This window comes from Alosa sapidissima, chromosome 10 (genome assembly GCF_018492685.1).
Source record: "Alosa sapidissima isolate fAloSap1 chromosome 10, fAloSap1.pri, whole genome shotgun sequence".
NCBI classification, from domain to species: Eukaryota; Metazoa; Chordata; class Actinopteri; order Clupeiformes; family Clupeidae; genus Alosa; species Alosa sapidissima.
In genome coordinates, this window is record NC_055966.1 from 26,295,757 (window position 1) to 26,363,256 (window position 67,500).

The 67,500-nt window shown below is 44.1% G+C and overlaps 1 protein-coding gene across 4 annotated transcripts; it reads left to right on the forward strand.

Moving 5' to 3' along the window:
• Positions 1 to 42,179: 42,179 nt before the first annotated feature.
• Positions 42,180 to 55,947, forward strand: vegfaa (vascular endothelial growth factor Aa). Of its 4 annotated transcripts, none has more exons than XR_006034597.1 (7): positions 42,180 to 42,821; positions 44,317 to 44,359; positions 46,432 to 46,628; positions 47,933 to 48,009; positions 48,132 to 48,164; positions 50,412 to 50,792; positions 54,244 to 55,947. XR_006034597.1 is itself a non-coding variant. In XM_042106974.1 (7 exons), exons 1-7 carry the CDS (start codon positions 42,756 to 42,758, stop codon positions 54,263 to 54,265), a joined length of 570 nt encoding a protein of 189 aa, XP_041962908.1. In that variant the 5' UTR covers positions 42,180 to 42,755; the 3' UTR covers positions 54,266 to 55,947. The 4 variants fall into 4 exon arrangements, 3 of the variants coding, with proteins under 3 accessions (XP_041962908.1, XP_041962909.1, XP_041962910.1); XM_042106974.1 differs by lacking the exon at positions 50,412 to 50,792 and adding an exon at positions 52,476 to 52,607; XM_042106975.1 differs by lacking the exon at positions 50,412 to 50,792.
• Positions 55,948 to 67,500: the final 11,553 nt, after the last annotated feature.

Below are 67,500 nucleotides of genomic sequence, written 5' to 3' on the forward strand. Positions count from 1 at the left end.
GCTTCACACATTGAAGATTAAGACAATAATAACAATCTGTTTACTTTTCACAAGGAAGTGCCACACAAGATTGTATAGGGAAGTGGACTGCTTACCCGGAAATCTGTGCGACACATCTCTCATACAGTGTTCATGTCGACAAATGCATTAAGTCGATTATGTCGATTTTAGTCGATTATTCAACTAATCATCCCGACCCTAGTAGGTTTGTCTGTAACATTATCACTTCTGGCCCAGGTCTGGGAAGAGGCTGGCAGCTGTGCCACGTGTCTATGCTGATCAGCTGCCTCTGAGACAGATGCCTCTGACTGTGCCAGTGGTGATGTGTACAGCAGGCAGTGGGTGACAGGGGACTGGGATAGTGGGACAGTACAGGGTACCCATATATGCACACACACACACACATATACACACACATATATACATACACACACATATACACACACACACACGGACGACAGGCAGTGGGTGACAGGGGACTGGGACAGAAACCTCTGCCGGTCACTTTGACCGGCACCATTTTTGTCTAGCGGAAACTCTGATACACACACACACGGATGACAGGCAGTGGGTGACAGGGGACTGGGACAGTACAGGGCAGTGTGCGAAATGTGTCTCTCTCTGTTGTTATATTTTATTTCACTCATTCTTTTTCTCTCTCTCTCTCCATCTATCAACTAACACCATTCAGGAGTTTCTCTCAGTGCACATCTATCACATTCTCTCTCTGTGCACATTCTTTATCTGTCTATCTGTCTGTCTGTCTCTCTGCCTGTCTGTCTGTCTGTCTTGCACAACATATTGAAACATGAGTGTAATATTGTGTGGGCTCTTTAATGATATGTGCTGTGAATAATCTCTTTGAGGACTTCCAAAACACACACTGAAGCATGTGGCTGTAATTAGGGTGACTCTCAGAGACACCCACATGTGCGCGCGCACACACACACACACCATGTGGTGAAAGAACACCACAACCAGGTCAGAGGTTTTATGTTCTCTGGTTATGACTTTGGGTTTCCTACCACATGATACTGAACAATCTGAAAACGAGGATTGCCCACCACCACCCAAACTGGACATGAATGCTTGACTATTACAGATGTGTGCGTGCTGTTCTCTGCAGTGTTTATGAGCTAAAGAGTACAGGGAGTGTGTTGAGTGTGTTTCTCTAAGTCTCTGAGTTTTTCAAGAATCCATGTGGCAGAAAGGATGCAGATGCTGAGTCATTTCTGAGAAGGAGGGAACATTTGATTTTGTGTTTGTGTGTGTGTGTGTGTGTGTGAGAGAGAGAGAGAGAGAGAGAGAGAGAGAGAGAGAGAGAGAGAGAGAGAGAGAAGGAAAAGACAAAAGATGAGATGAGAAAAGCCAAGAGGTACAAGGAGGATTGAGGAGGGGAGAGGAGGAATGTAGGTGATAGGAGATGAGAAGAAAAAAGGGAAAAGGTTATGAACCTTGAAATGGAGGAAAAAAAGAGTTTGGTGGTAGTGGTCAGGGACGTCTGCCTTACAGTTGGTGGACTGAGATCAGAGTTTGGGGACTTTTGCAGAGGCCAGTATTTCACAGGAAGTTGTGGACTTCGACTGAACACGTCGGTGCCCTCAGCTTTCCTATTGGCACTCTGCCACAAGTTCCGCATACTGAAACTTCTGCTTTTTTCTAGGCTTGGATAGAGTCCAGTCAAGACCCAACCTGGAATGAATCTGTGTCCAAGCTGCTGATGCCAGCTTCTGGACATCAGCCAGATGCAGGCCAGAACGGTTCCACTGTAAGGATCCAGCTGTTGGGTCACGGTGGCAAAAAACACACACACGCATACCCACACACACAGTTTGCTCCATTTTAGCTACTTGTGTGTGTGTGTGTCTGTGTGTGTGTGTGTCTGTGTGTGTCTGTGTGTGTGTGTGTGTGCACGCATCCACATGTGTACCTCCTGCAAAGACAAAAGCCAGAACATGGATTTAGTGCCATATTACATGCGAGCGCATCAGCACCCAGCATGCTGTTCTCATTAGGGGCTAACCAAGTCCAGTTTCCGCTCCCCTAATCAAGCATATCAGCGCGTTGATGATGGCGGCGGGGTCCCATCAGATAGACCTGTGCTATCTGACACTGTTGTTTGTCCTGTCGCTACGGTGACTGGCCGTAAGCAGAGAGAGGGTGCGGTGAGATTTGGCTGGCAATAAAGCGCTTTAACGGCCGGTAGCAGCGCTCAGATGTAGCCTGCTGTGGACCAAGGGGGAACAGACCCACGCACACAGACAGACACACACACACATAAACCCCCCCCCCCCCCCCCCCCCCCCCCCCCCCCACATACACACACACACACACATACACTCACACACTCACACACACACACGCTGCTTGGCTCAGGATGTTGCGCAACCGACATGGTGTGGTGTGGAGTAGCAGCGCAGCACGTAGGGTCACTGAATTCCATCTCAGAGATCCGTGCGGAGCGGTGGCCCAAACAGAGCACCTCGGGGGGAGCAGACGATGGACCTCCAGCCTTGTCCAATCCCAGCTGCAGGCTGCCGCTCTTTAGGTGCACTTCTGCTCTCTCAATTGACACCGTCATATTTGTTTTTAAACTCTTCCCAAAAATTGCCACCTTGTAGTTTATTTATAACGGTCCAGAAAAAAAAGCTACACTCAGTGTCTTTGGCAGATTAATTCTCTTCCAAGTTCGTTATGATTTACTGCATTGGATTATGCAAGTGCAGTGCGGCATCAAAGGTAGGCAACTCAGACATGAAGGGCAGTTTTCATTCATTACTGTATGTCATATCATATCTGGTAGTGTAATTACCACGAGTCCTTTCCGCCAAGGTAAACCATTGAGGAAAAGGTCTCAACTGATTCATCGACTTTACTGGTAGCAGTACGTTCCATGTTGATCTTGGTTCAGGTTACGTTAAACATATCCTGTGAGATGGGTTTTTTTTTTTTTTTTTACGGAAAACAACACCCTTAGCAACAACCTCTCAACCCCAAATTGCTGTGATCACAACCAAGACAGGTATTTTTAGGCTCCCCATAAACATAAACACAGCACAATACTTTGTGGTTTTCTTCTTTTTTTGTTGCCCATCCTCTCTTTCCAAAGAACTTTTTAATAATATTTTTAAAATGATTTTCCTCCTTTTTCTTTTTCCAACTCTTTTGTGTCTGTCTTTCTCACAGTCTATTCTTTTTGGAATGACCTCACAGAGTAAGGTAGACACATTAACTAACAGTCACTGGACGGAAAAAAACACTAAAACAATAAAGCTCTGACCTTACAGTAAGTTGATGACTCCAAAACTGACCAGTGGGACACAGGGATTTACAAGCATACTGTAAAGGCCTCCTCCAGTGCAATGGAGAGATAGAGACAGACTTCATTGATCCCCTAGGGGATTGTCTTCCATTTCTTATCCTATCACCAATATGTGGTCAGTCCACACTGGCCTCGTCTGTGTGTGAATGTGTGTGTGTGTGTGTGTGTGTGTGTGTGTGTGTGTGTGTGTGTGTGTCTGTGTATCTGTGTGTGCATGTGTGTGTGTGTGTGTGTGTGCGTCTGTTTATCTGTGTGTGCATGTGTGTGTGCATGTGTGTGTGTATGTGTGTGTGTGTGTATGTGTGTGTGTGTGTGTGCATGTGTGTAGTGATTGTGAAGTGCTTCAGCCAACACTCGGGAGTCTGCACAGGAAGTGTGCTCAAGTCACACATTCACAGCGCTGGAATAGGCAGAGAGCTGAAGCGGCCGCCTTTAAAGCGTCCCGTCACTCCCTCTTCCATCCCTTCCTACCGCCCGCCCGCCCGCCCGCCTGCCCGCGCGCCACTGCCCGTAACTGCCATCTATTAAACTCCGAGAAGTGGACAAGTCGGAAACGCCGCTGCCTTTTTCTCTCGCCCGGTCCGTTTGCTCTGGAATTCCTTCGAGGCCTGCAGTAGGAGCTCTGAAATGGGAGAACGACGTGGCGTGTGAGGAAAAGCAGGGCCGAGTCCACAGTCTCCGCACGGAGCAGCCGCCCTGGCATGTTAGCACAGCTGAGCGCTAACACTGAACACATGGTGTCTCTCCGACTGTTAGTTTGTCCAGAGGGTGATTGATGCTGCCAGGGGTGACCCTACCCCAAACATCTCCCCGTGGATGGCAGACTGGGCCGGCATACACACACACACACACACACACACACACACACAAACCATCCCAAATGTCAGAGTCCTGTCAAGCGACACACACACACACACACACACACACATACACATAGAGTAGTAACCACCACACCTCTCCATACATCACAGCATTGTCAGTCTTTGAGATCAGTGTTATCAGTTTCTGAGTTTATTTGAACTTGGTTTGTTTTCAGATGCACTCATGTCTCACAAGGGTAACCACCTGTTGACTTGTTGACGCACACACACACACACACACACACACACACACACACACACACACACACACACACACACACACACACACACACAGACCGTACTCAAACACACACACACAGACACACATTTGATATCTCCATCCTAGTATCTCCCCTTTGATAAAGTCCATAATCCCCCATCTTGTCTTTGCTGTGGCTCAGAGGCCGCCATGTAGCAGTTGCCAGAGGTGACCTTTCCTGCTCCTTGAACTGATGACCTCTATGGTGGCGGGTGGCCTAGTGTGGTCTCTGGGAGGTCCCCACACACACACACACACACACACAGCCTGCCTTTATCGGCCCTACAAGAGGGGGCAATACCACCCCTCCCACCCGTGTGTCTATTTACTGTTTACACCTCATGTCTGTCACTCACACCCCAATCCCAGCCCCCTTTACACACTCCATTACACGCCCCCCTATCTCAACACATACTCACACTCACACTCACACACACACACACACACACACACACACCTCCCGTTCTGCCTACGCCTCTGTGTTTACCCCCACCCAACCTGATACCCCACCCCACCCCACCCCAGGCTGGACACTCCACAGGCTCCCCTGTCTGTATGCACCTCTGGCCTCTCTCAACTCTCACACAACTATTTAGGAAAACGCACAGCCACTTACGTTTAAGTCTACACAGATTTGAAAACCTCCTTGGCCAAAACTACAATTTTTCGTCTAGTTTCACTGATTTTGGACATGATGTTTGGTCGGGCAAGGTCATAGGCATCAGTTTGGTTTGAAATGTGCTGGGTACAATGACGCATTATTTTTTTTGTTCTCTTTCGCGCAAGTTCTGCACTACAAATTTAGCCAAGATTGAAAAAGCAAAAATATGTGTCGCACAGATGAACGCCATTTCACACCATGAGCTGACTGCTCTCAATTCACAACAATACCTAGAACATTTCCCAATGTTACGGTTGTTGCAGTGTTGTGAACAGAGAAGCATGTAGCCAGCGCAGCAGCAGAACGGCTGTGTCTGTGCCTGCCCTGTGGGTATAGAGATTTTTGTGGATTTGTTGGCATCTGTCGCTCAAGAATTATATGTGTTATGAACTTTATTTTATTTTTTTAAACTAAATTGAGCTTGAGGTTTTCAAAAAAACTGCTGGGTACAAAATTACTCGAAATCCGATAGGTACGCACCATCCCCACCGAAATCGATGCCTATGGGCAAGGTCCCAATGCCTCTTTTTGTGCAAGTTTTGGGCATGTAAGCTGTCCTAGACTGTGCAAAATATATGCTTTCCTATTTCCTTTTCAGCTCTCTTAGTGGTCTCTTAATTATTGCATTGCATGCCAGTATCAGGTAACTTAAGCCAAACATGTGTAAGGCTGACTGCTGTGAACCAACAGGATGATATGAGGAAATATTCAAGGGAGATCACAAAATGTCATCACTAGGGCTGGGTGATAAAACGATAGCGATATGACATGTAATCAATATCAATAAAAAATATGTTTGATAGAACATTCGATAATTAAAAGCAACACACACATCCCGTCTTACGTTGTCCATAAATAAATAGGCTAGCTAGTATACTAGTAGCTAGTATGTGAAACTCTACCAGAGTAGGCGATAGAAGTAGGCCTACCTCAACACAGACTCTAAATGAGTCCTTGCCCTGTGCTCTCTCTCTCTCTCTCTCTCTCTCTCTCTCTATCTCCCTCTCAACAGGCGCATCCCTCCTCAGCATGCACATGTAATCCAAACCTTTACAATCGTGCAAGACGACTGGCTAAATGCTATTAAATCTGGTTAGCATCATTAGCACGCTGTACGAATTTTTTAAAAAACTGTTGCATTCAAATTGACTGCTAAATTCTAATCATCTCAATCCCGATGAAAATGGAAAAGTATTTTCCAAGACTCAAACGGGCCTGTCCCAAGGAGAAAAAGTATTCATTTGAAACTTAAACACATGTGGGGAAACTGAACAGTCTAACCAGTAGACTATGATAAACTAGCAAATTAAGCTACTTTGTTTACAATATTTCCAGGCTTCAACCAGTGCTGCTTTTCATTCAGACTTATTTGCACATTTATTTATTTGAGTGTTTGTCATGATTGTGTTGCTATTTTTTTTCCCTGTTTGCTTTGATTGATATCTGAAATAGATTTTTTTTTATTTATCAATAATTATCGATATCGACTGATATGAAATAATTATATTGTGATACAGTTTTCAGCCATATCGCCCAGCCCTAGTCATCACTCAGTTGCTCAAATACCTCCCTCAAACTGTTCTATGGTTTGAATCATAATTTAACCTGACATCCAAGAAACAAGAAAGGGTTTCGGTTTTTCTGGGTTTCAGATTTGTTTTGTTATTATCATATTATGTTATTTTTATTTGCAAAATCCATATTTGCTTTGTCATTGTGGACCTTTGAATTGAAGATGAAAAAATGACTTCAGGGTCTAACATCTCTAGATCCCTACCATGTTGAAAGTTTTGGACTGTATTGTCAGCCATTGTTTTAATGTTGAATTGCATACATTGTGGACTCAAAAGATAGGGCATAGTGAGTAGGTGAGGGAATGTTCTAAACAAACAAACTTACATTACAGCATACAACAGTATTTCAATTCATTTTTGTGAATTTCTGTGGATGAAGAGAAGTTTCTCACAACTTTGTTGTACGGATTCAGAAATTGTGGAAACATTTTTCAGAACATTATGTTGTCATGTGGACAGTCCTACCAGTTTTGTCCACCTCTCTCAAGACTCTTCCCCAAAACACTCAAACACGCCTGCGCCTTCACAACTTTAGCTCATCCATTAGTTAATGAGCTGAACTTGAATTACCCACGGCTGTAATTAATAATTCTCTCTCTCTCTCTCTCTCTCTCTCTCTCTCTCGTTCCGCCAGTTTCTCTGTTGCACTGTCAGGTCACACTGACACAGCTCAGTCTCCCGCTTGCCCCCCTCGGCCCTTAGAGGGGCCTCTGAGGCTGACCATTGGGTGGGGGTGAGCTCGGGGAGTGACAGGGTTTATGTCCCAGTAAAACTTTAAGCGTTGGCTAATCTGGCCGCAGCGATAACTGGAGATATGACTTTTATGGGACAGCGGCTTCTACAGAAGGTGTCCTGTGCCTCACACCACACACACACACACACACACACACACACACATAGAGACATACACTCCTGTGCCACCCTACGCCAAGGCTAACTCCTCTGCAAGATTCTGTCTCTCTCTCTCTTTTTTCCTCCTTCTTTCTGCTGAGTTATTCATTAGCCTAAACACAAGCACTGATATGCACAGCAGAGACAAGGACAGAATGCTACTGTGGTGCGTCTGAGAGAGGGAGATGCATGGCCATTACTAGTATGGTATGTGTAAGACTGTGTGTGTTTGTGTTGTATGTCTGCTGTGTGTGTGTGTGTTTCTGTGAGAGAAACGGAGAGAGAGAGAGAGAGAGAGAGAGACAGAGCAAGAAAACCTGGATGAGAGTAACTGTGTGTACTTGCTTCTCTGTGTGTGCGTGTGTATGTGTGTGTGTGTGTGAGAGAGAGAGAGAGAGAATGTAAGACAGAGCAGATATGTTTACTTGCTCACTCTCTCTCCCTCCTTTTGTGTGCATGTGTGTGAGATTTTATTAATTGTGTTTGAATATATCAGTCCAGTGCATAAAATCAAGTCAACTGAACAAAAGTTTTTATAAATGTATCCCTGGTATTACTAGCAGATAGATGTATCATTATGCCAAAATTGCCCTAGAAAACTAAGACAAATGACTTTTCAGCAAGGCAACAGGACTTTGCCTGCTTAATGTATTATTCTTACTTTTGTGGAGCGAGACAGGGAGAGAGAGATATAGAGAGAGAGAGCAGGAATGACAGGGTGAAAGAGAGGGAGAGAGCAAGAGAGAAAAACTCCTCCTGTGTCTGACAAAGCTTGCGGTCAGAGAGGACTGTGCATGTCCACAGGCGGTCTGCCCCCTTCACTTTTAATTTACTCTGGCTAAATGAAACTACGCCCTCTTTTCTTCCCCAAGAAAGAGATGACAAATTAATGGCCCAATAAAAAGCCGGGGTGACCGAGTTTTTTTTTTTTTTTCACTCAGGAGGCAATTTTATTCATTTATCTCCAACCTTTTGTCGGGAGACTTCTCTGAGTCTCCACCAGTGAAAGGCCACCAACAAAGCAGTGACACCTTGTAAAACAAAACCAAATAGGCTGAGAGAAGAGGATGTGTGTGTGTGTGTGTGTGTGTGTGTGTGTGGTGTGTGTGTGTGAGAGAGAGAAAAGGAATGGGGGGGGGGGTTAAGGGGGTTAGGCCATTTTTCACACCAAGCAACTTACCCATGAGAAGGATCATGTTTCTGGGCAGGTTTAGCTAGTTGCCTGAAAATGATGAGGAATATAGACAGGTGGACTCAGGTTTCCCGTAATGATAAACGATGATGATTTTGGGAATATTTCGTCACATCTGCTGTCGAAGCTTCTCTGACGTATGCACACACTTCCGGCCCCTTGAGTGGGCACATGTACGTGCACAAACAACACACCGTGGCTTAAACACATATGCACACAGACCACACACACGCGCACACACACACACACACAGGTATAGTACATGGCCAAAACACACACACCATACCATACCTGCAACACAACACACACATATTCATACACACACACACACACACACACACACACACACACACACAGACACACACACACAGAAACATACACTATCGTAGACCATCACATACACATACACTGTAAACATTATGCTAAAGAAGGTCTGACTCTGTATCTGGCAGCTAGGACAGTTGAGAGTGACAGGGAGTGAGAGGCCAAGAGAAAAGGGAAATGAGCACTGGTTTCCTTGTATTTAGCTGGTGTATGTTGTTAAAGGGAGAACGTCAATAAATATATTTTTGATACAAACTCAATAGCGTCAGTGGGCCACTGAGACGGGTGCAAGAGCATTAGTCAGCGTCATATCTATGGAATACACCCTACTATGAGGATATCAATATATATATATATATATATATATATATATATATATATATATATATTTATATATTTATTTTTATTTTTTTTTATCTTGGAAAACATAAGTGTTTCTTCGATTGGTATGATGGACAGTCTGCTTCCTCCTGTCTGAATGGTTTAGTGTGGCTCACTTGAGTCAGAAAAAGAGGAATCAGGAAACAAATCATTCCATTTAATCAGAAATCAGAATATGTTCCTGTTGCTGATAAGTTTGGGAGTGTGTGTGTATGAGTAAGTCTGTTAATAGGTGTCTATGTGTACTTCCTCTCCGGCACGCTGACAGGTGAGCACTAGGCCCTGTGAGGCGTGCCTTGCTTGGAGTGCTAGTGATGCTGACCGCGCTGAGCAGTGTCCCATTGCCCCCTGCGTCCATTCTGCACTGCACAAGGATTCACCACAGTGAGGATGGCAGCCGTTGTTTTGAGCCTCTTCACTAACACACCATATTTCAGGTTGATACAGAATGGGAAAGAAACATTGCAATGGCAGAAAAATGATCCTTGACCGATCAGTATAAAATGAAGTGTAAAGGGAAGGAATCTAAATTAGTAGGAAAAGTGCACAACCTCTTGTTCCAGCTCCATAGCTGTAGTTGACGCCTTGCTTTGTTTTCTAATTTGTTGCACAATACCTTTTTGTGCTGCTCTGTGTGTCATGGTTTACCTGCCTCGTCCATATGCTTTTGTTGCCTTTTGTTTTGTTTGTCGTCATACGTTGATAAAGGAAGTGATGTCATATTCATTTATCTTGTGCATTTGTCTATTTCATGGTATTGCTGCTGGTCCCTAAGATGTACCTGTCGTTAAGGTGACAAATAAAATCTCCTATCTATGTATTAGTGATACTAAAAATAGCTACACACACACACGCATACAGATTTTATGGTAGGCCAGTGACTTTACTGCTACTTACATCCTGCCACACACACACACACACACACACACACACACACACACGCACACACACACACACACAGTTGACCGGCCTCATTTGACAGAGCCGGAGAGTGACTGATATGTCTGGTCCAGAGGTTGACCAAACTGTTCCAGACTACACACATCCCTCACACGGAGATACAATCAGCTGTCAGGTATTTTCAGAATAAATGCAGTTAATCTCATTGGGACTACACTGGAACTGGAAGATGATTAGATGACTAGATGGCAAAGTTTACAGTGGCACTTAATTCCCTTAAGAGGTTCTTCAATAACCTTTACATATTTGTTTTGACCAGTTTATCTGATTGTGTACAGAATTCAGTGGTTTATGAGTACAAAGTGTTTCATTCAAATTCATTCCACATACTTGTTTATGTATGTATGTGTGTGTGTGTGTGTGTGTGTGTGTGTGTGTCTTTGAAAGGCTGAACTTTGCTGGAATGTGATGGTACTCAAAGAGGGCAGATATCTCTCCCTCTCTCTTTCTCATTCTCTCTTTCTCTGTGTGTGTGTGTGTGTGTGTGTGTGTGTGTCTGTGTCTGTGTCTGTGTCTGTGTGTGTGTGTGTGTGTGTGTGTGTGTGTGTGCTGGTCAGAGTGTTGAGTAAAGCCCTGCTGGAGACATGATTCCCAGCTTTTGTCTGACGGCTTTATGGCCTGTTTAATTAGCACTCCCACTCCTGCACTGGGGAGCTTCAAACATCACTGTCTGTTTGAGGAAGACTTTAACAAAGACACCCCCCTGACACACACATACACACACACACACACACACACACACACACACACACACAATCTCTCTCTCACACACACACCACTACTACTGCTATCCCTTCAAGGGCCCATGGGGCCAAAGGACCAGGGGCCACTCAGGGAAGAACAAAGGCCTAGAGGCAGGACTGGGGCCTGAGGCTGAAGGATTTCAACGGAGCCTGAGAATGCCTTACTGGGTTTATTACCCATTGTGTGTGTTTGTGTGTGTGTGTGTGTGTGTGTATGTGGTGTGTGTGTGTGTGTGTGTGTGTGTGTGTGTGTGTGTGTGTGTGTGTATGCGTGTGTGTGTGTGTGTGTGTGTGTGTGTGTGTAAATAGTTGGGGATACACTCGCCTTGAGGACTACACAGTCGCTTTGGGGCAGGCGTGGCCCACTGGTTAGCACTCTGGACTTGTAACTGGAGGGTTGCCGGTTCGAGCCCCGACCAGTGGGCTGCGGCTGAAGTGCCCTTGAGCAAGGCACCTAACCCCTCACTGCTCCCCGAGCGCCGCCATTGTAGCAGGCAGCTCACTGCGCCGGGATTAGTGTGTGCTTCACCTCACTGTGTGTTCACTGTGTGCTGTTTGTGTTTCACTAATTCACTGATTGGGTTAAATGCAGAGACCAAATTTCCCTCACGGGATCAAAAAAGTATACTTATACTCATACTTATACTTATACTTATACTTATACTTGATGAGAGCAGAAACAAGTTTATCCAAGATTCCATGCATCACACAAACACATTCTATTCAAATTCACAGGCACACATCTAACCCTCCTCCTTATCTCAGGATCCCTGGGTTTAGACATGCCTGCCCCCTCCCCCCCCCCCCCCACCCCCCACCCCTACAACCATGTGGACTTTTCCAGGAAAATGGGTGTGAAGTGGCACGACACCCGTCAGATGTGTCTTCACTTGAAGGGCTTTGAGTAGGAAGATGACGCCTGGGTAACTGGAACTGGCTATAGGCTGGATAAGGTAACTGGAACTGGGTATTCGCTGGATAAGGCATCATTTCCTCATTGTTCTTTATTATTCAGCAGGATACTACTTTTTTCATGATGATTGTCTTTCATGGGAAAGACGATATGGTGAGATCATACTCTCATACTCTCATAGTCATGAGAAATTAGGTTCAACATGAGGGAGTTCCATTTTGGGGGAATTAAAAGGACAGCATTGTATGTGCATCTATATCTGTGTATCTGTGTGTGTGTGTGTGTGTGTGTGTGTGTGTGTGTGTTTAAATAGGTAGGGATACGTTCGTCTTGATGAGATCACAAACATGCTTTACTTTTAGCTTGGGTGTGTGAATGTAAAAGTTTAACCATGCATCCATCCAGTGTCACACATACACACAAATACATACAGTACAGTACAAAAACATTCATATGCACACAACACACATTTTACACATATAGACACGCACATTCAAACACACACACACACACACACAAACATTCAAACATCTGCCAACATCTAAACACAAATACACATCGGTAGACATACACACACGCACGCAAGCACGCACACACGCACACACGCACGCACGCACACACACGCACATGCTTGCATCCACAGAGTGCTCTAGGCTGAGGGCCGTGTGGGTCTCTGAATTTGAGGCCTAACCGGGGTGTCCAGGACTGCTGGGATTGGGTGGTTCAGGCTGGAGGGGAAGGGGGAAGGGGGACTACATATGGGTCATCCAGCAGGACTCAGGGAGGGTCCGAACCCCTTTAATTGTTTCAAGAAAAGCAGTGCTCCACAGGGATGGCTTACACAACAGCACGCTCCGTAAACAAGTGCGTCCTCTCTTATGTAAGCCTTGTGCGAGGAAGGAAAAAAAAAAATGTTGTGTTTGCCTCTGCGACGATGTTGCTGACATTTACGAGTGTGTCGCTCAGCGTAAAGTGAGCGTTTACACCAAACACAAGGAAACCGCTTCGCCTCGTGATGAGGTGCTTTGTGTAGCCATGGTGATGTTGTTTTAGCAAATGCAGTTTTGCGAGGGCTCATCCGCAAACTGCAGTGTTTGTTGTGTACGGCCGGTTCCGGAGCATTCTCTTCCTATGGAGGTCAGCACGTCTGTGTGTGTGTGTGTGTGTGAAGAACTCCCACATCACCTCTCCTGCCACCCACACACACATTGTGACAAGGCCTTCCGCTGGGTCCTTGTGGTCATGCCTACGTCAGCAACATACAGTGCATACATGAGCACACACACACACACACACATATGTATTACATACCACACACACACACACACACACACATATGTATTACTCAAGACATTTACTTTCACTCTCTGTGTCTCTCTGTGTGTGTGTGTGTGTGTGTGTGTGTGTGTATGTGTGTGTGTGTGTGTGTATGTGTGTGTGTGTGTGCATTTGCATGTGTTTAAGTGCATATGTGTTGGGCCTAACACACAGACGTCTGCAGAAGGGCTGAGCACAATAAAGCCTACTTCATGGGACAGTGTGTTTGTGTGTGTGTGCGTGCGTGTGTTTGTGTGCATGTGAAAACAAATGGAACTTGATATGGAAAGGAATATGTGCGTGCCCTTGCATGCCATTTGATATGTTTTGCATGTTGCAAAGTGATGTGATGAGACAACAACAGGCCTTTGCAGCAAAAAGCCTGGAATAAAGTCTTTGTCTGAGCGTGTCTTTGTGTGTGTGTGTGTTTGTGGGGGTGGGTGGTCAAAGGTAAAGAGTGTGAAGATGTGTGTATGTGCTTGTGGTTTGTGTGACATGGGGTCGGTCAGGTGTGGGGTCAAGTGAGTGCAGGGGGTGTTTAGGAGATTGCCGGACAGGAAACAGCTCATTCACTCACCCGCTGTCACTCAGAGCAGAGAGGCCAAAAACACACAGAGCCAAAAGACAACAGCAAACAAATCCCACAAAAAATGTTTGCTTTTGCATTCCTCCACGACTTCCTCTACTCATCTGCCTCTCACTCTTTCACTCTTTCACTCTATCACTCTATCCTCTTCTCTTTCTTTATGTCTCTTCCAGTTTCTCATCCTCTCTCTCCCCCCATTGGCTTACCTTTAGGAATGCAAGAGTTGAGAGCATCTCACGGGATTATCAAGGGAAGGATAGACAGACAGAGAGAGAAAGAGAGAGAGTAAGGAAGGAAGGAAAGAGAAGGAGAAAGAGAGAGATCTAGAAAGAGGGAGACTGTTTAAGAGAGTGCTGTTTCTGGGAGGTCACCGTGTCATCGAGGATCTGGCTGTGTGGTTTAAGAGTCAGAGTGGGATTGTGTCGGGAGGCGATATTTCAGTCAAGAATCCGCAGCTCTGAAGAGCACCTCTGGATCCTGATGAAATGAACTCTGGAGCTCAGAGGGCCTTAGTCAGCGAGCTAGCACGGCAGATGTGGGAAAAATGACAAGCCATCACTCAGACAAACACTTGTAAACATACATACAAACACACATATGAAAAGGCATGCAACGACCAAGACACACACACACACACACACACACACACACACACACACACACACACACACTGACATAGCCCCAGATTGTAACACACATGTGTAAGGAGCAGACTCAAGCTGGTTGTCCAAAATGTTGCATAAGAACAAGTACAACCATATCACTCTGAGGGGAATGGAGAGAGATCACCTCAGATTAACACACATATTTACAGCCTTCAGTCATCTGTACAGATGTGTGTATACACAGACACACACACACACACACACTCACACACAGATGCACACACACAATGCTGTTCCTTTAATTCCCTCCAAAAAGAAACTCCCTCAAATTGAAACTCAGTATGATAATATCATCTAAATAAATTCCCACGAAAGACAATCATCATGAAACAAGGTTCCTGATAAACGGATTAAGAATAATGAAGTAAAACCAACATAAGGAAATAATGCCTTAAACCAATACCCAGTTCCACGGTAGACACTTCAGCATGTTTGCCTGAAAAGGGAAAGTCCATATGGTTGTGTATATGGCATGTCAAACCAAGGCCTATATTTTACTGAGATAAGGTCGGATGAAACACTCAGGCCTTTGAAACAGGTTTTACAGAACATTGGCTAGTCTATGAAGTTATCTATCTATCACTTTATCTATCTATCAATCTATTTATGTATCTATCTATTGATTATCTATGATGTTCTATCTATCGTGCTATCTAGCTATCACACACACACACACACACACACACACACACACACCACACATTCTTACATGTATACACAAAAAAGGCAGGCTATTCCAGCAAGATTTGTGGCTGCGGTGAGTTAGTCACTGCTTAACTGTCTGGAGTATTTCCCCTCTATCATAGTGAAGATTGCTCTATAAACAACCAACCAAAGAGCGGGTGTGACACAGACACACACACACACACACACACACACACACACACACACACACACACACACACACACACACACTTTCCCTCACTCTCACTGGATGACTCATAGTAGAATCAGTGGCTCTCCCTGACGTACTATTCACCAGTGCAATTCCATTACAATAGGTATTACTTCCTTAAGGCCCCAGTGGTTGTCCCCACTATTTTCGCTTTGTGAGTAAGCTCTACTCATGAGGGGCACATTTAAAATTGTTCCATGTTGACACTCTCTGTGGAGCAAAGCAGGTTGGGGTTTCTACTCTTACGTCAAGAAGGCAGAGGTGTTTTTTAGAGGCTAAAAGAAGCATGGTGGCATGTGAAGAAGAGTGTTTATTTGTTTTTTGTGATGTTTTTATTATTGTTTATACACAAGTTTATTTATCTTTATTTCCATATTATTCTCTTGAGAAAGGCGGCTGAAAAACAACAAAACGTGGCCGAGGCTGGGAATGTCGGACCAGAGATTTGTTTGTCCACGACGTCCAGAAAGAGTTGAGCCTCTCACTGGTGTCTCCATGTCTAAAGACCTGTTTGTTTTTCTAACGTTTTTGCGACGAGAGACAGAGGATGACCATCGGAAAAAAGAACATTCTTGCCCCTTAAGAATGAGATACTGTCTCTCATGCCGTTCTCTCATTCATCCTCACATTCACTTCATCATTCACTTGTTCTTTTTTTTGCGAGGTCACTATGGACCCTTTCAAGAGAGTTCCATTATCAGCATCATAGTTGGCCCCACAAGACTTCCTTTTTAACATTCCATATGTTATCTTAATGCAGAGGAAGTAGATTGGGGCCCAAATAGAACGTTCAAGCATTGTTTTTGTTTTTATTGTTGAAAGGGTCCATATCATGCAAATATCCCCTCTCTCATTCTCATGTGTTCACTGTATTTCCTTCTCTTGATTTTACTCTCTCTCCCTTTCCCCTCACTCTCCTCTCTCTTTCTCTCTCTCTCCCTTTCCCCTCACTCTCCTCTCTCTCTCTATCACTCTCTCTCTTTCCCCTCACTCTCCTCTCTCTCTCTATCACTCTCTCTCTTTCCCCTCACTCTCCTCTCTCTCTCTATCACTCTCTCTCTTTCCCCTCACTCTCCTCTCTCTTTCTTTCTCTCTCTCTCTTGAATTTCCCCTGGGGATCAATAAAGGATCTATCTATCTATCTATCTATCTTTCCCCTCACTCTCCTCTCTCTTTCTTTCTATCTCTCTCTTTCCCCTCACTCTCCTCTCTCTCTCTATCACTCTCTCCCCTCACTCTCCCCTCTCTCTCTCTCTCTCTCTCTCTCTCTCTCTCTCTCTCTCTCTCTCTCTCTCTCTCCTAATGAAGTTGGTCAGCACAGCCAAGGTTGGAGGGGTACAGAGACTCAGGTGGGTTGTTAAGCTGGCCCTCACGGCTCAAGAGCCCATAGCTTTTACGCACGCAGCGCACTCAAGCCCAGCAGTCAAGTCCTTCACATGAATGTGAGGGAAGGAGAGAAAGAGAAAGAGAGAGAGAGGAAAGAAAAAAGAAGGCAGGTCACAAAACATATGGACAACGTTCTTTTACTCTCACGCACAGGACACACACACACACACACACACACACACAAACACACGCACATGCACATATAGAAATGAAATCTCACGACACGCACATACACACAAGGTCTCAGACTCACACACACATACATACGCACGCACACACACACACACACACACACACACAAACACACACACTCACACACACACAGAGAGCACCCCTATGTTCACTACTGCCAAGAGTCTGAGATTAGGGTTTGTATGCTGTGGGAAGAAGTTGTCTGCCTATGTGTGTGTGTGTATGTGAGTGTGTGTGTGACTACGAGTGTGTTGGGGGGAGGGGGGGGGTTGCACAGGAATCAGCTGCTCACCCCCCCATGACCCACACAGCTCAAAAACTTGCCAGAACCACAAAGCCATTAACCCTGCTCTGCTCTGCACGGTGCGGGCCTGCCTGCTGCACACACACGCGACCCTGACATCTCTGCACGGTGCGGGCCTGCCTGCTGCACACACACACACATCTCTGGACGTCTGTACTGGCCTTGCCCTCGGGTCGACCAGAGTGACAGGCAGACAGGTTCCGCTCTGAGTCCGTTTTTGTCCCTGCTGACTCCACAGTCCATTTTCCTCGCTTTTCCTCAGGTCAGGAAGCGGAGCAGTCCGAGCTCGTCATGCCGCAGGGCTTTTTTAGAACGCGCTCTTGACCCACGCCACCTCTCGGCCGTTGGAAACGTGTGGCTTGTCACAGAGAATTATCCCCTTAATGGCCTAGCTGTGAGTTTGAGGGGCGTATTTTGATAGTGATAAAACCTCCTCCCGAACCTCTTTCCCGAATGTTAGTGTTTGTATGTGGTGTGTGTGTGTGTGTGTGTGTGTGTTTGACTGGAAAGCTGTTAAAATACTTCAGCCCAAATCCCCAAACCTCTAGTTTACTCAGACAAGGCAAATTGCTGTGTGGGATCAGCAGCTGTACAAATCCCACTGCTGTGCAGACAGGGTGCAAAGAGCTCTGGCAAACGGGCTGCCTCGAAAAGACGCTGGTGAGACCCCCAGCCACACACACACACACACACACACACACACACACACACACACACACACACACACACACACACTCAACTGGGAGCCCCTGGAATGGAGCTCAAGTAAATGTGCTCACTCCAATTAGTGTGGTCAAACAGAGACTGCAGCAAAGCTGAAAGGCAAACATGAGGAAAGTGCATCAACACGGACTGGATGGATTTCAGTCGGCTGGTCTGAGGAATTCAGGGAGACGCCAAAACACAGCTGATCCCTACCTGGGCCAGTCTCTAATCTATTCTGTCTACCTGGTGACAGTTCGACACTTTACTCTAACTTTGATCACTCAGCTGGTGTCTTTAGAGACACTTCTTAGGGCATTTTTAGAGATTTGGGTATTTAAGGATGATGGATGGTTTTCGTATAGTGTTTTCAACCACTGAAAATCAAGCACTGAAAACATCTCTTTTAGAGATAAAGACCAATTACAGGTGTGACATTATTCGCCCTGCATGGCCATAGCATGCAGTGGATTGTAGGCAAGCTATAAACAAGCAGGCGAAACAAAAAGAACAAAAAAAAAACCCTCCTTCCTGTCACAGCTCTTCGTGACTCTGTTGCAATGATGACCATGCTATTGGCTATTGGCAAGTTGCTGAGATGGTTCCGGTCTTCTTTGAATCACTTCTGAGAATGCAACCAATCCTTCAGAATGCCCCAATCTCCGCAGCTGGCCAGAGGTCGTGGGGTCAGCATGGAAGAGAGGAAATTAACGTGATTTAATCTGCCTGTTATTTGTTTCAGATCTCCACGTTGCCAAGCTCCGTGAGTCTGTTTGCGCATTCACTCACAGGGCTTGTGTTCCTGGCATTGCAGCCATGGTCAGCAGTAGACCTAATGTTAAGGACCCTGGGCGACATGATGAATTAGCTGTCTGTTTGCTTTAACTAATGAAGAGAAAAGAGACCATGTGGACCCCATGCTGTCATTATTTGAATAAGCCCCATGCAAAAATTGCTCAACACCGATAACCTTCCCATGCATGTTGTCCATGCGTTCATTTTTAACAAAAAAAAAAAACACATAAGGATAATACTAAAGGACTCTAGATCTCTCTGGCTATGGTCAAACCGGCACTGTAGGGAAATCTCCACCTGTCACCTCTATTTGGTCCCACCAAATAGAGGTCCCTTCTTTCTGTCCCTTTTTGAAGGTGATGAAGGTTGTTGGTTGATAGTAAAATGCCATGTGCGATGTTTCTGTATGCAGCTGAGCTGAGCTGGTGTCCCTCAGAGCCAAGTCCTTCTATGCAGCTAGAGCTGAGCTGGTGTCCCTCAGGGCCAAGTGCTTCTATGCAGCTAGAGCTGAGCTGGTGTCCCTCAGGGCCAAGTCCTTCTATGCAGCTAGAGCTGAGCTGGTTTCCCTCAGGGCCAAGTCCTTCTATACAGCTAGAGCTGAGCTGGTTTCCCTCAGGGCCAAGTCCTTCTATACAGCTAGAGCCGCAGCACCAGCTCCTCGTCTCCTTCCAGTCAACTATGCAGCTCTCTTGTCTGCCCTGCACTTACTCAGAGAAGAAGATTGGTCGATTTATATTCCTGTCTTCCTTAAACTTCCATCCTCTATTTCTCTTCCCCTTGTCCATTTTCCAGACAAGGCCATAGCGAGGGATGCAGCAGTGCTGTGATGCAGAAGAGACTGATGGGAAGCCAGGGGTGAAAGCAAGGCTCGAAAAATTGCTATCCCAATGCTCCGGGCCTATCAAGTTTTTTTGTCAGGTGTAACGGAGGCAGACTGAGCTAGCGTGCTAGTTGCCCGTGTAAATCCTCACAGCCCTAACCTTAAGAACGCTTCTAAACGCTGAGTTGGAAGCCTGGGCCTTTAGCTCAGTGGTTAGAGCGTTCGTCTCCCATGCCGGTGTGTGTGTGGCAAGGTGGTGGGTTCGAGGCCCATGAGTGTTGAACAAACCGACCTTGTGACACAGGCTACCAAATTTCAACAACACCCTGCCAGATGAGCTATCAGAAATGATTCTCTAGGTGAAATGAAAGTCAATTTTCCATCGGTGATTCATCTTTCCCGCTCTTTTTTACTAGCTACACTATTTGGAGGAAAACTACTGAATGAAGCAGTTGTTGATCATGAATAATGTCGTAGGAACTGTATAAATTACTCATGTTCTGTTTGATACCACAGTGCTCTGCCACAACAGCATTCCACTTGGCACACCAGAAAAGCTGACAAATACTTCTGACATAGTATCTGCAACTCAAAATCATCACCAAATCATCACCAAAATCCACAGACCATGAGCCATGAGTAGCCTGCCTCTATGCCAAAAACATTGTGTATTTGTATGTACATGTATGAACGCTAGCCAGTATTCAAGTCTCTGAGTTTATTCTTTATGTTTTCTTTATGACGATTGTTGCAGTTTATGCTTGGTAATCCCCAATGCTTTCATTGCTTTCCTGTGAGTATTTAGTTTATTCTAAAGACACACATCCTCAGTGGGCAGCCTGCACATCAACTCTCTCATGTTTCAGATGTAACTTTAGCATCTTAGTCATTTGCGTTTGTATCATGACTTTGTATCAAGACTTCGGGGCAGCCATGGCCTACTGGTTAGCGCTTCGGACTTGTGACCGGAGGGTTGCCGGTTTGAACCCTGACCAGTAGGCACGGCTGAAGTGCCCTTGAGCACGGCACCTAACCCCTCACTGCTCCCCGAGCGCCGCTGTTGTTGCAGGCAGCTCACTGCGCCGTTACTCAGCTCATTACTTTGTGTTTCACTAATTCACGGATTGGGATAAATGCAGAGACCAAATTTCCCTCACGGGATCAAAAGAGTATATATACTTGACTTGTTGTGCTTCAGAACTCCTTTCCATTTCCCTTTTGTCAAAGTAGCCCATCAGATTCACATCACTTCGTCAGTCCCATATACAGCAAAAACAATTTGCCCATTCACCTTCTTATTACAGCCAAAATATGACTGGGGTTACATTGCACGCTGCGCTATGAAACACATTATTTTGGCTTGTGCGCACAAGTACTGGTCTGCCGCTGTGCCGAGCAAAGCGCAGCGGAAGCGGCGCTCCTGCCTGTGCAGTGGTCGAAGTTCAACCATGTTGAACTTTGACCGCGGCACACTGTAAATCATAGTTTTTTTGTGATGGGCCTGGCGGCAACCACAACAACAACCTTTGGGACATTACCCCAACCAAGAGCAACCTAGTGGCGAGCAAAGTGCATGCCGCGTGCAATGTGAAGTCCCCTTAAGTCTGACAGAATCTGACAGACTGCTATCACACCATTAGATCTCTCGATCTTTTTCGTGATCTGAAACTTCAGTGCATTGACAGATTTAAATTAATCTTTATGTTTGACGATTGTTGCAGTTTATACTTGGTAATCCCCAATGGTTTCATTGCTGAAAATTGTCCGTTTTTATTCGGGCTAGAGAAATTAATTTCGGGCAACCAAAATTTTGCTAGCCCTGGAGGTCACTCATGTCAGGGCCACGGAGCGGCCATTCCGTGTCTCTGCTCTCTTTTTTCTCCCTTTCTCTCCTTCTCTCTCTTGTCTCTCTCACGCTATGTATTTGCAGGGCACTTTATCAAACGCTTCTCTGGAAGATAAGAGTATGCATTGGGGATGAATTTATACAAGAAACCTTGCCACAGTGGCAAACATTTCAATCTGAAGCTTGTTTGTTATCAGGCAACTTCTTTCTCCCCCTCACTCTCTTTTCTCTCTTTCTCTCTCTCTCTCTCTCTTCAGCAGCATACCAGAGGATCAGATTCACAGCTCATGCAGCCACTGCCAAAAAATCTGAAAGGGTTCCGTTTTGGGTATTTATGCTGAGAGAAGAAAGAGAGGAAAAAGAAAGTCATTTTTTGTGTGTGAAGATAAAAACCAGGGTTTGGGACTCATGCCAGTGGAAGCTAACTATCTGTCTGTCTGATTCTTCTTTTTTTCCCCTTCTCCCCAGAGACCCCAACGAACTAACAACCTGGCCCATTGTAAGGACTCAGATGGGGGTAGCCTTTTTCTTTTTTAGCAAACGACCCATCGTTAGCGTAGCACGACATCCACATGCGGTGGACCTTGGGCCTCGGATAAAACGTCTGATCCTGTCACGAAATGCCAGGGAAGAGGAAACCCACAGAAGTGCTGTGAGGAGGTTGGGGTAAAACAGAGAGAGAGAGTGAGAGAGAGACAGAGAGACAGAGAGAGAGAGTGAGAGAAGCTTGTCGACAAATCTGAGAAGGTGAAGGGAGACACAGGGAGAGAGAGCGAGGGAGAAAAAAGAGTAAGAGAGAGAGATGAGAGTGATCTACCAGAGTCGTTACCTCAGACAGTTGAAGGACAGGCAGATAGGGGCCTTTTCTGCTCCTGCTGGGAGAGTTTGTCTCCTGTGATCCTTCATTTGTACCAGGGTACATGGACCTTCTCCAGAGCCCGTCTTTGCTGATAGAGACTAAAGGTTCTGCACTCATTTGTGTTGCGCAACACAGAGTGAACTTGTGTGTGGTGCTTTGTTCAGCCTAGATAAAGCGCGGCGAGTTTATTGTGTTTTGTACGCGGGCATGGAGGAGGGCGGGAGAGGCTGCTTTGTGCTGGGGTCAGCACATACGGCCTCCACTGATCATCTGCCATCTTCCGAGCAGCTAAAGAGTGAGCGAGAGTGTGTGACGAAGTCAATTTAAATATACACACATGCAACAGACACAAACACACACAATCTTTCAGTAATCTTACCCAATCTTTAATATGAGACATGTCCACATGTATGAGACAAGCCCCCTATGCCCCCCTTCCCCACACACACACACACACACACACACACACACACCTGTGAGACTGGGACTAAAGGTATCAAGTTTACTCCAAACTCGCATGACAAAGAATTGCCACATATTTACATTTTGCAACTCTCTCCATAGCCGTTTTAAAGCTGTGACATGACACATCAGTGACGGGTCACTTTCTCTGATGGCTGCTGCCATTGTCTGACTTGTAAGAGTGGGCCCAATAATGACATTTCTTTACGCTTTTGTTATTTCACCTGTGTTTTCCTAAAGGATGTCACATGCAAAGCTAAAGCAATCAGGCTAAGTGTGGCGTGCAAACATTAACCTTGCTTTCAAGTCAATGCTCTTCTGGGTCAGAGAGAGAGAGGGGGGGGAGGGGTAGGAAAGGGAAGAATGTTTTTTCCTCTCTCTCTCTCTCTCTCTCTCACCCTCTCTTTCTCTCTCTCTCTCTCTCTCTCCCTCTGTCTCTCTCACACACACTCTCTCTCTCTGTCTCTCTCACTCTCTCTCACCCTCTCTTTCTCTCTCTCTCTCTCTCTCTCTCCCTCTGTCTCTCTCACACACACTCTCTCTCTCTGTCTCTCTCACTCTCTCTCACCCTCTCTTTCTCTCTCTCTCTCTCTCTCTCTCCCTCTGTCTCTCTCACACACACTCTCTCTCTCTGTCTCTCTCACTCTCTCTCACCCTCTCTCTCTCTCTCTCTCTCTCTCTCTGTCAGCAGGTTTTGTCATTTGCTGCCCGTGCCATGTGATTTGTTCGTCCAGCGCCTCGCGTGTCCTACCCTACCCTGGCTGACTGATCGTCCACTGATGGGGCCCAACCCCATGGATGGTTTTCCCAGAGTGCCCTTGCAGTCTGAACCACAGCGGGCCTGAAAACAGCTGATATCTGGATAATCATTATCATTCATCAATTCACAAATCATGCCAAAGGGCACTAGAGCAGACAGCTCTGGTTTCGAGTGAATTGACCGAGTGACCGAAAGAGACTAGTAACGAGAGACTATGGAATGTAATTCTGTGATGGCAAGAGAAAATAACTGGTGACGACAATGTTGCGTGATAAATGTTCAAATAATTTAAACTTCTGAGGCAACAAGCAACATGCTAATCGGTGAAAAAATGTGTGTGCCGTTTAAGTAAAACAGGTATGCCAGCAAAAAAAGAAATGCTCGTGGCCAGGAGGTGCCTGAGTAAAGTTATTCTGACAGCCTTGTCTGGCCACGACCCTGCGGAGGGTGGAATGGTTGCCACAATCATGCCACTTTGGAAACCCTCCCAGAGGAAATTTACATAATTACATGCAGGCCTTTAGGAGACCGCAGCAGAAGGAGTTACTTTTCCACCAGCCGCACTGGGAGTCTGCTCACTGGGACTCAGTGACCTCGCTGGGGCGTTATAGATAGATAGATAGATAGATAGATAGATACTTTATTGATCCCCAAGGGGAAATTCAAGGTCTCAGTAGCATACAGACATCACACACAACATGCACTTAAATATAAGTATAAACATATAACAAAACTCCACTGTACAATAGAGACAGTAGAAGATAAGAAAAAAACTAACAAAACTAAATACTAAATATACTATATAAATTAAATAAAAAAAATCGCTAGATTTTTTAGTCGCTATAGTCTCCACAGTGCAATGTTCCAGCCTCAGCTCTGCTCCCTGGGTTAATGGATGAGGACAAGACTATGCAGACCTGCTAGAATGGGTGGGGATGTCAGAGGATTGTTTATCAGGCAAGCATGGAAATGACCGCAGGCAGAGCTTGTTCAGGAACGGTGCAGAAGGCAGAAGCTGGGACAGAGCTATAGCATGGCTGTGGACAGGGCTATAGCATGGCTGTGGACAGAGCTATAGCATGGCTGTGGACAGGGCCTGCTAGCATGGCTGTGGATAGAGCTATAGCATGGCTGTGGATAGAGCTATAGCATGGCTGTGGATAGAGCTATAGCATGGCTGTGGATATAGCTGTGGACACGGCGATAGCATGGCTGTGGACAGGGCTATAGCATGGCTGTGGACAGGGCCTGCCAGCATGGCTGTGGATGTGGATATAGCTGTGGACAGGGCTATAGCATGGCTGTGGACAGGGCCTGCTAGCATTGCTGTGGATAGAGAGCTATAGCATGGCTGTGGATTTTAAGGGCAGGGTCACCGGATGCGGACAGGACGGGACAGGACAGACACGTGTGGAAGCCAGGCCCTACTGGGGAAGCCTGCGGATGTGAGCGGGTCAGCAGCGTGGCGGCCAGTGTAATGTTCCTGGGAAATGCTGGCCTGGAGCCGGACGGCAGTCTGGGAAGGCACCAGTCCGCCACAGGGCCAGACAGACACTGTAGGGGAGAGAGACGAAGGCATGGGGGCCGGAGGCCGGAGACAGAGACCACCCAACCGGCTCTCACCCAATGCAAATGACCAAAGCCCCAGGAATGAGAGATAAGGACACGCACACAAAAATAAAAATTCCCTGGTTTTTCCACGGGTTTCGCAAATCCACCGGTTTAAAGTGGTGAGAATTCACAAGGAAGTGATCAGAGAGTGTATGGGAAAACAACGACAGCTCTGCCACTCAACAGGATGCCAAGGAGTCGCGGAGCACTGCATGGCTCCTGGGCATGACGTTGGCTCGGCAGGGGGTTGTGTGTGAGTCTACTGACCCTACTATCAGAACACACACACACACACACACACACACAACCTCCAACACCAGCAAAAATGCGCCCTGTGTTTGTTTATTTCAACTGCGTCACAAATCCCCCTGATTCCTTCACATCAGGACTGGGAATCACCGTGCTGTGTACTGTTCTCGGACAACGTAAAAAAAAAATAAACCACCGGGTGCGTTATGAGCGACCTGGTCCGCTCACATGCTGTGCTTTATATAACTCATGCCTAGTACTGAACCAGCTCCAAGCCCCTCTCCTTTGCCGCTGGGCTGAGAACCAACTCAGCCACTGGTTCTCTCCAAACCTCCCCTGCATAAGCTGGGAGTTGGGCTTTCCCTGATTGCCTCTCCCAGTTTAACTGATAAAAATGTCCCTGTTTTGGTCTGGGAGTCTGGCATCTGCCTTTTGTCATACTTAATGTTCAAAATATGATATGACTGTCCTATTCATTTTTGTATTGTTTTTTTTCTGCTTTGGGCTTGTCAGACTAATCATTTACGTGATGTGCCGGCAGAGCTTTACAAACGGCAATCTTCCCTGGCTGTCTTCGGTCATCATGTGCTCATAGTAAGGATGCAGATCATAAGATTTGCCTTTAATAATCACTGTCCTTGAGTTTGTCCCAGACACACATTAGCTGACATTCTCCAGCAAATTATGCCCACATGACACACAGCACCTTACTCAACATCAATGAAGGAAAGCAGTCAAAAGTCAAATTCTCATGTTACAGTAAATATGTTGTGATGTTGAAAGTACTGTGAACTAACCCAATGACTACACACTGTGCAAAATTCCCACTGATGGTTGGATATCAAACTGACTGAGGACTATTACCCAGTGATTTATAGTGACTCTTCCCAATAGCTGTAATTCCATTTTAATAACGTCATTATTATTCTATTGAATGATTTATTATTAACTTCTGCTTTTAATCTTATTTGTTTTACTTAGATTCTTTCTAAGTTAGATTCTTTCTACTTTACATCATGAAGATAACCAGGCTTACATTTCACTGCTTGTTATATATACTGATATAGTTGTGTATGTGATGAATAAATCCAGGGTTCTAAATTAACACCCGCCAACCCGCCGGGTTAAAATTCATTTTGGCGGGTGTTAATAAAAACTTACTAGCCAGTTTGGCCGGTGATGCATGAGGCATTACATGCATGATACATAAGGCTCTGTTTTCAGTCATATATCCCCCGGCAGTACTTCCTACATTTCCCATGACCACTGTGCCGTAATGCTATGTCGGCTGTACGCAGTTTGCAGTGAAACCAGCGCGAGACACCATGGAAACGAACAGAGCGTCTACCAGAAAACACAAGGAATTAGAAGAACGAACAGAGCCAGAGCAGGAAGCATAGACTGAAAGAGGAGGGAGTTAGCCAGTAAAGTAAAAAGTACATAATTTGTACATAACACAAATACATAATGCATTACGAAATATTAACGCAATTAACGCATTGTGTTTACTTATTTCCTTTGTGGGGGCTGATGTCATGTAATGGAGGCCGCAAAACCTGAAGCAGCAAGATCGTTTATTTTATTGTCTATGGAGTTAGCTGAAGATGGAACGTGAGGAGCTTGTAGGCGAAAATTTTCAGTTTTAAAAAGGTAGCCTGATCAGTTATCACCACCACCACATGCATCACGCACTGTGCGTAGGGCACCAAGAGACAGAGGAGGGACCAACATATAGCCAATAAATAGTAGCTGTACTGCAAACTGTTTTTTTACTCTTGTTAAAGAAAGTATACAATGTCAACATGCACCAACAGCATGTTACATAAAGATGATACTTTTCGGGTCCTCTCTATAAAGATCCAACTTGAACATAGGCCCTATGCTACTCCATTTAATTGACAACGCATCTGAGTGCGCAGGAGATTGAGAGAAAACGAGTGGCAGGTTCTAGCTGGCTTGTCATTGTTGATGATAATTGATATCTCCTTTTTATTAAGTTAAGATTAAACTAAATGCGGCAGTGGTTGGGACAGACTTATGGGGGCGAAAATAGGAATAAAGCAGGGGATGATAGATAGATAGATAGAGAGATAGATAGATAGAGATCCCAAACATGAAATTAAATGTTTGCACTTTCTGTGTATATTTTGTGGTATGTATTCATGCCAACAATGTTAATAAAAATGACCAAATGCATTCAGTGACACATCTCATAAACTCATAATTCTCATATTTTCACCGGAAAAAAATTGGCTAATAGAAATTCTGATTGGCTAGTAACTTTAGAAAGTTACCAGCCACATTGGCTGGTGATCAAAAAAGTTCATTTAGAACCCTGAATAAATCTCTCTGGACTGAACTCTCTGAACTGAACTGATCTTAATAACCAGCGTGACAGTATTTATTTGCAACAGTAAGCTACAATCTGTTCTCACAACTACAATTGGAAGAACTCAACACAACTTTTATTCAACATTAAATGTCTGTTTATCCACAACAGCATGCGAGTTGCATTGGGCAGGCTTTGGGATTTAGAAAGCTATACTGTATACTATGTAAAGCTATATGGTGGGCTATGGGATTCAGAAGGCTATAGACCTTTTCAACAATAAAAACAAAAACAATGCTTAAACGTTCTATTTGGTTCCCAATCTACTTCCTCTGCATTAAGATAACATATGGAATGTTAAAACGGAAGTCTTGTGGGGCCAACTATGATGCTGATAATGGATAAAAAATGTCAGAAGGCTATATGCAAAGGGGACCGGTGTGACACTGATCTCTGTTTTCATAGTGACATACACACACACACATGCATCCACATACCCACACTCACACACACACACACACACACACACACACACACAAACAACTGAAACCGTGCTATAGGATGGTGTGGTTGTGTATGAAGTCAGACAACAGGGTGCAGACGAGGACTCAAACGAGTCGAACGAGTGATTTCATGTCAGTGTCCACCTCCAGCGTGGCGTTTTCTTCCTGGACATAATCAAATTGGCCTTAAACGAATAATGTGTGACATAACGTTCTCCATGTGGGCAACAGTCCGCCCATTGATGTAACATTTACTAGACTCGTTACAGCCCTACTATAATGGTCAGTTTTTAAATTTAGGGTGAATTACGTTTAAGGCCCTTAAATAGAAATGGTGTATGTTTTGCTGAATCACTCTTTTGCTTTTCATAACACAGAGTCATGTGCCTTTGCAAATACAGGGATGAAATCAGACTGTGAGATTCTCTTGTGAGTTCAACTTTTGGGAGTGCTACCAAAGGAACAACCTGCTGCTAATAGGTACGGGTGAGCTGGATTAAGACTGACAACTGTTTTGGTTGCAAACACGTTTTCAGGAAGTTGCCGTGTTATGGGGTCGCATTGATTTGGAGTGTTTGAAGCGGAGAGTGACAGAAGGGCCATGCTGAATGTGTGTGTGTGTGTGTGTGTGTGTGTGTGTGTTGTCTTGGTAATACACACTTCCAAAGCCAGACTAAAAAACGCTGATTGCTTTTAAAAAAGTGATGTGTTAGCCACAATCAAGGAAGCTTGTGTGTATTACCAAAACAACACACACACACACACACACACACACACACACACACACACACACACATACACACACACACACACACACACACACACACACACATAAGCACATGTGTGTGGTGTGTGTTTAGTGTGGGCGAGGGTGCTGAGGGGGCAGGACGAGGGGAGATCATTAAGTTGCCCAGAGACCTACAGGGATTTCACGCACATCAGCAGAACCCAAGGGGAGGCTTTTACGCAAAGCAAAGGCCCACGCTTGTTATTCTTCAATTAAATCCTAATGCTTTACGGGACTGAGGAGTGTCATTCTGCAGAGACAGGGAGTTCCATGTGTGTGTGCGTGTGTGTGTATGTATATGTGTGTAAGAGAGAGAGAGAAAGAGAGTAGCCTGGGTGCATGTCTCCAGAAGAAGAGACAGATGTATGTGTGTGTGTGTGTATGTGTGTCAAGAGAGAGAGAGAGAGACAGTGAGTTCTCCTTGTACCACAGCTCAAGTTACATCACTTCTTGAGGGACTCCCTCCAATCTCCTCCCCAATGTTCTCAAATCACTCTTCTGTGTGTGTGTGTGTGTGTGTGTGTGTGTGTGTGTGTGTGTGTGTGTGTGTGTGTGTGTGTGTGCGTGCGTGTGTGTGTGAGTGTGTGTGTGAGTGTGTGTGTATACCCTGTTGTGTGATGATGGTTTTCCCAGCTCTGGTCTTGATCTGCTGGTGCGTGTGTTATCACTGTGACTCCCTGGGTCGTGACGTGGGGCCCAGACTAAATATTTTCGCAGAAAGCATGTGAGAGGTCTTACAGGCCTCCAACCAGCTTGCAGGATTAAGGACAAGGGCCTGGGGGAGCTCAAAGGGCTGCAGTGTGTGTGTGTGTGTGTGTGTGTGTGTGTGTGTGTGTGTGTGTGTGTGTGTGTGTGTGTGTGCATATGTGTGTGTCTGTGTGTGGTGTGTGCGCACATGTGTGTGTGTGCACACACATATCTGTTAATGCATGCATGTGTCATTGAACAAGAGATTGCGTGTGTGTGTGTGTGTGTGTGTGTGTGTGTGTGTGTGTGAATGGCTAATGTGTTAGCTGCAGCTGGGTCAGTTCGGCAGGATTAGCCTCCCGAGTGTTGAATGGGTGGGGTGACACTTGCATTAACTTCATTAAGGAGAACCTACACGATCATTTGGCTCAACGTCACATCAGGTGCCATTACATAACAGCAGTAACACTACAGCACACACACCGTGTGACTTCACACTTGATTCACACACATTAGATGGACAACCATGTTTACGTACATATGCAATACAAAAAAGGTTATTTCTTCAAGCCTTTGCCCAGAAAAGTTTTTCAAAAGGTTCTGAAAAACTTTACGTTCTCTAATTTCAGCTCACAAAGAAATACAGAATAATTTTTCCTTCCCTCAGAAGGCATTATATGTGCACTAGCATACAGTACATCATTCACAGACACAGTATCTTTATACAGGAGACATAACAACCCAGGGGAAAGAGCAGTGCCCAAGGAGAGAGATAAAGTTGGTTCAGAAACACGATTGAGAGAGGTGCTGGACAAATAAATTATAGACCTGCCAGAATCCAGAGCTGGGATGCTTAAATTTGCTGGAGAGAAGGAACAGAGTTTGGAGTTATGCTACACGGCTCGGTGGATTACCCTACCCTAATATTTTTTGAAACATTTTTCTGTCACCTAGTATATCCCCACTCACAGTCCATTTATAACATTGAAGCAAGTTCCATGAAAGTCTATCAGACTGCTCTGCACATTTGAAAAGGATGCCAAAGGGGTCACCAGTGTGCCAAAAATGGATGAAAATGGTCGAATTTCGTAGTTTGCTGAGTTTCACTCACTAGTTACAGTTAGGAACACATTCTTAGTTGGGCTCCAGTTGTTCACTTTAACTGAATACTTTTCATTGAAATGTGGATGCAGGTTGGATTAGGAAGTGTGAGGAGTAGGGAAGAGAATTAGCAAACACACACACTCACACAGTTGGAGATGTATATAAGTATAAGTATATATACTCTTTTGATCCTGTGAGGGAAATTTGGTCTCTGCATTTATCCCAATCTGTGAATTAGTGAAACACTGCACACAGTGAACACATAGTGAGGTGAAGCACACACTAATACCGGCGCAGTGAGCTGCCTGCACCAACAGCGGCGCTCGGGGAGCAGTGAGGGGTTAGGTGCCTTGCTCAAGCCGTGGCCTACTGGTCAGGGTTCGAACCGGCAACCCTCCGGTTACAAGTCCGAAGTGCTAACCAGTAGGCCACGGCTGCCCATGTTCAGAGAGAGAGAAGTGTGAGGAGTACGGAAGCGAGACAGAGAGAATGATGATAAGTAGGGGTGTTGTTGATGACAAACTGATAGATAAGATACACAACAATTAGCAACCTACATGTATTAGCAATTAACAATGAGCAAATTAGTGTCTAACTTTCTCTCAAGCCCCACACAGACTACAAGTGACTATAGTGTTAAGAGACCATGTAATGATAATGTAGTTCAGTGATTAAACAAAATAACCATTGGTGACGCAACATACTGCACAATAAAGTTAGGATAAATTCAGCTTTTTGATGCAACAAGTGCTTCACAGCTGAATGGGGCTTCTGAATAGGGCTTTAGTCTCACACAAACCTCAGAAGCAACACTTGACTACATGAACCTTAGGCAGAAGACAAGTGAGCAAATGAAGGAAGTGAGAGATGATGATAATTGGATAAGGAATATGTAATCCTAATCACAAACTCAAGTTTTATGCTATAGACCCTTTCAACAATAAAAACAAAAACAATGCTTGAACGTTCTATTTGGGCCCCAATCTACTTCCTCTGCAATAAGATAACTATGATGCTGATAATGGAACTCTCTTGAAAGGGTCCATAGTTGTGTGCTATGGAGTATGCTATGTTTATGCTATGGAGTAGCAGTAAATCTTTATATCTAAGATATAAAAAGTTTGATACATGTGGAGTGTTTAGTCACTTGCAGACTGGCAGACAGTGATCAGACTTAGCACACATAGATGAAATGCTGAATGCCAGTGTGCTCTCTTTCCATATTGAGCATAATGTACAAGACCAAAACTAATAGACAATTATGGTTGTCATTTGTAGTTTACTACACACACACACACACACACACACAAACACACACACACACAGTGATGATGTGAGTGATGCAAGTCACCCCGCTCACAATTTGTTTGATCTACTGCCCTCTGGGAAGAGGTACAGAAGCCTGCATTCCCGCACCACCAGACTCAGCTTCATACACCAGGCTGTTAGGATGCTGAACTCTCTCCCCCCTCCACCCTCAGCTACATAACATCCTGGACTTTGGACCCACAATGGCTGCCTTGCACTACTCCACTTGCACTACTCCACTTGTACACTTGCACACTTTGCAACTTGTTGTTATTGTCCTGTTGTCCTGAAAACACTTCTGCTGCTCTTACATAACTTGCACCACTATGCCACTTGCTTACTTAGGTCAAACAGAACTACCTCAGCCATTTATTGGCCTGACTTTGCACTATTATATTGACTGTCTATTAGGGTGGTCCTTATTTTTCAACTTTTGAAAGTTCATGCTCTCACCCCACCAATATGTATGAATAAATAAAAAAAATAATTGGGCAAAATGTTATCAATATTGATCAATATTTAGAGGTTGCTCAAGACCTTTGAAGTTTAACACATACTGTGCAGTATGCATATTTAGGATTTTTTGCGTATTATGTGATACATTGTGCTAGCATGTATAATTGTTTAATAATATATGCTTATGGCAGCAATGGACTTATTTGACCATGCAGTCAATGACAATGTGTATTGATTATCGGTGACCACATTAAAATGGGAATTCCATATTGTCCATGCAAATTTGCAATGCTGATTTGCTGATCTCATCTGCTGATTCCGGTATTTCCCAATAATATGCTGTTGTGAGCAATTCATAGCAACTCCTGTTTTAGTTGTGATATGTCTTTCAAAGCATCAATGCGAATGAAGCACAATAGACAATATACACTGAGACAATGGCTGAAGCAACACAAAGCCAATTCGCTATATGGTTACTTGGATCAGAAGAGACTGAAATAACTGGAACAAAGTTACCCTCCAAGAAGCAGGTTTTATGTTTGTTGTAATATCACTGTAAGGCCCGTCTTTTGCCCAAACCTTATGCATTTCTCAAGAATGCCTTTTGCAGTCAATTTACATGTGTGGATGCCTGTGTTTGATCTGTATTGTCTTAGCTGGCCATGGCCAAAGATCCCCAACACCCGCTCATGCATAAAGTGACCATTTGCTCCTTGTTCTGACCCCTCTACTGAGAGATAACTCAGTCCTGGGCCTACTTGATGTCTTGGTGAAATAGGCCAACCTCATTATCATACAGTATTGCTCTGTAAATATGTGTTGTGAATAATACATTCATGTTTGGTCTTGAATTAATACTTGTAATGTGGGCAACAGTCTGATTATGGGTTTGGTACAATTGAATGTATCTGTGCATAGTTGTAGATTAAGAATTAAACTGCAGCATAAAGTTATGATATCCACCTGGGCCACACCCATCCACCTCAGACAACAAAGGCTCTGATGAGTCGGGGGTGGCCCAAGTGAATGATAAAAGTGGAGGCTCTGGTCCTCCAGGGTTCTTCTTGTCTTCTGTCTTCTCTCCGATCTTGGGGTTCTCTTCTTCTGTCTTCTGTCTTCTTTCCCATCTTGGGGCTTCTTTTCCCATCTTCTCTTCTTTTCCACCTTGGACCTCTTCTCTGGGTCTCTCTCTCTCTTCCTCTCTCTCTCTGTCTGTCTCCCTTTGTCTTTCTCTCTCTCTCTCTTTCTCTCTCCCCCTTTCTCCATCTCTGGGTTTGTATTGTTTTATCTGGTGTATCTGTTATCTTTAACTTGTCAAGTTTACCTCTGTGAATTGGTTAAGTTTCCTTTGTTATCATTTGCTACTTTGTTACAGTAGACTATGTGAGTTTACTTGTACATTCAACTGAAGTGATATGGGTTACATTTACCTTTAAGACTTAATGCCTATTAAATTGTTCATTTGCCTACCAATAGTATATCTTCAATTATCGTAGTGTGCCATGCCATTCTCCTCCATAGCTGATAAACTAGTTACTTGGTAATTGATTGGTGATACAAATTATTAATCAAATGGAGTCAGATTAACGAGTATATAATAATATCATTGCCATTTAACTCTTCACCCTATTTGTCCACACAAGCTCCTTCAAGTGAGGATATAGCTCGACGTCTCTATGTTTCCGAGGCTATATATATCATTTATGAGCGTCTTCTTACAGTGGTGACCCCTTTCCGTGATCGATTTAATGCGATGACCTGAGTTCTGGATACTTAATTTGGTGAGTAGATGATCCGATATTCTCAAAACCGTATAGCAACGTTGTTTTCCTGAGGTTATATTTCTAGTAAGGAATCTGCTTAATCAGATACCTAAGCAATTAAGCTGTGAATCCTAGTTAAACGGTACATATATTAAGATGTTAACCCGTCCCTGAACTAAGGAATATTGCTAAAAGGTGTTGGGGTTGGAGCCTAGGCCTATATGGCCTATGATTGAACAGTATTTCATAGAGAGATAATTATTTGGAAACACAATACGGATTGTTGATTGTTATTTCACAGCCAACACGTGGCTAGTCTTGCGTAAAATTTCACCAAAAACATCCATGACTTAGCTCTCTCCATTAAACGAAAAAACGAACATGGACAATTATAGACATTTAGGTGAAATGGTTCTATTCCATGCATGGAAGAAAAGAGTAGATGGCACACTACAAAAATTACAAAGTAAAGGCATCTCAATTGACAATAGCGAAAATGAGATATATAAGTGGTGGTTTCGCACTGGAGCGTGTCAGCCAATACAAGAACGGTTTCAACTTATGGAAGGCATTCTATATTTGCAGTTTACAAAGAAAATAGAGGAAATTGAAAGACTTCGCAGTTTAGTGAAAATGCCTGCGGATGTGAAAGATGTTGCTGTTAACACAGACGAAATTCCTAACACAGATTTGTCTGATATGAGAGACGATGCTGCTGCTGTTAACACAAATGAAGCCTCTGATAATTCTGATGTGCCAACATCTTTGCAAACTTTTTCTGATGTGAGAAATGCTACTGATGAGATTCCAGACCATGTTGTGCAAGACTCGTTCGCAGGCAACCAAAGCTTTGGGCCTACCTTTTCTGAAAGTGGCACTGCACCGAAGCCAACAGCTCAACCTGATGAATGCGCTGTGGCTACAATCCGACGCATGGACACAAGCGGCCAAAGCCCGATCAACAAGCGGAAAGGCCAGACGAGGAAAGCCAGCAGATTCTGCCATTCGTGCCACAAAGTGGGCCATGACGAGCGAAAATGTTGGACGTTTGGACTGGGGAAACCTCCGCCATATTTCCTGAGACGCGGCGAACGAACGAACGAGCCTCTTGACAAACAACAAAACGGTCTGAAAGATGAAACTTTAATCGTGATCAAAACAGCAGTTAAAAATGAAATATCACGCCTTACTCGCCTGTTTAGCCAATTCCTAACAAAGATCTAACATGTGTGGTTCTCCTAGCATCTCCATACCTCTAGTCCAGACCATCCATTGTTCTAGGTATTAACGCTCCAATTGCTTTGTGTGTACTGTCACTGGGACAATGTAAAAGATTTACTGATACTTCTCGCCACTCAAAAACATGGTAACACAGATTATTACTTCTAAATTGATAAGATTTATAAAGACATTCGGAAACAGATATTTCCATGATTATACTAGCCTTCTATTTAAATGTTATGCCCAATAGTCTGCCAAGAGGGCGTCCACACATGGCTGACTGGGTGTGTGGCAGACACATAGTGCTAACATTTAAATGATCACTCAATTTTATGTACTAGGTTTGTTGTATGCTCCTGTATAGAGCAATAGACTCTGTAGGTTTTTTGTGTTTTCAAAGCACCTAGACTGTACAGATAACCTAAGTAGTAAAATTATTCCTTACAACTGACAGGAGAAATTTTCAAATATTCATTCTTAACAGTCCCGACAGGATTATGATTGTAATGTCCAGAAGTGATAAAGCACATATACATACACACACATTCAAGTGAATTTTCTTAACATTAACGCCACAAATTGAGGAATTTGGATTGTTGGGAGTAAGATACATGAAAAAACAAAATTTGCCTTTCCTTTTGATTTATTTGACTTTCTTTTGGTTTTGAATTTTGATGTTTTCATCAACAAGAAATGATTTATTTTATGTAACAACCTTTTCAAACTGAGATACACCAGAAACTTGTTTTATTTCTTTTCTTCCAGAATTTGCATATTGTTTTTGCCTGTTCTACTCTTTCCCCTATCTTTTCTCTTTCTTGTCTCTCTCTATCCCAACTTATAGAAAATAAGACTGTTGCTGTTCGCCCACAATGTAATGTGATGTTATGTCAATATTACATGTCTGATTTCAAAATCCCAGTTATGGATTTGAGCCGTTGCCAGGATCTGCTCAACTCTCCAGGTCACCTTTACACAGAAGACAAAGACATTCGCACCCAGAGAGTGTGACAGCTAAAGGACTCGTGACTGGAAACCTGGATAACTAATGCCAAACGCATGGCACTGATTTGAGAGTCTCCTTCGGACACTATGAACAACAATGAGAAGATGGACGACGGGTCTTATTTTGACATCTGTGAATTTATTAGTGACTCACGCTGTCAACTGGGCGATCACCATAAAACATTGGAAAAAAAACTTAATGAAAGTGCAACAGCGGTGATCAAAGAAGTCTTGGTATTCTAGGACAAGGCTAGGATTCCTGTTCGTCCCCAACATTATGCCATAAAACAACTGGAAACACTTCACGACAAGTGGCAGAAGAAAAACACCAAGATAACTTCTGAGACTCAGCAGTGCAATGTAGAGGCCTTCGTAGACCAGTTGGGAGACCTGTTTGATATCGCACATCAAGATGAACTCATTCTTCTCAAAAATCCAGAAGATAGAGACTTTCTTCTGGCCCAAAGAGAAACAGGACTACCTGGGTGTAAAACTGTACAATATGATGATACAATTTAAGTCTCTCACTTTGGCCTTTGGCCTTGGACACTGCCTGGATTTGCTCTTTGTTATTTTAATTCAATGATCAAGATATACATCCCCAACCGCACACTGTGCTAGGTCAAATTCAAGACTATTTTCCTCAGTGGTTCCATGTTGGTGGAATGAGTTGCCCAGTACTCTCCGTTCCTGTGATAGTTTTGGGTCATTTAAGAGGGGTCTAAAGGCATATTAGGCACTTAGGGCATTAAGCGCTTCTTATGCGTTATGGTTTGTAAAATATTGTTTTATTTCCATTAGGCTATTGGTTAATTTGACATTGTTGTTTACTATTGATATTCTCTTTAATGTAGTCTTACCACGTTATTGTTTTTATATTATTGATTGAATGGACATTATTGTTTATTATTGCTTCCCCCCCCCTCATTTTCATTGTTTATTTCATTAGGCTATTGATTGAATTGACATTGTTTATTATTGCTATTCTCCTTATTATAGTCTCACCAACAAATAATATTGCATTTTATTTTGTTGTGCGTTCTTAAAAGGTACAATTTCTGTAAAAATGAGCAATTCTGGAAATATTCAAAGGCCTTGAGCTACCTACATTTTGAACAATTCAAAATTTTGCACAGCGTGTTTTTATTGATATCCTAACACATTTAGGGGGTGAGAGTTGAACATTTCCAGTAGGACCACAATTGCACAATTTCAACCCAATTTTGCTGCTCTTATTTCTTCATTGTATGTGCCTTCTTATTTACTTTTTATTGTTTACTTGAATGTTATGTTTGTCTGTGGACTTAATTGGTAAAATATGTCTTGTCTTCACCGTGGGGGATAGTGAGAAACATAATTTCGATCTCTTTGTATGTCTGGGCATGTGAAGAAATTGACAATAAAGCGGACCTTGACTTTGACTTTGACACACACACACACACACACACACACACACACACACACACACACACAGGCACATATAAATATACTTTATATTTCACATTTACATTTAAGCAAGAATTAAGAAGTTTCAACAAACACTGGGCAACCAAGGAGAGACCAAATAAGACGTCTAGTTTACACAGAGTTGCAAGAGCAGGGCATAGAGAAAAGTTTAGAAACATGCTTCTTAGGATAGTGCATGGCATCACTGTGCGCCAATCATATTACGTACCGCTATATGGCATATATTGCTATATTTTATATGTGTGAGGGATCATGTGGAAGGAAACAGATGCTATATACTGATCTGAAGATATATAAATTGTATGGTGTGCCAAGACAAGGCAAAGGTAGTGAGTTCAGGGCTGTCGGTAAACGTAGCAGAGAGGAAAAAAGGGAAAGACACAGAAAGACTAGAGGACATGAGGAAGGTGAAAGTCCTCATGTGAGAAGAGATGAGTAGCTTGTTTTTTGGATCAGGCATCATGCATTAACCCTACATTATGTGTTTGAACTATTATAGAAATGATGTCGGGCACCCTGCCCAAGTGTTGTGGCTTGCCAAGACTGCAAGACAACGCACGCAACTGGGGCTCAATTTTTAAATAACAAGCCGTGTCTCAACCTCTCCTCTTACTTGACAAGGGTTTAAAAAGAACATCGGTTCACATCTGTTCAATTTAAACTTGGATAAAAGATGAACATATCTGAACAGAAATCCTCTAAACAGCTTCCTTCTAATGTTAAGTTAGTCCAGATTCACTAGGTGTGCGTTAAAACATGGATTAAAACATTTTTCGACTAGCCTATATGGGTTCAGTTACTTGTAGCTTCTCTCCTGCAATTCTGAGAGTGGAGTGTGTATGGATGCTGTTTGTATGAATGTGTAAAATTATAACAAAGAAATAGAGTAAAGATACTGTATGCGTCTGTATGGGGAGTGTGTGTGTGTGAGAGAGAGAGAGAGAGAGAGAGAGAGAGAGAAGGAGGAGGAGTAGTAGTAGTACACTAATGTGTGTGAGTCATGTTACTTGACATCTATTCCTTTGAAAGAATGTTTCAGTTTTCCAGTGATTATCATCAAAAAACTATGATAAGTTGCAGAGCTTTTAATATTCTTCTGCTTCTGTCAGCGGTCAGGTCATCTGTGCTCATGTTTTTGTCTTTGATAGATGTGCTGACATCCCGCATGGAGCATTGCTCTTTCCTGTGTGTGTCAGGGCGGTAACATGGACTAGGATGTGCTGTGGGCCCATAAATTTTGTCAATCAGGAGGCCTGTTCATAATCAAACAAGAAAATACGCAGAGCTCCTTGTTTTGGATACAATTCTGTTTGGAGTGCAAATCTGTTATTCTATAATGTCAACAGGGAAATTTGTTTGGTCCAATCTCTTTTTTTTTTTTGGGGGGGGGGGGGGGGGTGAAACTCCAAGTGTCTCTACAGCGCCCTCTAGGGATGAAAATGCTGTATTTCTCCAGCACTTTGCCTGATGCCATGCAGTTCCTCTGATACGATCAGAGCCACGAAGGGGGCTTTGTTCAGAGCAAGTCCTCGGCTTCTGGCTATATCTTTCTATACAATGTGAAAGACAAACATAACAAAAAAATGCCTGAGGCCAAAGCAGAAGAAGAGTACCCTACATGTTTGAACAGAAGTGAGATGTTTACACTCACATTATGTCAGCGTGTGGAATAGCATGGCTTGGCTCTAGTCTGCTGTGTCGCCCACCCAGATGCCACGATTACGCTACTGTTGGCCCATCAGCTGGCTCAAACCCCATCCTCAGGGGAGATAAGGCCTCGGAGCCTGATGGAGCTCAAACAGGTCGCTGGGTGCACCACACCTTGCTCAGCTCTGAGGAACGACCTCATCCTGGAGGACATCTTTTACCTTTCCTGCTCTGCGTGTGTGTCTATGTGTGTGTGTGTGTGTGTGTGTGTGTGTGTGTGTGTGTGTGTGTTAACCATTTCACGCTGTTCAGGCACTGGAACACTGGAATGCCATTGTGCGCTCTTCTGTGTGCTTTGCCCTTGTGCATGCATTGGTAAGAGGGCTTTTATTTCTTTTTTTTAGGTGTGTGTGTGTCTGTGTGTTTGTGTGTACGTCTGTGTGTGTGTGTGTGTGTGTGTGTGTGTGTGTGTGTGTCTGTGTCTGTGTGTGTGTGTGTGTGTGTGTGTGAGAGTGTGTGTGGGTGTGTGTATGTGTGTGTGTGATGGGATGTAGGAGTGTGTGGGGGGGGGGGGGTGTTCTTCTGTGTTGGTGGCTGGCCAGAGTTCACTATTCATTAAATCGATATTTCAGCTTCTTTTGGGATTCCCAGCAAGCTAATTACCAGAGTCGGGGCCTCGAGTGGACAGAGTCTCCGGAGGAACTCCTCACCCCAACGAAGGGCACGAGGAGGAGCCTCACAACGAGAAGAGGGACGTTTGAGTGGCCGGGCACCATGGCAACCGAGTGGAGAGGCTCCTTGGAAGCAGTGGGATAGTGGGATGGGGGGTGGGGGGTGGAGAGAGAGGGAGCACTGACCCATCTCTGGTCCAGAAGAATGCCCAGCCGGTGGCAGGGTGAATGGGGGACAAGAATTCTTCTGCTGGGGCACAAAGAAAGAACAAGTGTGTGTGTGTGTGTATGTGTGTGTGTGTGCATATGGGAAAAAGTGGGACCATGTGTGTTGATGGCTTGACTGTGCACATGTGTGTGTCCCTGTAAATGACACAGGAAGGTGGAGGGTGTGTGGGTGTGCATGTGTGTGTGAGGACATCAGTGGCACCCCCCCACACACACACACACACACACACCCTATCCCTGTTCACTGGAAAAATCTCTGCCATGTGGACTCATAGGAGTTTGGCATGCCATCGTCTCACTGTTCTCCCCCAGGTAACCAACTAACTACCGCCCCGTGATCAGCCCCTCATGTCCCTTGCCCGAAACAAGAACAAGTGTTTCAAACAATTGTCTAAGATCCCATCATATCACATACATTTGGAATTAATTCCAAATTAATTGAGATTTCAGTAGTTTCTTTTATATTTTTCTGGAACAAAGACAAATGCCAGGCAAGACATTATCATTAAACAGGACACCAGTGGACTACCTAAGAGCTACTGTCCTTGGAAAGGATCAGCTGTTCTTCAGAAGTTTCAGAAGCATTATGCAGATCTGTCCTACTTCATTCAAGCTTGCCGGTCCGTTCTGTCTGCATTAAGAGGGTATTTTCAGGTACATACATCTTAAAGGCTAGACCGATACTTTCTCTGTAGCAACCTGGGATGTGTAGGCTATAATTTTGTGTAAGCAATTTGCCTGATTGATGCAGAATTATGATGTAAATAAATCAAGTAAACCTATGTAAAAAAAAATCTGTGACGGGGCTGGAGTTTGCTGTTAGTTGGCAAATGGATAATATTTAGCGTCGGTTTCTGACCGGTTTAGGGTATAGAGTGACAAACGAGTAATAGACAATGAGACTGGTAAAATGGTGCATTCGAGCTGGATATCCATCAGAACTAAGATTGCATTTGTTAGCCTACAACAACAGCACGGAAAAACTGAGACAGTGGCGATGTGAATCCATGTCATTGTCTACTGTATGTTAAAGTGTCTGTTGGATTTTCTGTTGTCACCTAACTGACGATGGGACATAGTCCATAATTTTGCTCTTACATATCGTCGCACTTTGCCCTTCAGATAGGAAGACGTCCGTCTAAAGATTCTCGCCTAACCAATTTACAGACAAAAGACAGAATTTACAAATTGTCTGTAAAGACGTATGGTAGGCTAGCCTACTACTGAATGAGACTCACGTTAAAATATTAAATATCATGTTTGTCATCCACCGACTGTTGTTTTAAACCATTATCCTTATGCCGTTACGCCTATATTAAGATCACACCACTGTCGTAGCTTGCTCCTCATCTAATCGTGTGATATCTAAAGGCAGAATTATAATAGCCTAGTCCTGACTCCGCGCACGCCACGCAACGAACGCCCCTTGTGCCCCGCCCCTTGGGCAATGCTACAGAAGCGCGGCCAGGGACAAGATCGCGTTATTCTGCGCTGGAGGTCTAAACGGTGAAGTGGAACAAAGACACAACATAACAGAAAAACAGCAACAGGAAACGACTTTGAACCATATTTAAATTGGGAAATTTTCAGTGGATCAGTTTTCACCGGCAAATGCGTGTTTCTTTCGAGGGGGATCGGACAAGCATGTGTGTTCTGATCTTGTCCAGGGTTTGATCAGAGTTGGGTTTGGACGTCTAAAAGTTTTTCTACATTCGCCTATGACCAGACTTCATTGGAGTGATACCATATATCAAATGATGGGCTTTTTGTTTTGCTTTGGATTGAATACCCGTGTTTGCAGCCGAAGACAGTGAACGCCTAGGCACCGTGGATGTTTATATTATAATATTTTGGAGGCAGTTCCAGGACATTATTCCATTAGGATTTCCCAGGTGTCCGCTTTAAGTGCGCCAACATGGGATCGGTGTCACTATAGCGCAACTTATCCAGAGATTTCGGCCATTTGTCTTTTGCTTCTGTTCGTCTCAAGTTTTTTCAATAGTAGCGATTTAAACAGCATATAACCTGTACCACCTTTGGAATTACCACCATGAACTTTGTTGTCAGTTTGGTACAATTATTTTTTGCGGCGCTCCTTCATCTGACCGCAGTAAAGGTAAGACTCGCTGTTGGAATACTGGGGAGGGGGTGATAAGCTGAACTGATTATTGAAGATAATGTGCTGCATGTTTAATTAATGAAACCCTTAATGATTAATAATTAACGATCGCTCTTGCAATGTCAATTCAATTTCTCATGAGGACAATGCTGCACCAGCCACAGTTTAGGATGGAATTGAATGGCTTTTGCACATTGCTAGACTGTTTGATAATAATAGGCTATTTCATTTCAAGCAAAGAGTGTCAAGAGCAGCAATGTGCTGATGATGACAGTACAGGAAAAAAAATGATGGGGTTACAATTTAACTGAAACCTACCGAACACACTACAGTAACTAACCGGGGACATTTTTGCGCATTTTTTATATTTTGTCCTGATAATCAAGTGCAACATTAGTAATCATATGGCATTACGTACGATTTACTCAATTGGTAGGCTATCCGGTAAATGGTTCTTATATGGCATTTCTCGCGCAACTTATCGGTAGGCTACAGCCGGCAAGTGTGCGCAAAAGCGTCAGCACTGCGCGCATGTGGATTTATATGCATCGTTATATTTCGCAATGCTTTCTCCACTGCCCAGATGTATTTGCCAATGTTATTCAATAACCTAATGTAAAATTCGCGGCATTAGAGGTAACGTTATTTTGTGTTTAACCGCAAGTGAAGTTTACAGGTTCACTCCGCTCAACTCTCTCACGCCTGCCTGCACAACCTCGTTTACTTTTCCATTAGACTAACAATGGAAACTTTTGAGTCACACGAGCGTTTAATGGCGTCTAACATTTGTGTGACTGTTTTACACGACATATTGTGGTTTAATGGTTGTGGTTTAATGGTTGTGATGTTCGGCTGTTAGAAGGTTCGTCATTCATTGAAAATCGCTTCAAGGCAAGGCAAGTGCTTCAAAATTTCAGTCCACACAAAAAATCATAAAAATTGCTACAATTAATGTACGCAGAATTAGCCCCTTCCTGCTGATCTCTAACAGTGAACCCCAATTAAGCGACTCTAATGCGATAGCTACGAAACAGATGGATTACTTCAGGCTACTTCAGTGATGAAGTAAAATCGTCATGTTTCTCACGCAATGTTGCGAGCTGTTGCACCAGTATACCTACCACCTGAGGTAACGTGACTATCCCACGCAGCCTATCCGAACGATACCAACGGCGGGAAGCGATTATCAAACACTCTCACTTGTCTGCGGAGTGGGGGAGTGTGACCTTCCTATATGAATCTAAAAACCACAATGTCGTTCAAGCCATGTACAAATATCTGCGTTAGATATGTAGTAACGGGCCAGGTGATAAAATGTGGTAAACGTAGATACACGTCTGTGTTGTAGTACAGTTATCATCATTGCCATGGTCATCATCGCCAAATTGGCAACCTTACAGCCAAGTTGATCCTCCCCCATACCACAAGTTTTTCAGAAGATTAAAAATAGAAGACTTACATATTTGTATGCTTTATTTCTTCTTTCTTTTAGTGTGCTCATATACCCAAGGAAGGAGTCAAGGGAAAAAACGAAGGTAAGTGACATGTGGACATATTCCTGGAATTACCATTTAGATGTATAAATCCATGCGATGAGTTGAGCTCTGGTGATGTAGAAAGAAGTAGGAGAATATACCGCCACCTTCCGGTCGCGTGGGCTGACTTGAAAGCCAGCATTTGTTTGAACGCTTTCCCTTTTAAACTTCACCCTAAATGTAATAAACGTTGAAACAAAAATAACATATTACTTAGGTCGTATCTCATACAGATAATACATTGGCACTCGTCAAATGGTGTTTATTTAGTATGTATGACACAATTCAGTTGACTACAAATTGCTGACCTCAAGATCAGGTTGGAGTTTGTTGCACGGTGGCCTGCAGAAGAGTATTTCGTGTTGATACTGAGCTCAGCGCTCACTCCCACAGTATCATGACCTTCATACTGTGTGAGTCGCTCACTCTTTGTACTCGTGTCAGATGTGATAGGCAACTATCAGCACCATGACAGGTTCAAACAGCCATGGCAAAAGGCAACAAGATTTTATTTAGCAGACCACATGGAGCAGTATAGCAGCTAGGCTTCACATAAATGGCAACAGTGTGCTAGTGTGCTATTTATTTTATTTTATTTTATTGTCATTCTGTGATAAACAAAAAATCAGCATCCAACATTAATCAGACTGAAGTTGTGACTGTAGTAGTAAGTGTGAATATGATATGCCTGTTCCAGAAGGATGGTATTTACAACAGAAAAAGAAAAAAAGAAAGAAAGAAAGAAAAAAGGGATAGAAAACAGCCATCTGTGTTGGTGGCACAATTCCTGAAGAGTGAGCGGATAACTAATCCAGACATTTAATGATAATGACCTTGTGTAGCAGACATCCTTCCCTTGGGCAGCCAAACATGGTCCTTATCCCAAAGAGGCTGTTTTGTGTTGCGTTTGCTATCGGCAAGAGAAGTTTATGCACCGACACGCAGCTGTGTGGATTTAGGGGCTATGCTGAGCAGGCCATCGCATGTGGTGCCGGTATTGCTGCTGGTGTGGTGGTGGTGTTGTTAGCACAGGCTGCTTTTCACTAGTGCAGAAAACAGCTTCCATGCGTGGTGGTGGGCTTATTTTTTTTCCGGGGAAGGTCAGAGGTGATAGGTCAACCCTGGCACCATAGTGCCTGAGGTCACTGCCTCCCAGGCTGCTCGTGGGGTCACGAGGCTCAGGGGTCACACAGAGCCGAGAGACAGACAGTCTGCTGTGCATGTCCGCAGATCATTCTAGAACATGGCAGTCCAATGCCCACCATAATATGGAAGGTGTTTGGTATGATTGTTGTTTGTTTAGTTTCTTTCTTTTCTCTTGTAGAGATGAAATATACATACATATGCGCGTCTCTGGTTGTGTTTGAGCGTGTGTGTATGTGTGTTGCCGCATGTTTCGCGAGGGGGGAAAATTAAAACCCTTTCCCACACAATGGCAGCCATTGTTTGCACTTGGAGCTACAGATCTGTGCCTTTGTTTATCTGCTAAGCTGGATTTGGTAATGAGCATGGCCAAGGAAAGGCCTACACCTTTTTCTGTGACAAAGGAACACAAGAGCCCTCCTCGTCCTCGGCTGCGAGCTGGGACAATAACAGGAGGAACAGGAGGACATAAAGCATGAATGAATGAGCAAAAGGAGAGAAGAGATTTTATGAACAAAAAAAGGGGGGTGGAATTAGGGGACCGGATGAGCAGGGAAAGAGGAGTGGCCACTGAACAAGACAGGTGCAAAACAAACACAGCAGCCAGTGTAGGCCCTAGGTGACGTGAATCTTGCATAATCGCTTAGAAAGCAGAGGTGGGTGTTAAGGCTTTAGTGATTGCTGTTTGTTATAGCAGGCCAGAGCTCCTCACATCGCACGTGTCTGGGTTTGCCCCGGGCCACACATTAGGAACTTCCTCTATTTTAGAGCCATATTGACAGACCATGGACTATCTCTTAAAAATGAAAAACAGGTGTGAGTTTGGATTGAATTGTGTTGTTGACCATGATCCAATTCTCTCTCTCTCTCTCTCTCTCTCTCTCTCTCTCTCTCTCTCTCTTCTTTTTCTCTCTTCTTTCCCTCTGCAGTTGTTCCCTTCATGGAAGTGTACAACAAGAGCATGTGTCGGACACGGGAGACTTTGGTGGACATCATGAAAGAGTACCCAGACGACACAGAATACACTTACCACCCGGCCTGCGTGGTTCTCATGCGCTGTGCAGGGTGCTGCCCTGACGAAGCGCTCGAATGTGTTCCCACGGACACGCGCAATGTCACTCTGGAGGTGAGCAAAGGACCTCCCCTCAGCTTCCAACCCTGCACCCCACTTACAGTATATCACCCAGTACCAGAAGACACACATCACGGCCACACTCACTAACTCACCCCTTCAAAAAATCCCCACCATTCGCAAGCCTGGAACTCTTCAGAGAGAGCAGGTGCAAGGACGAGAGAGCCAGAGAGATATCCGAAGGCCGAGAGGGACGGAGAGAGAGCCAGAGGCAGAGAGAGAGAGATGACATGCTTTACTTTCTCAGTGTCAAAGGGTGTTTTGTCATGCCAATGGACCCTTTCAACAATAAAAACAAAAACAATGCTTGAACATTCTATTTGGGCCCCAATCTACTTCCTCTGCATTAAGATAACATGGAATGTTAAAAAGGAAGCCTTGTGGGGCCAACTATGATGCTGATAATGGAACTCTCTTGAAAGGGTCCATAACACTCGTTGAATTTAACTGAATTGAATCAAATTGAATCAGTCAGACTGAGTGACAAACGGACAGACAGACAGACCTGCTTTGTGACTTCCCAGTGTTCTCTGCTCCTCAGCTCAGCTTTGTAGCTCACCTTTCCTCTCCTCTCCTCTCTTCTTTCTCCTTTCCTGTCTTCTCCTGTCCTCTCTTCTTTTCTCTCCTTTCTTCTCTTTTATTCTCCTCTCCATTCGGTGTGCTCTCAGTGTCTGTGCTTTGCTCAGGCCAGCCCTCCTGTGCTGCTGCTGGGGAAGTGGGAAACAGCACTCTCAGCCTGGCATGTCAGCTATGTTGTTTACCCCTGTGTGCACTCTGTTTACGCCCCTGTTTATGTGGTCAGTTTTTCCCACTCCGCGCTGCCCGTTCTTGTGCTTTCTTTATTTCTTCTCTCTCTCTCTCTCTCTCTCTCTCTCTCTCTCTCTCTCTCTCAGAATCACTTTCTCTCATTCACTTTCTCTTGACTCTGCTTTGGTTGCTAGGAGGGCATACAGTATGAGGCAGCGGAGGAGGAGGAGGATAGTGAAAGAATGCGCCAGAGCCCATGCCTTCCACCAGACACAGTTGATAATCAGGCAGTCAATCAGTGGCCAGAGCGTGGCGTGATGGTGGTCAGAGCAGGCTAGCACAGGGGCGGGTCACTGCACACTGGGGAGCAGGAGAAATCCGACTGATACTTTTCTGTAGTAGCCACCGCAGTGATAAAAAAGAAACAGCCTGTGTTGTTTTCCCACACTGATAAAAACACACACCACACGTGTTGATTTTTTTTCCCCTCCTCTGAGTTGGTGATTTTAACCCTTTGACTCCCTCCTCGTTTTGTCCCCCCCCCAATGCAGGTAATACGAACCAGACAGCGTGTATCGCAGCATGGGTATCAGCTGACTTTCACTGAACACACGAGGTGTGAATGCAAGTAAGTGTCATGCCGAACAGCAACCAAAACACCACCACCGCCATCTGCCACTGCTTTCACGTGCAGTAAACTCAACACATGGAGTCTAAAACATGTCTCTTTCTCTTCCTTGTTTCCTCCAGACCAAAGCAAGAAGTTAAAGTAAAGAAAGAAAAGTAAGTGAACTCTATTGACGCTGTTCATGCTAATCGTGTGTATGTGTGGTGTGTGGTGTGGGGTGTGGGGTGGGGTATGGGGTGGGGTGGGGAGGGAGGCAAAGGAGAGGGAGGTATCTGTGTGCTCAGTGTCGCCCCCTATTGCTCCACACAAGAGTGGCGTGGCGGCTGGTGGTGATTTTCCACACGCTGATCATGTCCAGCTGTGTGTAACGCAGTCGCCAGCCAGCGCCAGGCCTCGCCACTTAAAAGTTGTATGAGTCACCGACGTCCGCCCGGGGCGATACTGGACACACAGGCAGAGAGGGCATTGCTGAACATGCCATGTGACCACAGAAGAGAAGCAGTCAGCTGGACACTTTACTCTAGTCAAGGATGGAGCCCCCCCCCCCCCCCTTCCCCCCTAGCAGCAGCTAGCGGCTAGAGCTAGTGCTACAGCTGAAGTGAACAGCATGATGGTGAAGGTGCAGTATCTTTACAACTCTGGTGGTGTATGGTGTTTGTGTCTCCCAAAGGCAGTCAGCTGGGGGAATAGAAAGTAAGAAACAGAGTTTGTGTGTGTGTGTGTGAGAGAGAGAGAGAGAGAGAGAGAGAGAGAGAGAGAGAGAGAGATGTGTAATAGAGGTTGGTGTGGGTTTCTGCCCTACCAAACTCCTCAAGTCCCTTTCCTCTCCTTCCCTGCTAAGTGGCTTGTGGCAGCAAAGGAATCTGAATCTCCATGTACCCACAATGCCTCCATAAGTGTAGCTGCTCCACGTCCTCTAGTGTGGAAAAGCACCAGACAGGTGTGTTGTGTGTTCTCCGTAGCTGGCTTCCTGATAAGAGGGGCCTTTTATAGTTCCTGTTGGGCTCCTCAGTGGAGAGTCTGCTATCTGTTACAGCGTGAGAAGAGATACGCTAGTAAGCTAGCTAGCGCTTTTTATTTATTTTTTTAACGACGTCTCTGAGGGCCTGTGTGGCCAGGGAGAGTCTTTCAGACCACCCATGGCCCCTCATGACGACCTGACTGCCCAGTTCTCCAGTTGCTGGAGACTGACCCGGGCTGTTTCTAGATACTAATCATAGTAGCAGGTGTCACTCGGTTAACCTATTTTTATTTTTAGCGTTGTAAATAGTGGATGAGCCCTGAGGTCGACAGACATTGCAGTTGGTCAGTTTGTCAAAGGGATTTCAGGCGCCTGTGTTTGTGTAACTGTTATTGTGTGAGTTTGTGTGTGTGTGTGTGTGTGTGTGTGTGTGTGTGTGTGTGTGTGTGTGTGTCTGTGTGTGTGTGTGCGTGTGTGCGTGTGTTTGTGCACGTGTGTGTGTGTATGCGTCTGTGTTTTGATGCCGCTGTACTGGTTTGTGAAGGAGTCCTGCTGATGTCGTTTGTCTAATTGGATAAGCAGTGTACGTGTCTTCCGCAGGTTTGAGGCGTTGGGAGAGGGTTAGGAGGCGATAGGATCATGTTAGCTGAGAAGGCTAAATGAAATCCGTTTGTCATGAAGGAGATGTGTGTGTGTGCGGGGTGGGGGGGGTGGAGGTGGTGGTGTGGTCTCGTTGCAGCCCCCCCCTGCCCAGCCTGGTTCTCAGCACGTAGGCAGGACTCCATGGGGGAGGGGCCGTGTGAGGACATGAACAGAGATTCACAGACACAGGTTGAGCTGCGTCACTGCCAATAACACTTCATTTGCACATCCACTCACATATTTAACTCACTTGAGCTTAATACACGTACACGTACACATAATACACACACACACACACACATATACACATGCTCAGCAAGTAACTTACAAAATTAACAACAAACTAAACTTAACCTTAACGGTAACCCACCTGCTAAACAACACACGCATTCATAATCTCAGACAACCACACCAGGCTAACACATACAGTTAACATAAACAGACACACACACACACACACACACAAAGACAAACACATGCACACACACACACACACACACACACACACACGCACACACATACACACACACACACACACACACACACACACACACACACACACACACACACACACACACACAAATAGATACTCAATAGCTCTAGATGTGTTGATTCCTGTTAGGGACTTTTTATATCGTCTCTCCCTTCCTGTTCTCCTAAGTAGCATTGATTAATTGATATCTCTGCATGACTCATCCTGGTTCAATTTAGATATTTAGACCCTTTTCTTTTCTTTTCTTTTCTTTCCTCTCTGTCTTTCTTTTGCATTTTTTTTTTCTTCTCCTCTCTTGTTTTCCAGAAAACCCAGGGAGGGGAGGGGCAAAGGCCAAAAGAGAAAGAGAAAGAGAGAGAGAGAGAGAGAGAGAGAGAGGGAGGCAGCCGTCAGGCTGGAGTTCTACACCAGCAGCGCACCGATCCTGCACACGGGCAGTCTCTCTCTCTTGGTCTTTGGCTTGGTGGTCGAGGAGCTTCTGTGCTCTGCGTAACACCAAAACAAAACAAAAACAGAACCAAATGAATGAACCCACCCATCCCCCATCATTTCATTGGCTGGCAGCTTTCCACTCCACTATATGTTCTTAATTTCTTCTTTTTTTTACGTAACCCCACTCATTTGAAGCCCCCACCCCCAACTGCTCTCAAGCCCCAGCTAAAGCAATTGGAAGTGAGGGGCTGGCAGGTAATGGTTTCTCACACCACCACCCCCAACCCCTCTCCCGCATGTGACTGTGTGGTTGTTTCTGAGACACTAAGGGATGAGCTACACCAGGCGCGTAACTGAAGCGTTCCGTTCGCCACGCGTAATATCCATTTTAAACGAATGGTCTATTTTTTTCGAACGTACGCCCCACTGTCACGTCTGGTGTAGCTACTTCCATTGATTATAATGGAAGCTAATTGTTGCAGCAGACGCAACGCGAACGGAACGCTTCAGTTACGCGCCTGGTGTAGCTCAGCCCTAACCTACAGGCTGTCCCAGACCCCAGCCTGGTGTCTCTCTCTGCTAGGCTCAGCTGTCTCTGTTCTGTGTTGTCGCTGTTGGACGGTGGCAGCTAGCGGTGGTGGGGCTGCTGGCTGCATTTCCTCGGACTCTCAGCAGTCTGGTCTATGTGGACGACGTTGTAGTGTGGCTTTGCTGTGCAGGAGGACTGTGCAGGTTGGTGCTGAGGCAAAGGCCACAGAGAGGAGGAGTAGTAGAATGGGGGCTGTGGAGTGGGTGTGGGAGTGGCCTTCTAGTTGAAGTGAAACTTTTCTTTAATATTAACAACACAGTCCATCTTTATTGTGGTAAATGTGTGAACACTAAAATATCATAAGATCGTGAAGTATACTGCACCTCTCGGCCACCAGGAGCTAGTTTATTTTTATTTCGTCTTGCCCCCCTGACCCCCACCCCCCTGACCCCCCCCCAAACTCCCACTCCCTTCAGTCGGCAGAGGAGTGAACTGGGACTGTGCCAACACTGAGATTAGGGTGAGCGATTGCGTGTGTTAATCCTTACATTGAGCCTCTGCTGCAAGCCCTGGACCCATTAAAATGCCAACCTCATATTCACTTGTCTGTGTCGAGTCCTCGAGCTGCATGATGCTATAGGGTCTGGATGGGGGCCTGTACCACTACTCTGCACATGTGTCATTCATGGAGCAATGTTGCATTATGTGTTGCAATGTGTGGGCTATGTCATATCACACATGAACCTGTAAAAAAAAACTGTGTGTGTGTATGCAAGTGTGTGTACTGAACAGGATCATGTGTGTGTGTGTCCATGAGTCTGTGTTCATTGTTGCTTAAATGTTGCCAACTCAGTCTTAGCACACATGTATTTGGGTGTGTGTATGTGTATGTGTGTATGTGAGTGTGATAGCCACACCATGTGTGCATAAGACTTCATAAGCTTACAAATCACATGCTACCTCCGCTCTCCTCGTTAACACCCCCTTACCTTAGCTCACATATCTCACCTGACCTCTTACCAGTTAACCCCTATTAAACCCCACTGGGTTGCGCAGCACCCTGTGTTGACATGGCCTTACTCATGCACTACTCAAGCTTCATGTACGGGCCTGAGACTTGTGGGATAGCTCATTGTTGAAGGATGAGGAGGATGAGGAGGAGATCGGATGTATCAGGTGATGAAGAGGGGGCTGAGGGAACCGGGGGGGGGATGTTATTGGGACGGGTTGGGGGGTGGGGTTCAGTATAGGATGGTGCATGAGTGTCTGTCTATTCCTCTCTTTGCCCAGAACGCTTTAGCTTAGACCTGTCTCTCCCTCTCTCTCTCTCTCTCTCTCTCTCTCTCTCTCTCTCTCTCTCTCTCTTTCTCCCTCCCCCTCTCTCTCTTTCCTTTTTGCTTCCCTTGCAGCCACTGTGGGCCTTGCTCAGAAAGAAGAAAGCGCTTGTATGTGCAGGACCCTATCACCTGTAAATGCTCCTGCAAATTCACACAATTACAATGCAAGTCCAGACAGCTTGAGTTAAACGAAAGAACTTGCAGGTTTGTTTACAACATGTTACGATAAACAACTTGCTCTGGTCTCTTTGTTTTGTTTTGTTTTGAATCCGTCCTCTGATCAAGATGCCTCGATGTTTTCTTCCTGGCAGAGAAAAGCATGCTTCTCTGATTGTTGCCTTCGTGTCCATGTTTGTGCTTTTGTGTATCAGTGTTTGTGTGTGTGAATTCGCCTTTGTGTGTTTTTCAAAGAACTTTTCTCCTTTTACTCTGTCAGAGTGCTTCTCTTTGTTTGACATCTTTGCTTGATGTCAGAACTGTGAATGCCAAATGGTCCTACCTGACATTTGTTCATTCTGTCCCCTACACAGGGGCTCTATAAACTTCACAGTCAGCTAATTTAGAGGATTGATGGTCCTCTTGTTTAGGTCCTCTCAGCCCAATTACTGTGCTATCCTAGATTTAAGTCAACCTAAAATATGCCTGCATTGAGCCTTGAGGAAAGATTGACAGGCTCTGTGACTCTGTGACTGTGCTCGACTGAACTTTAATCATTCGCACTATTGACTGAACAGTGGTGTGGCCAACTCAGTCGTTACCCAGTGTCAAGTTTGTGGCCTTTCATACAGAACGTTCTGGCACCAAGCAATGCGAATGTGAGTGAGTGGCTTTGCCAGCACAGAAACGTGCAAGAGGTGAAAAGACAGGACCTGCTACGCCCCACTTCCCAAATAGTGTCTGAATCCGGTCAGGATCCAGCTCTGATACAGTGTGGGTAGCTACTCTTGCACACCATGGGCCTTAACAATTCTTACCAATGCTTTTGTGAGCACGCTCAGTTTCAGAATTCCTTTGTCACACTTCAGATTGGTTGACCTTTTGGTCAACTATTGGATAGCACAAAAAAAGTCTCACTCTATTTTGTTTCCATATATCCATTTGTACTGACTTGTTGCATTTGCATGGCGGAGTACTCACATTAGACACTTCTAAGTATTGAAATCTTAGATATAGTTCTCTGCTCACAGTGACATTGGCTAGAATTAATGGCCCCAAGCACTGTATTTCATTTTCTCTGATACTCTTTCATGAGCAGCCTGCTGTACTTGTGACCGAATACGCCTTGCAACTCAAGCCTTACTATTAACATCATCCAATCAAAAGCCTAACCGCAGTAAGACAGGCCAATCAAAACTCATCCCAGGGAAGAGAGGCGTGTTGGAAATTGAGTGGTTGGGGAGGAAGTAATAAGGTGTCCATGCTGCTTGCTTCTCGTGGTCCAACCCATGTAACCTGTGACCATACTAATTGATGGTAGAGCCGTGTGTTTTTTTTGTGGGAACGTTTCATGTCTTCTTTGAAGATAGAGTGGAAGACACTCTTATGCACTCTGAATCCTGGAAAAAATCTACCCCGAAATCATGCCCTTTGACCTTTACTCCACCTCTAGTTCACCCCCCCCGTCTGTGGTGTGAATTGTATTTAGAAAGAACACAATGAGAGGGTGCATGTCTGATTAGACATAACAAGCTACCCCCCCCCCCCCCACACACACACACACACAATCCCACTTTCGGCCATCTTTAGATCTCCAGGATTAGGAGGTGTCAGATTGTCTCCTGCTTGCACCTTTCATCATGGGGCCGCCCTCTAATCCAGTCTCTCCATTGTGTCTTTGCAGATGCGACAAACCAAGAAGATGATTAGCGGAGAAAAGTGGTGGAGACCGATTGAAGGAATATATTTTTTTTACGTAGCACTTTCTTTTACACGTGAGGACGCATTCCCTGGGCTGATTGAAAGAGAAAAATAACAATGGCAACAACAACCGTACCCAACAAACTAACAAACGAAAACAACAATCGACAAAAACGCATCACCACAAGAGAGAAAGCGTGAAAGAAATCCTCCCATTTTCCAGATTTTAATATATGAGTAAGTGTATAAATATATATTAAAAAGAAGATGACAATGTGTACCGCTGCTATATAAATTGGAAACACTACATTCAAGTGAACGAATGCACCACTTGGTGCGTGAATGGGATCTTCTTCAGTGCCAGTGAAGAGAGACTGCTAATGGACAGTGCTGACTGTGGTTTTGCCTTCTAAACAAAACCAATCTTTTTCAATGTAATATGTCACTGGATATGGGTCTGCTGTGGAGAAAAAATATCTATATGTACAGTATATATGTATGTATAATATATATATATGTCTATATTTTATTGAACTGATCGTTACCATGACTTCACTCGAGAGGTGCAACAAGAAGGTGTCTCCCAACAACTGTGGGACATTGGGGGGGGGGGGGGGGGGGAGGCGTTTGAGACACTTTCTAATGGGACTGAAAATGGCGGGTCCAGGGAACACATGACAGTCCCATATGTGGAACCCTTCTCCCTGCATGATGTGACTGCCTTCCATTGCTGGAGACCTTCGTCACTCATCACAGAAGACTGTACTGACTAACATCCAATAGGACCTGTTGGGTTGTGAAAAAAAAAACTATATTTCTAAAGGGATATTAATTGTAGGTATATATATAGAGACAGAGGTGATCCTAAAAACAGCTTGATTCCATCCTCTGCCAGAGAATAGTGGTGTGTACCGTGGGTCACATTCGGTGACTTGTTCAGTGTGTTGTGTTTGTTTTCCAAAGAAATTAAAATTGCACACTTTCTTAGACACTGTTCCTGGCAACAAAATAACCACACCATCTGTGTATGCATACCTAATAATATCCTTTTTTGTAGTACACTACACCTAATTTATAATGGTAGAATATGTCCAGTATTCGCTGTATTTAAGTTGATCTATTTATATGCAGTGTTATTGTTCTTGTTTTTTGTTTGTTTGTTTGTTTGTTTATTTTGCATTTTCTCTCTTGTCAATGTCATGAGTCTGCCTGGCCTTCGAAAACATGAAAACTGTAGACGACTTTTTTTTTTTTTAAAGAAAGAAAAAGTAAGAAAAGAAAATCAGAGAGAAAACAAAAACTTCAACATTCCTGAAACGCTGTTGTCTGGCATACCTGAGATGCAGTGGTCATGGAGTACGCACTCAGTCTACTCATAGCCTCTGTCTGTGAAATGGGACTCTGTCGGCAACCGTGGCAACTGTGGCAACTGCATGGGCCCCTGGCCACCATGCTAACAGTGCCTTATGGTACTAAATGTGACTGAAAATGCCCAAAATCAACCAATAGCAACTTGAACTGAGGCTCCCAGGAAGTGGACTAAGGTTGAGTCAGAGTTTATGGAGATCATGATAGTCCAGTCATTCTCAGCCTTGTTGCTAACTGATAATGCTCTGACAGAAGCAACTTTCAGCCCTCTTGACTAATAAAGATAAACATTCTATTGTATTAAAGTGATGAAACTGTTTTTGCTTTTGTTCCTCTTTTCATGTAAAGTCACATTTTTAGTATATTTTCACAGTAATATATTTATTTTTGGTTTAAAGATGATAATATTAACAGTTTTTTTGTTTTAGTGAACCATTAAACCCTATTTATTTTAAAGATATTGTTTTGTATTAAATGAAAAATGAATTCCTGTGTGGGGCCCTGTCTTTGAACTCTATCTTAAGGTTGACACAGCACACTTGCCTGAAGGCATGCCACACTTACCAGCCAGTTCTTAAGTGCCACCCATCAGAAACCATGGAAACGACACAGAGCTATGAAAGTAGATCTGCAAAAATCTATTATATCTGCAATATAATAACTTTAACGAGACACATATATGCAGAGGAACACTGTATACAGATTGTTGAGGGGATGATATATTTATAGATATATATATTTGAGGTGATGATATATTTTTTGATATATATTTGAGCAATGCTGCTGGGTGATGTTATCCAGGCAATCTCCAACTGATATTGTTCAACAGATTTGTATCAGGTGATCTTTCATCATCAATTGGCAACTTCTTGTGATCATTCAATCAGAACGGCAAGAGCCGTTTTTGCTGACATTGCTCAAACGAAAGAGAAGGTAATCAGGATTCTTGCATATATCACACATTCAGTCCACAGCATTCTGGTTCCAGAAACTCCATTATTCATACATTCTGCTACAGGACTGTTAATTCTATGTGTTGAGATCATCTGTAGTGTCCAAACCACTTAACAAGCACTGTATGGCAGTTGGGGTTATGTGATGAGTTTCCCAAATAAACTTTACATCGCATGTAATTACATGGTAGGATAATGATCTCATTTACAGACCTAAAGTGTTCCCCAAATGGGAAAAGTGCCCTTCCATGCCAGGAAGTGTTCCTCTCTTGAGCTGTGTGCTCACATGCAATGTTTCCTCCGGGCTCTTTGAAACATAAAAGTTTCTCTTTGCATCATTCAACACATGAACTGACTGTCCATCAAAAAATGAACCTCACTGCTAAAACATGCATAGCAACACTACATAGAACCTTGAGGGAAATAAGGATTCCCTTAAGGAGATGGAATCTGACCAACAGAATTCAATTATGTTTTATTCCATATTTATTTCACACCAATTATTTAGCACCAGAACGATTGAAATCGTCTCAAGTCACTTTACAGAGCCTGAACCCTGATTGGAAACCTGGACCAGTGGGGCCTGCATCAAGACAAGAATTGGATATCTCACAGCAGAAACTTGCAGAGTCTTGAGTATAAACTACATCAGAGGGATCTTACTACAGGGTTACCTCAGAGGCAACCTGTTTGAATATTGCATGGCTGTCATGATCTGTGGATGGTGGTGGCTGTGAGTTCTGGGACAGCTGTGGTGTGAGTTTCAGTTCCTTATCCTGGATGGCTGCACACACAGAGGACACCTGCAGACTTGCAACAAAGTACCTCAGACCCGCACCTATGCAAAGCCTTGTTGTGTGCAGACAAAATAATATGCTATCATCAATGGGTTATCATTAAACATTCACAGTGTCATGAGTTTGAATGTCAGATTGTGGCTGTTCATCTTATTCCACGGCCAGCACAGATGCCCCCTGTCCAAACTCTATTTGTACGAGAAGCTGTCAAGGTGAGAGTCTGTAAGAGGTTGCTATGGAAACCTGTCTGAGTCCTGTATCTGGATAGTGACTTGTGAAGGCACATGCTAGTGAAAAGGTGGGCATCTCTGACAAGGAATGTGAATTCCTAGACTATGGCATTTCACATTATCAAAGAAACATATTATTGAAGAGGGGTTTAATTGCACTGCTGCATTATTTTTGTGTGTACTGTAAATGTTTTTGTCATTTCTGTACAACATGAGCAACACTGAAGTAGCTCCATGAGTCAGTCATGGGAAATATTGTTGTGCCATTGTATTGTGAGGGTATAGTAAAGAGAAATCGTTTGCCAAGCTTTACTGGACGTTGAGTGGAAGTGAGATTTTTTTTTGGATTCAGTGAATATAATTACGAATGAGTGTTTCAACTGCAAGGTCATTAAAACAATCATGATCTGGAGAGAGGGTAATTGGGCCTAAGTGTTGTACTGTAATATCAGGGTAGTCTTTCAAAATGAAACATTGACAGTGTGCCATTTTTTCAAATTCAGCCCAAATTTTTCTCAAAGCTCTTAATGGTTTTGGCTCTTTGTCAAGGAAACGTTGTGATTTGCAAACAGAACCCTCTCTAATTAGGATCCAAAAGTACCTAATGGGTGTGTTCTTATGTAATTTCATGCATTCCTCACTTGACCACAGAGCAGGCAGAGATTAACTAGCTGTACGTCTCCGGGGATCAGACCCAAAAAGAGACAGAACAGAGACACAGAGAGAGCAGAAAAAAACTATTGTTAGGGTTCACATATACAGTACATCCTTCCTCCTCTCTCTGATGTTCTCTCTCTCTCTCTCTCTCTCCTCTCCATGATTTACTGACACAGTTAAAATCACGGTCTAAGAATATGTTTACGGGAAAAGGAAAGCTATTACGAGAAAGAAACAATATTATATGGTAATCTGAGTTTTCCTGTGCTGTGTGAATCTTCCAGTACAGTAGATGATGTAAGATGTAGGAGACATTGCAGGAGACGAAAAGGGAAGCTGGTTATTCAGGAAAGACCGTATATTTTAACAGGTAGGAATATTGCATCAGGTTATGTTTAAGGAGGACACGAGTGTGAGAATGTTGATTGTGTGCGAAGCGGAATGATAATGTGGCACACCTCAAAAACCTAAGAATGTGTACTGATGTTAAGGAATCCAATATCTCCAACTACATCAGATGCCCAAGACCAAGCCGAAGGGCACGCAGGGTAAACCCCCACAACCTCAGGATCTCTGATGTGGATCTTTAGATGTAATCATCAAAACTCCACTGCAATGAGGATCATGTCCTCAGGACAGCTTGAGTTTACCATGCAGAGCATGTGTGAAATTTCCCACGAAAAGAGATTTACATTTTAAAACTCACTGCATGAAAAGTGTGATTTTCGTCAGTATGCGGCACTGTAGATTGTCGTGGAAGTTCAGGTTAATGGCTGTTCACGGCAATTTGCAGGCAACGCCGAAAATTGGTACAAATAGATCAGGCTCAGTATAGCCTAATTATAGACTTACATTTTAGCTTGAATTGATTTATTTAATGAAAGTATGCTAGATTACTGTGTATGCCATTAGCAATGGCAAATGTAGAAAAAGAATCAGCTTTATTGGCCAGGTTTGCGTACACAAACAAGGAATTTGACTCCGGTTAATCTTTGCTCGCAAGTACAACATTCACATAACATATGAGGATAAAAAATAAAAACATAAAGGAGTAAAAAGAATGAAACCAGAACAATGCTACAATAATACAATGAAGGAAGTAGAAATGATGTCTATGTGGGGGGGGTCGCGTCCTTGTTGTCCCTGTCAAGGGTGCCAGGGGTTGTGGACCCCTCAACAGACACAAGCAAGATGTAATATACAGTCGAAAGGGTGGGGATATCAGCCTTGGCCACAAAGGTAAAATGTGCATTCCATACAAACAACATTAGTATCAGATTGAGGGGTCTGCAGAGATCACAATTGAACATAACTCCCGCCGGTTGGGTCATAGCAACAGGCTCTGTACGTTATTTGACCTAGTCCTTTTAGGTTTTTTCTCCCAAACACCATTTTTGAAATAGCGCCAAATTCAACCTGAATTGAGTCATATCAAACTAATACTGATCTGATTTCACATTTGTGATTTTGATCTACTTGTATAGCTTTTTAAAATATTTGAATAAAATCTTCTGGGTTTAAGTCTTCAGTGCTACAATAGAAAAAGGTCTATGCAACAACACAAAAACACCCCTACCCTTCCACCCACCCACACACACACACACACACACACACACACACACACGCACACACACACACACACACACACACAAACAAACAAACACACACACACACACACACACACACACACACACACACACACACACACACACACACACACACACACACACCACACACCCCCACCCACCCACACACACACCACACACACACACACACACACACACACACACACACACACACACACACACACACACACACACACACGAGTTTCTCGAGGTTATGGTTGGTATGAAAAAAAAAACTAAAAACAGTCAGTGCAGTGTGACCCGACGCTGGGTGTGGAATGAAACTCACACAGACACACAATGGAGATGAGACTCCCCTCCGTAGCCTAGGCTAGCCTACTTGAATCAGAACAAGATTGTTGCAGTGCAGAATGACAGTTCAGCTCTGTGTTCACTAAAGGTTAGAATTATCAACACCACAGTGCAAAGGAAGTTCAATAGGCTACTCATGCATTCACATGAGCTTGTTTGTTCTCATCACAACAAAATCAATCACGGAGATAAAATGCGTTAGACAGGCAAAGTTATCAGCAGCAACATGCATAAGAGGTGGTAAGGTAAGCCATAATGTTAGAACACATGCTGGGTCTACTCTCATGGACACTAGGTCAAGGAAACCCCCCCCCCCCCCACCCGAATACACGAATACAAACTTTGCCCCCTTGGAAATAGCAAATGCCCCCTCTGTCACTGTCCTCTGCAGCCGGGTCTGCTTTAGTTGCTAGTCAACAGCTAGAGTGTTACACTCTGGGGGCATGAACATGGTGGGGGCTATGTTGGGGGGCTCATGAACATTTTTAGTTTTTTTTTCCGTACCAACAGTGCTTGGTGACCTAGAGAAACAGAGATCTATGTGAAAAAATCCCATAATTGTTCTTTAAGTTTTAGTGAATGTGTGACAATGTTTTACGTATATTCTTGGTTTTGTTCTGAGTGTGAAACCACAAGTGAGTCAATGAAACCTCATCACCAGTGACTGGCCATGAACTTTGCTTCTGATAACATGGTTAATCTTTGCCTTCACTCCTGAATTGATGGAGAATTACTGGAATGAGCCTTGTGTTTGCATGGCAGTAACATGCAGTTACACAGCACAAAATAACCTCACATAAAAGTGCCATTAGATTGATATCCCAGGTACTTTCTGATTTGTTTGTTCACTGAGGTGGAACTTCAGGATTACCAACAGTGCCAGTGTGAATCGTGTCAAGAGAGGAGGGATTATATGACACACTTCTGGGACGTAATTAAACATAACCACGAGCTTCAACACACACCAGCTTGTTTGTGGCACCAAACGCCCTAAGGAATGCCAAAAACGATTTGATATCTGATTAGGGAGGAATTCAAGGAATTGTCCAACTTTGACCCCTTGTAAACTTTTAGGCCCATGGTTTTTCCTTTGGACTTTAAACTGCTAGTTTAGCAATAACAAGTCATTGTGGTTTGACTTGACTCCATTTGTGTGTTAACCCTCCCCTCTCTCCAGCTAGGCTCATTTGCAGTATCCCTCATGGCCTCCTAGAAAGACTTGGAGACTAGGAATAAGATTCGAAGGTTGAAATCACATAAAAGGTTTGTAAGATTAACAATTGAGATCATCCCTTAAAGGAGTACCGTCACACCGGTGTGACGGGAATGTTGGGAAATTAACATTCTAAAGAATATCTGGGTTCATTGAATTCAACATAGAATTTTAGAACCTTCAATTGTTGCGGAACTTAGAATGTTCAAAAACCTACACCTTTAAGGGTTAAAAGTCTTTGGCATAGGCTCCGACGTTGGTGGCCCAGTGGACAGATGGACAGGCACCAAACTGGTGATGGCGGGAGGAAGAAGGGTTCATCAAATGACGGCACTGGGCAGTGGTCATTGTATTGCGTCTTGAGACTAGTTGGGTTTCTATCGTTTGTTATATAAATGAGATTGGATTATGAGGGCCAGACTCAAACTACTTGAGCACCTAGGCTAAGGAAGATCAAATCTGGCAAGTAGCAAAGTTTAAGTGGATGACGTGAAAGTGAAAGTAAGACATTCGAAAGGCCAGAGAAAGAAAAACTGATGTTCTAAATAGCGATTCTGTTGTCTTTGAAAGGTTCTCTTCTTGACGCATTTAACCACAATTTGGATTAACACGTGCTTTTACAAGGCGGAGAATAGATTGTGCGCTTTCACAGGCAGTTTTTGTACATACCGCGGAATACATAATTAGGCGCTCTTTACGCTTCCCCTCCCATCTCTTTACGCTAAACTCCCACTTTCCCCTTTATCCTCCCATGAATGCATATGCATGACACGGAAAAGCGCAATTTGCCATTTTCAGCTCCCACTTTTACCTCAGTGGGGCCTGTTTGTACATACCCCGCCATGATTTTATGCGCACGTTGCGAAACAAATAGGCCTGAAATGAGCGCAAAAGCGTTAGTACATCTGGCCCTATGAGAGGTGATTTTCACTGCATTTGGGTCTCAACGGCTCAATCTCAACCCTCCTGAGTCAACCACACAAAACAAACTAGGTGAGTACGTTATCAGACATGCAATCACCTCACCGAATATGTACAATAAGCTTTAAGGATCTTACATTGTGTACTTTCACCTCACCTAATATGTACAGTACAATAAGCTTTAAGATTTGGATCATACATTGTGTGATCATATTTTTCAATTATCAATTGTTTATATAGCCTATATATATATATATATAGTAGTAAAACATTATATTCCATTTATTACAGTCAGTAGGCCTATGCATGAGTGTAGGGAAAGGAAATGCAAACAAACATAGAAGGGAAAAGGGATGAGAGAGAGGGAGAGAAAGAGAGAGAGAGAGAGGGAGAGAAAGAGAGAGAGAGAGAGAGAGCAGTGTTCTATAGCTCTAAGAGACCTTGTCAGCTGTCTCGCCTGCTTACCACGACAACGTGCCGATGATCAGGTGCGCTGCAGTGCCCTGCGACCGGATCCACCCCACGTCACCCAGTCGCCTGCCATGATCTCACACACACACGTACACGCACACACAAATACTCTTTCTCTCTTTCTCTCTCTCTCTCTCTCTCTCTCTCTCTAATTCTCTCTCTCTTTTTCTTTCTGTTTGTGTATGCGTGCATGTGTGTGTGTCTGTGTGTGTGTGTCTGTGTGTGTGTGTGTGTGTGTGTGTGTGTGTGTGTCTGTGTGTGTGTGTGTGTGTGTGTGTGTGTGTGTGTGTGTGTGTGTGTGTGTGTGTGTGTGTGTATGTATGTGTGTGTTTGAGAGAGAGAGAGAGAGAGAGCGAATGTGAATGACGAAGTGCATTCACACCAGCCAATATGGCACTGGCACTTTTCTCTTTCAGCTCTGACCTATATACACAGCACACACACACACACACTCTCTCTCTCTCTGTCTCACACACACACACACAAACTCAAATCTAGAAAGCAGCTGACATGCTGTTACAGTCTGGCACCCAAGTCTCAAAGACAAAAAGGGATAAATGCGAGACTCAGAAAAGTCTCTTTCTGAGTCTCTCTCTCTCTCTCTCTCTCTCTCTCTCTGTGTGTGTGTGTATGCACCTGCAGGTGGGTATACAGTGTATTTGAGTGTATATCTAGCTATGAAATATAGATGTGTTCAAATGCGTTTCTGTGTCTGAAAAAGCAGTAAAGCAGTCCACCACAAGAAAAGGAGTACATTTTCATCTGCCATGTCCAATATTTTAATGTAATATTACGCTATCCTATAACCGTCAATAACCTGGTTCCGTCATAGGCATAGAAACATAGTACACAAAGCAAACCTTTGGTTTAGTCTTAAAAGGAGCCAACAATTTTCATTTGCTGTATTAGCTCCTCTAGCCATAGAAAATTGCTTCATGTTGCTAATGGTGCTTTGCTGCTAAGCCCAACTCATGTGCTTCTTGATAGATTATTTCACCATCATGGTATATATCACAATTATGCAACCTGACTGTTTGTTTTGTTTACTGCCTGTCTTAGAGTAACACACTCACTGGAGTCTGAATGGTCATTGGCAGTTTGCCAATCAACTGTGATGTATTCAAATTCAGAGCATTGATATACAGCGGTGGTCAACTTTTGACCAGATCTGTGTCAGTTGTCCTGATATACAGAAATATTGCACACCTTCCCGCAAAGAAGTAAACTTCATCACTGTGGTTAAATATTTGCAATTGGACATGGTGGTATTGTTTGCTTGTGCATGTGTGTGTGTGTGTGTGTGTGTGTGTGTGTCTGCTTTAGACAGTGATATAAAGTTCAAGGGCTTAAATGGAAGTAAATAGAGAGAATGAGATAGAGGGAGCGAGAGGTGGAATTTCACAAGCGTATACGTAAGAGGAGGGTGATACCTTATAAGGGCGTTTCCACAGGTGAGATTTCCACAGGTGAGGTTCAGTCTGGTCCTCCACCTCACTCACCTGCCTGACCCACGCGAACCTGCAAGTCTTCCACTACCTCAGATGAACTCTATCTACCCCCCCCTCCCCCCCATCTCCTGTCTCACCACCCTGCACCTTGTTCCCTCTGGGATTAGCATATATCTCTGATCTAATCCACTCTATCCTCTCTTTTTCTCCATTTTTCTTTTCCTTTATTTTCCCTCCCTCCCTCTCTCCTCCACTCCACTGCTGCACGCTCCACTCTTCTGAGAAGGCCAGGGTTTTCCTATGCCAACATGTCTAATCCGCCGCTAATGTGGATAGCGGCAATAATTACTCAGTGCTATGTGCACGTGGCTGCAGGAATTTCACCGAGTCTCCTGTGGACTGATAATGAAGTCGGTAAGAGTGTGTGAATGTGACAGAGTACAGTTTTTCCCAGTTGCTTTGGTGCTTTTTTCACATCACTATTAACATTTGCACAGCAGTTAGTGCAATTCTCAAAACAATTAGTGCAAACTGCAAAACCTAGTGGATGACCTGCAAAAGCACGTCACTTGCTCAAAATGGATAGTCCATTCCTCAAAAGCAGGTATTTATGTCAATGAAACTGTCAGTGTCATCAAAATGAGAAGTCTTGACACCATCGTAGATAGTCAAATGGCTTTGTCATGTTTTCATTATGACAGTTCTCTCAGTGTTTTCCCATGCAAAAAAAGGTCAGAACTCGGTGACACTACCTGAACATGCTCAAGACAGCACTATACAGTACTTGTACAGGCATTTGAAATCTACAGTAAAGTTACACATTGCTGTAGTTAGTTGAGTAAGTGAGTACAAGACACTGAATACGTACATTTTTACTGTATGCCCTTTGCGATTCTACAGCATTGTGACAGAATTTGATAACTAGTTCAACAATTTTGTATGTAATGACTCAAGCAATGAAATGAAGACTATTAGTTTTATTGGGAACGACTATTCAGCATTCATAAGTATAGTTCATTTTGACTGACATGACATAAGCAAATGATAATGTTAAAAAACAGCAGAGAATTGTATGAAAGCAACTGATACATGTCCAAAAGTATTTGCAATTTGTTCAGAGGAAGGAGAAATTGCTACTATGATGTGCATAAATGACTAAATGTTGTGGAGGTTGAACTAATAGTTATGAGAATTTTCATTCTGATCTGAAAAAAGCACCAAAGCGACTGAGAAAAACTGTAAGAGGGTGTACGTGAGGGATAGAAATACAGAACACACAGAACACAGAACAGACACAGAACGAGACAGAGAAATGGATATTGACATGAAAGAGATAAATAGACAGAGAGATGGAAAGATAGATAGGATAGATAGATAGATAGATAGATAGATAGATAGATAGAAAGACAAAATAGACAGACAGACTAATAGAGAGACAGAAAGAGAGAGAAAGAGAGAGAGAGAGAGAAACAGACAAATAGAGAGGGGGGAGAGAGAGAAACAGACAAATAGAGGGGGGGAGAGAGAAAGAGATAGGAAAAATCTTTTCTCTGTCCATCAGTAACACTTTAGCCACATGTGTTGGGCAACTTGAGCTGTCCACTTGCTTGGGTTATCTAAGTGGAAAGTCAGTCATTAAGCAAACGCAGATTGCAGGCATCCTTGCATTGCGTTATGTTGCTTCGTGTTGCGTTGCACTCCATGATGTTGCACTGGTCTGTCTGCAAGGGAACCCAGCAAGTGTCAAGCACTGAGATGACGCCTACAGAGTTTGCTGTTGGTCTCATATGACACCCTCTTCCTGACTGGCCTTGGGGAGTCTAGACACCAGGCCCATGCCAGCTGAATTCATTACTGACTGAGGCTGTACTTCATTGGGTTAGAGTAACATGCGATGCAGGTCATTGAATGCCAGCGATAAGTAGGACATTTATCGTAAGGGAGGTGATGTATGTAATGCTTCGAACCACACAAAATTTTGCAAGTAGGACCACCACGATAACCTCTTGACACACACCAAGTTTGAAATTGTGTTGACATTTTTGTTGCAATTTTTTTTTTTGTAGATGAAAATATAAGTATACAAAAAAGTACATTTTTGGGGCTTTTTATGCCTTTCATTGACAGGATAGTGGAGAATGACAGTAAGCAGGTGGGAGAGAGAGTCGGGGTGGGATCCGGAAAGGACCACGGGGCGGGAATCGAACCCGGGTTGCCGGCGTATGGTGCAGGTGCCCCAGCCCGTCGCGCCATGGCTGGGGCCCAAACTTCTATTTCTCAAGAACCACTTAAGCTATGATATTGCAGGACATGCAGCACTGTGCAGTGGTCATATTATAGGATAATGTATTATTCTGCGGTCACTATCAGAAAATAAGTCCCAACAGGGCGAACAAGACCCCGACGGACAATACGTTATCCCACACACACACACACACACACACACACACACACACACACACACACAGTGTGACTTACTCTCAGACTCGCGTGACTTACTGAACCCACCTCTTCGCTCTTCACGGACTAAAGACGAAGAACTAAGAAGGCATTTTCTGTACTATACAACACACTCTCAAGTGGTGGAAAGAAGGTGATTCCTCTGGCATCCTTGTAATTGATACTTGGTAAGTAAGGGATAATGTACAGTATAGAACGCCGGTCATTATGGGGAAAATAAGTCCCGACAGGGCGAACCGGACTTGTTTTGGTCTTGTTTCGCCATGAAGGGACTTATTTTCCCATAATGACCAGCGTTCTATACATTATCCCGCATATTATCCTTGTAATTGATACTTGGTAAGAGGAAATATGAATTGGACTATGTGCTTCTGCTGTTTCCTTTTCATGACCTCCATCATACTATTGTCTATTGTCTACTATTATCTATTGTCTATTATCCATTGTTACTATTTTTATGAACTTTTGTCATTTGCACTATAATACATTGAATGGAGACAAAAGAGTTCTATTTGCATGTGTGTGTAAAAGAGTGTGTTATTTGAAAAGCTAGGGGAGAGGGAGTGTGTGTTTTGGTCTGAGTGTGTTTGAAGCTGGCTGCCGTGAAGTGTGTGTGTGTGTGTGTGTGTGTGTGTGTGTGTGTGTGTGTGTGTGTGTGTGTGTGTGTGTGAGGGTCAAACAGAGTGTGTTTGAAGCTGGCTGCCGTGAAGTGTGTGTGTGTGTGTGTGTGTGTGTGTGTGTGTGTGTGTGTGTGTGTGTGTGTGTGTGTATGTGTGTGTGTGTGT

Bases quoted from the DNA above. Each gene is read 5' to 3' on its own strand.
- vegfaa (XM_042106974.1), top strand. From the start codon at position 42,756: ATGAACTTTGTTGTCAGTTTGGTACAATTATTTTTTGCGGCGCTCCTT. The intron at 44,360-46,431 runs GTAAGTGACATG...TTCCCTCTGCAG, and splicing joins AGTCAAGGGAAAAAACGAAG to TTGTTCCCTTCATGGAAGTG. The intron at 52,608-54,243 runs GTTTGTTTACAA...GTGTCTTTGCAG, and splicing joins TTAAACGAAAGAACTTGCAG to ATGCGACAAACCAAGAAGAT.